At 36.6% G+C, this 72,089-nt stretch overlaps 1 protein-coding gene across 4 annotated transcripts; it reads left to right on the plus strand.

The window, feature by feature from the left end:
- Positions 1 to 4,572: 4,572 nt before the first annotated feature.
- Positions 4,573 to 29,535, plus strand: LOC149250463 (vesicle transport protein GOT1-like). 4 transcript variants are annotated; one of them, XM_089459099.1, is made up of 9 exons: positions 4,573 to 4,965; positions 5,118 to 5,374; positions 23,323 to 23,385; positions 23,712 to 23,876; positions 27,781 to 27,872; positions 27,967 to 28,047; positions 28,652 to 28,749; positions 28,901 to 28,982; positions 29,108 to 29,535. In XM_089459099.1, exons 4-9 carry the CDS (start codon positions 23,846 to 23,848, stop codon positions 29,144 to 29,146), a joined length of 423 nt encoding a protein of 140 aa, XP_089315225.1. In that variant the 5' UTR covers positions 4,573 to 4,965; positions 5,118 to 5,374; positions 23,323 to 23,385; positions 23,712 to 23,845; the 3' UTR covers positions 29,147 to 29,535. The 4 variants fall into 4 exon arrangements, with proteins under 4 accessions (XP_089315225.1, XP_089315226.1, XP_089315224.1 ...); XM_089459100.1 differs by lacking the exon at positions 23,323 to 23,385; XM_089459098.1 differs by lacking the exon at positions 5,118 to 5,374.
- The last annotated feature ends 42,554 nt before the right edge of the window (positions 29,536 to 72,089 follow it).

The following is a 72,089-nucleotide window of genomic DNA, read 5'->3' on the forward strand; positions in this document are numbered from 1 at the left end:
GAAGAACAACATCACATCAAGAATGAACCCCCAAAGTCTTGACTTTATTAGCATAGAAAATAAGTGAGTAAAAAATCTTGTAGAGTTTCCCCAAACATAATAGCCTGTCTAAAGATGATACAATAGGAGCCCAATGGCTTAATTTATGGACAAATTGGAAAACATCCCAATGTCAAATCAAATGACAAGTGGAGAAGTGACAATATTAAGGCAAGGAAATCAAATTCCAAGTGTGGGGTAGTTGCTCCATGTGTAACTCGATTTGTTGTAGGTGGCATGAAAACAAGCAACATTTTCTTCTTTCCTCCATGCACACAAATTCAAGCTCCATATGCACTACCATGTGTAAAATTGAATGGGTAGATGGGAGACACACTCCCACTCATCTCTCAACCACTTGAACCAAAATATGACACCTCCTCAAGATGCCAATTGAATTGCCCTATGTGGATTTGAAATTGTTGTGCGTATCTTTCATGAAGAGGTTGGGTAGGTGCTGAAAGGAGATAATGTGTACGAGTGTGGGATATGTGGAGATAAGTGGGAGCATATCTCCTAAGTTCTCTCCACTAAATATCTTAATTAATTTTGAACCAAACATTAATCTCTAAAGAAGAAATCAAGCTGCCATATGTGAGAGCCATATCACCAAAGCTGGCCCACAAGTCAATTTTTCCCATGTGCTTCAATTATTAATGATGTGTGATGCCAACTCATTCTCCACTTGACCTTTGACTTTACTTTTGCCTTGGGTGATTTTCCACCTCATTTCCACATCATTATGGCATGTGGGAATATTTATTTTTCTCCAATTTTTTATTTTTCTCGGTAATTTATTGCCACATTTTCCCCTAGACTTAGGAAAAGTGGGTTTTTTGGGGGTAAAGTGTTTTCTCACCCCTCACAGCGTGTCTTAGTAGAAAGTTGAGGTGTAGAGGTCTAATTTTGATTACTCACACCCCATAAAACTTCTATAGTTATCACTTACTATAATTTATACAAAAAATTTATTAAAAATCCTGCCCAACGAGAAATTTTTAACAATTAAAAAATGACCCCTAGACATAATCAAATTCCGCGAAATTTTACAAGTGATCTAACATGGTAATATACATTGACTCTAGGCACTAGGACTCACCTGAGGCCTTACCATCAGGTCGCAATCCAGCTTTGGGGTATATTTGGGAGAAAAAACTCAATTAATTATTAAGCGCTGAAAAGCACAAATAATTAATTAAGTGAAAAAAAACTCCCTAGAGTGAACTCACTTGATAGAAAAATTCTAAGCTAACTAGGCCTATTACATGGATTTATTCATCATGCTAGCCTCACATTTACAACATCCCCACAATGTTGCAGAATCTAAGTACAAAATGAAGAAATAGAGAAGAAAGGAGCTTAGAAGCCCTGATGAAATCTAGAACTTTGAATGATTTGTAAGTGTAGGAATGCTATGAAACATCCTTGGGCATGGAGTCTTCAAGTGCAACTTTAGTGGTCAACAATAGGTCCAAGATTTTTTGGAGTGTAAATAAGGGTTATTATGTAGTGTTAGAAGGGATTCCAAGTGTCAAGTTAGTGGACTTGTCTATGAGTCTTCAAGATTTTTCCTACATTAGTCCATCTTCTCCTTCATTTCATAGAAATCATGGCTCAATCATCAAGGGAAGCTAGAAAAGGGCAAAGGAAAGGGAAGAATTCCACCACTGTAGTTGTTCCCCCTCCTTCATTTTCGTCATGGTTTGCTAGTGTTCCATTGCTAGAAATGGGACTACAACAATAGATTCAAATGTAAAAAAAAAAACACTATTTTAGAAAGACAATGGTCTAAAGAGCAAAAATATCCATCATGGAAGTATGTTACTATACATTAACAACCCGAGACCAAGTTAAAGGGAGGAGGGAATGTTCTTTGGACATGTAGTTTTTTCCATAGTCAATTTAAGAGCACCTAATTTAGAGTTAAGGGCCACTTGTTGGGCACACCTTATGGACTTGGAGCATGTCTAAAAGTGACTGCACCCTAATGAAGAGAATTGGAGAGAGGCTAATGTTGCCATGGAGATGGTGGCGACATCATGTAGGAAAACCAAGAATGAGGATCATATTCCATTCATGAGGAAATTATACAGCAATTATCCACTTGGGAGTGGGAACATAGTTCAAGCAACAAAAAAGAGGACAACTGGCCCAAAGGACAAGATATTTCAGCAAGAGAGGGGAGATGAGATTGATCTTGCCAATGGGTTTTTTATTTTTATTTTTTATGTCTCAACTTTATCTCATTTAATGTTGCATGAACATCTTTGTTTATTGAGATGTGTCAAGCTCTAGCTCAAGGGGATCCAACAGGGTATGTGCTACCTTGTTCAAAGAAGCTTAAAGCCACATAGTTGGTTAAGGAAAGAAGGAGGTGGATAAAATGCTAGAGGTTATTAAATCATCATGACCCTCATCTAGGATTAGTATTGTTTCTACTAGATGGATATATGGAACACACCATCCACTCATCAACTTCATGGTGTCTTCCTTGAATGAACCAATCTTCTTGAAAGTGAGTTGTTCATTAAAGTTATTAACGATGTAAGTGTTGATTCTCATTTACAAATAATTACATATAATGCACCTGTTTGCAAGGAATTTGCCATGATTGTGGAAGCATGATATCCACAAATATTTGGGACACCTTGTATTGTTCATTCTTTGAATTTAACACTTAAAGCTATTGATCCCAATGTGAAATGGATCACAAGTCTTATTGAGGATGCACGTCATATCCACAATTTTGTACAAAACTATACCAATACCCTCACAATCTATAAAGAGTCACACATCTATCATTAATGAAGGTTGTAGATATGTGATTTGCCTCCTCATTCATCATGCTTAAGAGATTGAAGGAGGTCAAGACCACTCTTTGGTCCATGGCTACATTAGGATTTTGGTCTCTTGGAGAAAGAAAGATCACGCTTCTTTAAAAAGGGTTAAGGATATAATGCTATATGTTGGTTAGTGGGAAGGGTAGATCTTATAATTAAGATCATGGACCTAATTATCTCTTTGTTGTAATTTATAGACAAAGACTAACCCATCCCAGGAGAGGTTTATGAAGGGTGGGATTCCATGATTGAGTTTGTGAAGAGCAATATTTTACAAAATGAGTGCCTTGAGTATGGGACATCAACAAAGACTTTTTTCACCACCACACATTATATTCTTGTTAGCATGTGGAATACAGATTGCATACCTTTGAATTGCTTTGCTCATTCATTAAATCCAAAATGCAACAACAATGATTGGCTCAATGATGTGCCTTCACCCAGATTCCCTCCTCACATGGATGATGGTATTTCATAGGGGAAGGATGCAATTAGATGGATATATCAAGGTAGGGCATCCCTTGATGAGGTGAAGAAGGCCTTCATAGAGTTTTCCACTAGTACTGGGAGATTTGGATGCTATGATGTGCTTAGAGACAAAGGGTCTAAGAAGCCCTACGCTTGGTGGGCAACTCATGTGGCAACATGCCCTCTTCTATAATAGTTAGCCATGAGGGTCCTCGCTCATGTTACTTCATCCTCTTGTTGCAAGAGGAATTGGAGCACTGTATAGGTAGAGACAATGGTGTATGTGCACATCAACCTTCATATTATTTATAGGCAGAGGGAGGAGTGGTTGAAGGGAAAGACAAATATGTGGAATGTGTTTCCTTACGATATGGGTTTGGACAATAATGTTGAGTTGGCACTAACCAACTTGGATCTTAATGAACCAATACTAGAGTTAGGCATTTTTGATGATGGTGTTCCTCTTGAGGGGTCATCATCCACACCAATAGATGTAAAGATTGGATTGGATATAGAGGAGGAGAATGGAGGAGAAAGCAATGACAATGATGTTGATTTCGATGATGATGACATGGAGGACTATTGACGGTCATGAGCTATGAGATTCTTCTATCTACGGTCCTAATATCTACCCTATTTTATATTTGCCATTGGCATTTGTACATACGATAATAGTGACTCAATATAGATGTAATACATTTTGAGTTGTCATTTTATCATTACCGATGTAATAGTAGTTATATGATTAAATTTATATTAACATCACATAAATATTTTAGCTTCTAAATTCTAGAAAGAAAATTTAATATTTATCTCTATTTAATTTATTAATTTATTATATATATCATATCCGATATTCAAAATTATTGTGTGAGGTTGACACTTACATTTTTATGTCTTTTATATCCTATATCCTACACTTAAATTTCCATATTCTCCTTCTTCCATATTATTGTGTCAAATAACTTAAATTATCACCCATATAAATAAATGACATATTATTGAACAAACTTAAAATGCAAAAAGGTTAATCACAATGCTCCACATTCAACCACTTCACAAGTCACCATTAACTTTTGTGAAATATTTCCACTCACATGACAATATAAACTCCCATCACTATATGTATGGCTGGGTTAGAGTCACCTACCCTCAATTTTCCCATTGTTATTCTTTTCTTTTCGAAACCATCCCATCTTCATTCTTATAGTTAAAAGATAGTTTGAAGTTTGTGACTTTAAGATAGTTTGAAGTTTGTGACTTCACTCGGTACTCATGCCTCTCTCATAGTTTGATGCCTTTTGTATTGCTGTCGCTCTTGGCAAAAGCCAGAATTTGGCCTTTTGCCGCAACAAAGAAAGTGAGTCTCTAATATGGGCGGAGTTACATTTGACCACTGAGCTTATACACTGCCATGGTGAAACCCTTAAGAGGACTAATTAGGCCAAATATATATGGAGTCGTAGTCATCCCTCAGCTTTCTTGACGACGAAGCAAGTTTGGGCAATTAAACGTCACATCCTGGGTGACCCCGAAATTCATTTCTGGAATAGAAACACTAGGATACTCTTCGTAACAATTCGATACGATTCGATCCCATCCACGGTTCTTTAAAGAGGTACGGCGTTTCTCTGATTGTTTTGAGAAATTTAATACAATTTTCAGGGATTTATTTATTCTCTGAGATCCCTGTAATATTTCGAGTTATCAGGGGTCTGTTTTGTGTTTTTAAACCTTGCTTTTGCGGGTATCTGCTGTTTTTGTGTTCAGATTTAAATGAGTGGAATTCATGGGAACACTTGCTTGTACAACAATTTTGAATAACTTCAGCAGTCGTTGGAAACTTGTAATTTATAATAGGCGTTATTATGAGAACAAGTGTCAAAACATAAAAAAACCCTGGAAACATACGGAGCCCTAACTGCTGATGTAGCTTACTGCAAAAGAAAGACGATAGATAGAAGATGAAAGACGAAAAAGAGCGGATCACGACCAGATGTTGAACCCCTTATGTATTATCTTCACTGGTATGCACTTATTTTTGTGATCAGTTATAAGGGGATTTTACCTTCTATTACATCCAGATTCGTGGAATAAACAATATTTGAGTGAATGAGATGATTGGTAGCATAATTTTTGTGTAACGAGGAAACCCATATCCTTAGATGAGAGGTGTACACTCCTGGAGGGAGTAAATTTTATTTTTCTTTTCCCTCCATGTATCTTACTTCCATTGCCATTTCCATTCCAAAAATTGGCACCTTAGTATTTTAGCAATATCTGAGGACAGCAACATCGGATGCTTCTTTCCTGTTGTATATTGTCAAGAAAGGGTTGTCAGTGTTCCTTCAGAGCTACATTTTTTTGCAGGGTTGACTGTATTTCATTCAATCTGTGCCTAATCACTTTAGCTTTTCGAAGAAATCATATTTTGAATGCTTGGCATTCAACTTAGCATGGAGGGAGTTCTAAATGTGTTTAAGTCTCTGCATCGTTCTTGCCATAGACATCATGTATAAATACAACAGAGAAATTTATGGAGACGATGCGTGAAAAGGTTATTCATTAATCATGAATGTGGTTGGAACATTTGTAAGCTTACAAAGCATCACCAAGAACACATTATGTCCTTTCAATTTTAACTCAGTGGTAGTCACTTCTCCAATTAATATAGAAATATAGTCGCACCACTTATACTACTCAATTTTTTTTATTTTCGAGTTTGTGAAGATCAGGGGTCGAAGTTAACTGCATGCATATTAGGCATCTACAATGTTGGTGTGGCTTGGGAGTTTGATATTGCCTGCTCATAAACTTTCACTTGTCACGATTTTCATGCTTATAATTTTTCTCACTGCATTGAGATTTTTATGGTGACTTATTCAAGACTAGAGAATTTTTAGTCTAAACACATTCTTTTAAGACTGTCGACTTTCTTCATCAAAAGCACTGAGACACCGAAGAGTACTTGGAGGTTAGATTGAGTCCCTTTCGGAGAAGCTTCGTTATCCACTTTCAACCTGTTTTTTAAACATCACTTACAAAAATGGATTAATGTACAATTGTCTTCCCTTTCTTCCCTTTCATGAGCGTTTTTAAGAATGAAGAAATGTGGCCATGGCTACCATTAATTTAGGGTATTTTTGGACATAAATAAAATTTGTTATAGCCTTGTGGGCTAGCTTGAGTGGTTGAGTGCTTTGAGCTTTATGAAGGAGGTCTTAGGGTCAATCCCACCTTTTGGCTGCCTCTATTGAGAGGGTCCCACTTGATACCCCCATCACGCCAAGCACTGTAATCAACACTGATGGGTTGTAATGTCCCCGATGGATTAATTGCATATGGGAGGACGGAATAGCCTATCCAACCCTGTAGGCTATAGTCTTGATGAAGGGGGATAACCCAATTATCCAATGTTTTGGGGTAACATTGGATAAATTTTGGGTCGATTGGGGCAAAAAGCCCACATTGGTTGCACTTGCAACCCGTCACATGAGAGTGAACCACATGAGAAAATCTATAAATAAAGGGGAGTTGGAATCATTTTGGATCATCGATTTGGATTGGATATCTCTGTTTTCTTGAGTTAAGGTTCTGAGGGTTTAAGACCATTTCTTCTTGATTAGCTTTGGTGGAGGTGATCCCACCCTAACTAGACACCATCTTTCTCTGTTCTTGTGCAATTTATCCACGTGAACCAACTCAACACTATCTTGGTTAGTAAGGGAGAAATATTTCTCGTGACATTGAACAACTATCTCTACCTCAAGCCAACAAAGGTCATCAAGAGCAACAAAGCATTGAAAAACGACAGGCATTGAAAAGCAGCAAGACGAATCTGTGTTGGACTGTAAGGCCGCAGGAGGGTCAAAGTAAATTTCTTTTTGGCAGCTGAAGCGGGTTGGAGGGTAAGGACGGATCAGGTAACAGAAACACTAGCACAACCAATCCAGGATCAATCAAACTGTTTGGTGGTAGAAAGTTCTAACCCAGGGCTACCAGAAGCAAAGAGGGCCCCCCTTGATCTTTTAAGAGGCAACGGTTGCAAACTTGGAACAACATAACAGGGCATGTTGAATTGTTGAATGTAGGAGAAGGGAATTCGAATCTCTGTGGCAAGACAACCAACACAACTGTTACAACAAGGATTTCCCCATCACAAGTGGAACTTGGAGCAAAGGTAACATAACAGTTAGCCGGTAGTTAGACATTAGTCTAGTAACCAGTTATAGTTAGAAGATTGGATTATAGAATTTTGACATTGCACTTAAAGTATATTGTTGGGCGATTTACTACTATGTGGGCAATTAGCCTTATCTTTTGTGTTTTTGCTATAGAATAATATTACTGTTAACAATCTAGTACATTAATAGTTGAAGTGCTATATTGTGCATCTTTGGTCGAATCTACTGTTCATTGGATGCCCTAGTTAATCGATGATTGGTTGGAGAATTATATTATTGTTGAAGATCTTTATATTCATGCACATTATAAATGAACACTTACTGTTATATATAAATGAATGATTATGTTCTGTTGTTGATCCATTAAACACCCTAGTTCAAGTGAAATCCTAAGGGCAAAAATTACCCTAGGACGTTACAGTGGTATCCGAGTTGTGCACTATGCTAGCTTGTGAGTGTATGAGCCTTGTATGCTTCCAAGTTCTAGGGGATACATGTAACGTTACAGTCAGAAAGAAAAGAATTAACCACAATACAACCATGCGGGATAGGGAAGAATGAGGAGGGACAAATATTAATGATCTCTTACGTGTGCTAATTCACGGGCAAAGAGAAATAACTAGTTTGTTAGTGCAAGGGCAACAACAATTTGCCTAGGGACAAGAACAAAGGACACAACTCATTACCCAAGCTTTGGGAAATTTAAACTACATCTGCAACAATATTGCTAATGTGGGTAACAAGATCGGTGTTGAGGGGAGCAACAACCACAATCTTGGTTTTTTTGCACAACCCAACACAAGGCCAATCGATGGAAGTAATTATAGACGCTTAGTTCCTCAATTTTTGGACAACCAATCGACAACCAACCAAGGGACAGTAGACCAAAATGATTTTACAGAGTATTTCTGAGAATATGCAGCTTTGGGAGAAGATGTTTGAGTGCACATGGCGTTCAATGAATACAATGGCATTAAGTACAGGAGCAAGCCCAAGGCACAACAAAATCAGGATCTAATGTGCAAGATGGAGAAGTTGTCCATTCCCTCCTTTGATGGATCGACCAAAAGTTCAGCTAGGGCATGGGTACAAACGTTGGACACCTATTTCTGGCTAAATCCCATGTAGGAAGCAGACGCTATCCAATTTGCCACACTACATTTGGAAGGGGAGGCACATGAATGGTGGTTCCATGGATTGGTCAGCTTGGGGAACTTTGGCATAACATCTTATATGGACTTCATCTAAAGATTGATAAAACATTTTGATCGAAAGGATCCTTAGATTCATTTTGGAGAATTGGCACAATTCAAACAGATTGGAACACCAAAGGCTTTCATTGCAAAATTTGAACGAACAACAGTCAGGGTGATAGACATCTCGGAGCAGAGGTTGATCATGCTATTTGTAGAAGGTCTAGTTGAACCCCTACATGGTTGGGTCGAGGCCTTTAGGCCCACTACCCTACAGGAGGCCATCACCAAGACTCGAGATATGGGAGGTGCAGCACCAAAATTGAAGAGTCCACCCATTCCACAAATCCCTTCGATGGAGAAGAACAAGAAGACATCTGAGAAGGACGAAAAGAAGAAGGACTGATTGGATGAAGAAGCTCGAAACAAGCTTAGAAGAAAGAAGCTCTGCTTTACTTGCAAAGAGCCATGGAAATCTGGTCATTGATGTTTGGGAAAGGGAAAGATTCACTACATTGAAGTATTGTCTGATAGTGACAATGAGAGTGATACAACACAGGCACCAAGCAAGGAGCCTAGCATTTTTGAAGAAGCACCATCCCTAGAAGAGGCTAAGAAGCCATGTCCGAGAGTTGAAGGAGGTAATATTGCCACTCTCTCAGGAGTCCCTCAATATCACACCTTCAAAATCAATGCTATCCAAGGGCAATGAATCATAGAGTTGATTGATGGTGGAGCAACGCACAACTTCATTGATGCAACCGTGGTGGTAAGGAGAGGCATCCTTGCCCAATGAATCATAGAGTTGATTGATGGTGGAGCAACGCACAACTTCATTGATGCAGCCGTGGTGGTAAGTAGAGGCATCCTTGCCCAAGAATTTGAAGGCTTCGAATTGAGGGCAGCTGATGGGTATCATATGACATGCACACAGGTAGTTCCACATTTGAGCGTTACATTAGGTAAGTATACACTTCCTCATGATTTTTATGTGATATAATTGGCAGATACTAATGTGGTGTTAGGAGTACAATGGTTGTACTCGCTAAGAAGATTCTTAATGAACTACCTAGCGATGGAAATGGAATTCCGAGACTCAAATGGCAGCAAGGTAGTACTAAGAGGCATGACCAATGGTGGCCCCCGAGTTGTAACGACCAAGCAAATGTAGGCTGTACCTAAGCAAGACGAAGTAATTTGCGTGCAGATTGTAGGAGTGCAGACCCTAGATCGACAAGTTACGACCTTATGAGTTGGGATGCAAAGAGAACATTGAACATGAAACATGCACATTCTCGAGGGATTGGAAAGCTCACCTCTTAGTAGAGTATTCCAAAATAATTTTTCCTGCGAATTGTTGGATGGATTCATCCAAGATGATAGGTACAAGGTAGAAGATGAGATCATCTTCTATGAAGATCAGATATATTTTGTCTCTGAATCTACACTCAGGAAAAGCTCATTAGAACTTCACATGACAGACCAGCTGAAGTCAGGTTGGAGCTTCACCCTCAAATCGGAGGTTGCACAAATATGGAACGGCTAGTTGGCAAAAACGGGTCAAAGACAGATGGCAAAGACCCCAAAGAAATTCTGATCGCAGCAGCAGATTCTCCTGAGGTTGAGGGCAGTCTTATAAGAGGGAACACAAGACATATTGGCTGTAAGAAGCACCATCAAAAGCATGAAAAAAGGTATGTGGCAATATAAATGAATAGGGAAAATGCTAAGTTCTTTATACACAAATTTTCTGTGTTGTGTAAGAGCCATTGTTTACAGAATTGGGTAGCAAAGGCTGCTGATTTTCCAGAAAAAGCTCATGCCCTTTTTCCAGAAAAAGCTCATGCCCTTTTTCCAGAAAAAGCTCATGCCCTTGAACTATATGCCCCATTCTGTTATAGAATTGATATTGCACTCAATACTGCAATTTGCTGTGCTGCAAATTATTTTGGGACAGCAAAAGCTATGGAAAGAGAAAATCTAGTCCCCAAGAAGGATATGATTCCCGCCTCAAGTTTATTTCAGAATTTCGTTATTGTATTACAGACTGCCAAAACAATTGATCCTCCAAGGATTAATTGGTTCTTTACTTATGCAAGGGTGAAATTATGTGAAAACAGTGTCTTAAAGATTGAGAACAAGTCACCTATAAATAATGAGGAGACAGCAGCAAACACAGGGGCATCTTGTGGAGACTGTTATGAACTTATTATCAATTTTCTGCCGTTATTAGAACTATGGGAAGGTGCTACTGTATCAGGAGAAGTAAAATCTACTTCAGCAGTGACACAGCTGTATTTTTTTCACCTATGATATAGTAAGAAGGAGCAGCAACTATTGCATGATGACATTTCCCATCAGCATTATGTTTATCAGACTGCGAGTGGAAAAAGGGGGTGCTGGTATGCTCAATATGACGTCTGTGAGGCACCTAGACATGCCATTGCTTGAGGGCAAGCAATGTTGGGAAGGGGAGACTGTAAATAGATTAATTGCCCATGGGAGAACGGAATAGCCTATCCAATCCCGTAGGCTATAGTCTTGATAGAGAGGAAAAACCCAATTATCCAATGTTTGGGGGCAACATTGGGTAAATTTTGGGTCGGTTGGGGCAAAAATCCCAGATTGGGGGTTGCACTTGCAACCCCTCACATGAGAGTGAACCCCATGAGAAAATCGATAATTAATAGGGACTTGGAATCATTCTGGATCATCGATTTGGATTGGATATCTTTGTTTTCTTGAGCTGAGGCTCTGAGGGTTTAAGACCCCTTTTTCTTGATTAGCTTTGGTGGAGGTGATCCCGCCCTATCTAATCCTTTTGTCTAGTTTCGGTGGAGCTGGTCCCACCTTACCTAGACACCATTTTTCTCTGTTCTGGTACAACTTATCCATGTGAAGGCTGAATCAACTCAGCACTATCTTGGTTAGTAAGGGAGAAATCTCTGTGGTGACGTTGAACAGCTATCTCTGCCTCAAGCCAGCAAAGGTCGTCAAGGGCAGCAAAGCATTGAAGGACGAAAGGCATTGAAAAGAAGCAAGACGATTCTGTGTTGGATGGCAGGCCGCAGGAGGGCTGAAGTAAATTTTCTGTTTGATATCTGAAGCAGATTGGAGGGTAAGGACGGATCAGGTAACAGAAACACAAGCACAGCCAATCTGGTATCAGTCAAACTGTTCGGTGGTAGAAAGCCCTAACCCAGGGCTACCTGAAGCAGCGAGGGTCCCCCTTGGTCTTTTAAGAGGCAGCGGTTTCAGATTTGGAACAGTGGAACAGGGCATGTTGAATTGTTGAAGGAAGGAGCAGGGAATTCGGACCTTTGTGGCAAGACAGTCAGCACAGCTGTTACAGCTAGGATTTTCCCATCACAGGAGGAACTTGGAGCAAGGGTAACAGAACAGTTAGCTGGTAGTTAGACATTAGTCTAGTAACCAGTTACAGTTAAAAGATTGGATTACTGAATTTTGACATTGCACTCAAAGTATATTGGTGGTCGATTTACTGTTGTGTGGGCAGTCAGCCCTATCTTCTATGGTTTTGCTATAGAATCATATTACTGTTAACAATCTAGAACAGTAGTAGTTGAAGTGCTATTAATACTGTGCATCTTTGGTTGAATCTACTATTCATTGGATGACCTAGTTTATTGATGATTGGTTGGAGAATTATATTACTGTTGAAGATCTTTATATTCGTGCACTTCATAAATCAATGCCCACTGTTATATATAAATGTTCTGTTGCTGATCACTAGGTACCATCCATGAAATGCAGGGAAGTGCCCAGGGGTTTCCCCACGAGATTTTCCTTGGTTCCTTGGTAGAAATGCAATAAAATCCATTAAATTTTTGGACCTTTCTGTCATAAAGAGAAACAAGAGAGATCGATAATAATGTTGTCTTAACTGTTTATGAAAATGAAACCTAGGCAGATAAGGTTGTAGGTTTTCTGTAAGTTGTTATTTGGTTGAAATTGGCATTGTAATCTTTACATGAAGAATGGGTATGCTCTGGAAAATTCCCTGATATATGAATTGTTGTTAAATTATTGGAGTAAAACAGCTTGACAGGGGGAAAAGATCATAAAATTGGCACAAATTAAACCTGTTGAATCTTCGAATAGAAGAAAGCCTGCCCCAGAATGAAGTTTATTTTACAAGCTACATTACAAGATACATAATTTATGCTCCAGAGAGTGTAGAAGTTTTCCAACTTTTGAAATTAAATCTTTTAGACAGAAAATATGATTATCATTAGATTGTTACACAATTAATGTTTGGAAAATTGTGATGGGAACATCTAGAAGAAAAGCAGCCCCAAGTTATTTTTCCTTCAAGTTCCACCTGAAATGCAAAATCCATGTAGTAAGAGCTCCTTGAAGGACCTATGACACCTTGAGATCAGTGGAATGTTGAGCATCAGTTGTTAAGCACACACTTTTGGCACAAGAGTGTGTGCCTTGAATTGCCATTGGTGACTTTGATTTGTAAAGCAATGCACAATTGGTTTTACAATATGTACTGCAGCTGAGACACATGCACCTCCTTGAACAAAATAACTCTAAATTGACAGATTGAGAGCCTAGTGGACTGTTAGATTTAGAGCCATTTTCCAGGGAAAATGATTGCCAATTATTTGAAGTAAAACACCTTTCATGAGATATAGGAAGTACTTTAAGAACTTGGCATTATTTTGTGCAATTGGTCAAAATTTATCCAATAGAATATAAAACAGAATAATATGTGAATTTCTTCTTGTACTTAATTGTGTGAAAATGGGTCAGTTAGATTGAAATTTTAATGCAGATCAAATGTTTGGGTTTTTGCACTGAAATGTGCTAATTTTTGTCAGGGAAAAATAAAATGACAGTAATGAACTGAATTTTTTTGACCTGTAAAGAAGTTCACAACCTACGCAAATACTTGAGGTTTAGTTCATAACCCACTTTGAGCGAATACTCGAGGTTTAGTCCACAACCCACTTTAAACAAATGCTTGAGGTTTAGTTGACTACCCACTTTGAGAAAATACTTGAGTTTTACTTTGGTTTATGTTGACAGAAAACACCTATTTGAAGTTATATGAGAATGTGTCTTACCAAAAGAAAGCTCTGATGTGATAAATTCTCAAAAAAAGATTTAATTGGAGTAACTTAGCTTGAAAGAGGGAATGTTCAATGATGAAGCATCTCCTTATCATCCTTTACTCATTTCCCTTGGCTCGATAGAGAAACCTTGAAAATCACTCTTTTTTACATTCTAGTTGTCCATTGAAATGTCCAAATGATTTCAGCAGTTAAAACATCACTGTTATTTTCCATATGTAAATACAAGGTGGACAAATGTTTAGGTTACAAAAAGCTCCTATAGATGCATGAATGCTGAAGATTTTTCTGCAATAACATGTTTGGCTATCAGAATACAGAGGCATACCTTTTGGGATTGAATGACAAGAGTGACTCTGATGGTTGTTTTTATCTAATAAATCAGTTGTTGCATGTCATGTTTTCTGAAATAGCTACAAACGCTTACCTTTCGTTAAACCTATTTTTGGTAATTTATGGCTTATAAAAATGCTTTTGGAGAGGCTCTCATTTTATGTTGTTCATAATCAAGTTAGTGAAAGGAAGAATTTGACTTGTGAAAACAGAAAATCAATCGAGGTTTGTGCCAACAAATTACAGTTAGGGTTCTGTCACTCTGTGTGGGTTTAGGATTGTTTGATGGTCAAATTTTGTGATTTGCAGGTTGTGTGATACTCAAATCATAAATTTCCTTTGCACAGTAAGAAGCTATTGGGATTATTGAAATGAATTTTTGCTTTGGCAATCTCATTTGAAAGGACCTTAGAGCTGTTGTAAATGTTTAAATTTATTTGTTGCGTTGCTAGTTATATTTTTGAATATGACAAATGGACAATTTTTGTTGTGTCCTACTTTCTGGTGGTTCATTTTGTTGAAATTTGGTAGCTTCAGTCGGTATTTTCATTGGCAAAATCAAAGGAGAAACCATTTATATTCCAGGTGTCCAAGTCGGCCTCATTTGCACAAGTCGGCCCCAATACTTGAAGGGGTTTGACCCTGTGGTCAAAATCCACCTCTTGACTCACATATATATTGACATTCGATTAACCTCATTTGGCATCCATCCATCACTTCACTCATTCTATCAATCAAGGAGTTCTGTTCACATGTGCGAAAGAGAAAGAAGACTGAAGTTTCTAGTGAAGTTTGACCTTCTCTCATTTCTCTTTTGACCAGCGTTGACTTGGGCATTCTAGGTGCTGTCTGACCGAGCTTTTGACTAGACTTGGAGGCCGAACTTTCTGTGATTCATTGACTGGTTGTTGACTGAAGATCTGCCCCTGTTCTGGGCCGTTGACCGCATGTCAACTTCTGAATTTTGACCAAGACGTTGACTATGGAATTGGAGGCTGAAATTTGGCCCCTGTGACCAGCTATCTCAGGACCGAAATTCGACCCTCTTGTGGAGAGTTTGACTTTGAACTGTGTTGACTTTTTCTCTCTCATTTGACTAGTTTTGACTTGGAAATTATTGAGGTCAAGGTTGGCATTTTGACTGGAATATTCTGATGTACTATTGATGAATTGAACTCTCTCTCATAAGGAAAGATTACCGGTTTTCCCCCTTGTGGGGTTTTGTCCCAAGAAATTTTGGTGTCTCTTGATTTATTGTTCTGTGATCTCTATTGCTCTATTGAAGTTTATGGTTGAAATTTTCAAGTATAACTACTTAATGATTGGAATGCTCTAAAGAAGTCAAATTGTATCATTGGAAGTAGTTATCAGTTTGAAAATTGTTCTAGTCTTGTTTGCAACTAGAAAATCAACATGGTATTAGAGCTTTGGTGAAGAAAAAGAGCATTGAAGAGAATTGAGATCACCTTGAAGAGCATTGAGATCCTGCATCTTTTGTCTTGATTGGTAATCTTCATCATGGATTTCCTTCATGAAAACAAAAAACAAACTTGAAGGAGCTACAAACTTCAGAGCATGGAAGACTAGAATTGACCTTGTTCTTGCAAGGCATAACATTTTGGGTATTGTGAAAGGAAAGGTTTCTAAACCAACTGATCAAGCGGGAAAAGACAAGTTCCAAGGAGATGACACCTTGGCTATGAACATCATTGTGAAATCTGTTAGAGACCATCTAATTCCTTTATTGCTGATCTCAAGTCTCCCAAGGAAGTGTATGCTGCTCTCATTGGTTTAAACTTTATACACCATCAACAATATTAGTCAATCTATAAGTCTAAGGAATCAACTTCGTGATGTGAAGATGACAAAGAATGATACATTGGCATCATATTTTGTAAGGATATCTCAATTAAGAGATCAACTCAAAGCTATTGAAGAAGAGGTACCTGATAAAGAACTAGTAGCTATAGCAATCAATGGTCTGCTTGACTCTTGGGATTCTTTTGCATCAAGCATTAGTGGAAGAGAAACTGCTACTTTTGATAAGCTATGGGCTGCTTGCACTCAAGAAGAATCTAGGCTCATGTCCAAAGGCAAGATTCCAAATCCAGGTGAAGATTCTCAAGCTTTTGCAACCCACTCAAAGAATAGCAAGGGAAGAAGAAATTTTGGAAGATTTCAAAGAAATACAAGTAGAAGACCTACTTTAAGATCTGCTCGAAGACCTGCTCGAAGACTTGCTCTAGGTAGAGGACTTTCTCAACAATGAAGATCTCCTCCTCCTTCTCAAGAAAGAAGGGACATGTCTACTGTTCAATGTTTTCGTTGTCAAGCATATGGTCAATATCAAAATAGGTGTCCTCAAAGGAATGATGATTGAAAAAAGGAAAGGGAAGCAACATGCTTTTGCAACTGATATTAATGAACCTGCATACAAGAAGAGGAGGCTTAGGAAGGATTCTGATAATGATGAATATTCCTTTTATTCTACTTTTACAGGTTCTATTGTAGGTCATGATGAAATTTGGTTGGTGGACAGTGGTGCCTCTAGGCACATGACTGGAAGTCGTGAGAATCTCTTTGAATTGGTTGAAAAGAAGATAGCTCAAAGGGTTGAGCTTGGAGACAATGGCAAGTATGAAGTGAAGGGAATTGGTTCATCATCCTTCCAATTGGAATCAAGACGTAATGTCTCTATTAACAAATTTTATATGTTCCTAATTTGAAGAAGAATTTATTGTCCATTTCATTTCTTGAAGAAAAAGGATATAGAGTTGCCTTCGTTGATGGTCAAGTTCTAGTATGGAAGAAAGACTCCTCCTTTGAATTTGCCAACGTCATTGGTGTATGAATAGGAGGCCTATATAGTCTCCTTGGATGCTCAATTCAAGCTTTAATACATAACACATTTGATCTTTGTGAATTATGGCATTGAAGGTACACCCATGTTCATTATAAAGCTTTGACTGAATGAAGGATTTTGTTAAAGGTGTACTTTAAATCAAGATTGAGCATGATAGAGTTTTCAAAGGATGTGCTCTTGGGAAAAATGTCAAAAGAAGATTTATTAGCAGTGATAGTAAGTCCAAAGGAATCTTGGACCTTATTCATTTTGATGTTTGTGGACCTATGTCTAACAAATCCTTGGGTGGACAATTTGTACTATGTCACTTTCATTGATGATTACTCTCGTAAAACATGGATTTATTTCTTGAAATCCAAGGATGAAGTGTTTGAAAAGTTTCAACAATTTAAGGCACAGGTTGAAAATGTTACAAGAAGAGGGATCAAGACTTTAAGATTTGCCAATGGAGGAGAGTATGTATCCAAGGAGCTGATTGCTTTCTGCAGGGATGCTAAAATTAAGAGGGAGCTGATAGTTCCTTATAATCCCTAACAAAACGGTGTTGCTAAAAAGAAGAACAAAACTATTATGGAAGCTGCCAAAACCATTCTTCATAATCAAGAGTTGCCTATGTTTCTATGGGGAGAAGCTTCAAAGACAACTGTTTATGTTCAAAATAGATGTCCACACTGAATCTTGGATTATAAGATTCTTGAAGAAGTCTTCATAGGTGAGAAGCCTAATGTTGAACATTTGAGAATTTTTGGTTGTCTTGTTTATGTTCATGTTCCCAAGGAGAAAAAACAAAATCGGAACCTTCCAGGAAGAAGGGAACTTTTGTTGGCTATAGTGAAAATTCAGTCTTTCAGAGTCTATGTACCGGGACAATGATCAATTGAAACTTGCAATGATGTCATTTTTGATGAGGATGTTGCTTTCTGGAAGTCCAAGGGATCACACTTGGACTCTGATGATGAGATGCAGGTGGCTCCTAAGATTGTAGAATTGAAACATAAAGAGCCTGAACCTATGGATCAATATTCTCTTGAAGAGTTAGATGAACCACATGAATTTGTTGATTCACAAGAGTCACTGTACTTGAGACTAGAAAGAGACCAACTTGGCTTGAAAGAACTTTAAAAGAAGCAGAAGGACATGCAACACCTTGTGGCACCTTCAGAGAAAGCAAGAGGCCAAAGAAGTATTCAGGTTATGCAACATTGATGAGTAAGATCATTGAGTTTGAGCCATCGACCTATGAAGAGGCAACTGAACATCAAGTTTGGAAACATGCTATGATTGAATAGTACTAGGCCATATTGAAGAATGATGTATGGGAAATCGTGCCAAGACTTGAAGGAAAATCTGTTGTGTCTTCCAAATGGATCTACAAAATCAAGCATGCCGCTGATGGAAGCATTGATAAGTACAAGGCAAGATTTGTGGCTCGTGGATTCTCCTAGAAAGAGGGAGAAGATTATGAAGACACATTTGCTCCTGTTGCTAGGTATTCTTCTATTAGATCTATTATTGCTCTTGCTTCTATTACAGGTTGGAAATTGCATCAAATGGATGTGAAGACTACTTTTCTGAGTGGAGTCATTGAAGAAGACATTAGAGAAATTTTGAAGTCTAAAATGGGCCTCCTAAGGAATATTATAAAATAATAGTGGAAATAATAAAATAAGATTAGATTACCACAACAAGTTTTGTAGGGAAAAAAGAAAAAACTACTTTTTCAACTTGTATTTTCAACTTATCTCCTTGCAATTTTACTCAAATTTTGAGTGGGGCACTCGTTGGATGCAAAATTTAATTTTGCATCTAAGAAGTACCCATGTTGCATACTTTCGATAGACCCTACTACATGAAAAATGTGAAATACATGAAAAAATGTGATTGCTCATTGCATACTTTCGATGGACCCTACTACATGAAAAATGTGAAGTACATGAAAAAACATGATTGCAATCATGTTTTTTCATGTATTTCACATTTTCGTGTAGGGTCCATCAAAAGTATGCAACATGGATGCTCGCTGGATGCAAAATTAAATTCCGCATCCAACGAGTGCTCCTGCTTGAAATTTGAGTAAAATCACAAGGAGATAAGTTGAAAATATGAGTTGAAAAAGTAGTTATTTTTTATTGTTTTTATCTTTTTGCTTTTTTACTCCAAAAATTGTGAATCATTCCCCATGGTTGACATCATCATATTGAATTCTATTGGTTCTTATAAAGTTGATTTTTGTTGTACATTTTTTCTTGAGGCCCATTTTTGACCTCAAAATTTCTCTAATGAGTACATATTGAACAACCTCAAGGCTTTGAGATTCATAATAGAAAGACACATGTTTGTAAATTGAAGAAACCCTTGTATGGGCTTAAGTAGGCTCCTCGTGCATGGAACTCTCACATTGATAGCTATTTGTTGAGTCTTGGTTTTACAAAGAGGGATGTTGATCCAAATTTGTACTTCAAAGTTGTTGAAGGTGGTGAGCCCTTGATTTTGGTGCTATATGTAGATGATATATTTTTGACAGGCCCTGAGAATCTCAATGTCCAGTGTAAGAGGTCGCTGATTTCTAAATTTGAGATGAAGGATCTTGCTCTTGTGCATTACTATTTGGGATCGGAAATATGGAAAAATCTTGGTGAAATATTTGTTGGGAAAAGAAAATACATCATTAAGGTCCTTCATAAATTCGGCATGATTAACTGCAAGTCCATGGACTCTCCCATGGTTACAAATTTGAAGAAGTTTTGAGATTGTGATTATGATTTGGTTGATCCCTCTTTGTATCGCAAATTGATTGACTCATTGAACTATCTAGTGAACACTAGATCTGATATCTGCTACACTGTGAACATGTTGAGCCAATTCTTGGTTGAGCCTCGTCATGTGCATTGGGTTGCAGTGAAACATATGTTGAGATATCTACGTGGCACTATGAATTATGGTTTGAGATATGTTTCAAACTGAGAATGGCAACTGCATGGTTTTACAAATGTTGATTGGGCTAGATGCACTGAAGATAGAAAGAGCACTTCTAGTTTTTGTTTTAGCTTGGACTCTGCTATGATACCATGGTCAATTAAGAAGTAGACTTCTGTTGCTCTTAGTATGGTTGAAGCTGAGTATATAATTGCCTGTTCAACTTGTTGTGAAGAAGTTTGGCTTTTGAAAGCTATTTGCTAAGGTGTTGGAATCGACTATTGTATATTGTGACAATCAAAGTTGTGTAAAGTTTTCTGAGAATCCAATTTTTCATGACATGTCGAAGCACATTGAGATCAAGTATCATTATATCTGGAATATTGTTCAGAGAGGAGCTGTGAGGCTTGAATATGTTAAAATTTGGGTAACAGAGGACAAGTGGTTCCCTAAGACCTTGTTCTTTGGCCTAGGGAAAAGTGTCCAAATTTATTTTTTTACTTTTCTCCTAAAGTGACTTTATAAGTGGTAAAGTAAAATTAATTTAAAAGTGACTTTATAAGTGGTAAAGTTACATTCTAATTTAAAGGTGACTTTATTAAAGTCAATTAAGAATTAGAAAGTGAAAAAATGACTATGGAAATAAAAGGCTAAGTGGGTGAGTCAAAAAATAGAAAGTGAGAATTAAATGCATATTTATTCTCATCCCTAGATCTAAATGAATCTCAGCCATTAGATCTTAAGGTAACCCAAAATGTCATTTAGAGAACAAAATGAGAAGAAAAGAGGAAAAGATCATTCATTCTTTTATGAGCATTTGAGAGAAAGAGAAGAGAGAGCAAGGAGAAAATTTCTGAGCAGTGAGGAAGTGAAGGACAACAACGAGACATTTCAGCAAATCTGGGCAGCAACATTTATTGGCACGCATCCCAAGGCAAAACCGTACAGTAGGAGAAAGGCACAGAAATTGAGGAAGAGGGACATCATAGAAATCAAAGAAGAGGGAAAGCAAAAAGGGCACGAATTTTGAGGCAGATTTGGGCACAAATTTCGAGGCAGCCATACTGCTGAAATTCGTACAGCCAGTACAACAAGTTTTGGGCACATTTTTCGAGGCAGGCCATACAACATTTAATGCTGTTTTATTGATGTAAAAATTTCTGTTTTGGCTATTTGCTGATTGGCACAATTTTCGAGGTGGAGTTTAAGCATGGAAATTGAGTTAAGTTGTAATTTGTGGTTTCTGGAATTTTCACTGTGTATTTCAGTTTCTGTATAAAAGCATTTTCAGAAATAAAGAAGAGATCTCAAATTGGCTTTCCCCAAGAGTTGTAGGGGGTTTTTCTAGGGTCACATTGACAAAAAATCACTGTGTTATTTTCTGTGTGTGGCTGTCATAATTTTGCTGTGTTTTATTTTTGCAATTTCAACTGTTGTGAAATCTCTAAATTTGTGTTTTCGGAAAAATATTGTCATTTCCAAATTTTAGAATTTTTATCATGTTTGGATTTAAAACTAAATGCATGGAGTGATAAGGAAAACTGATAACTAGAGTGGGGGTTGAAATTCCTTCAGAATACATCCCCATTGATGAGCAGGTTACTGATGTTTTGACAAAGCCACTGTACCAGATGAAGTTTGCTTATTTCAAAGAACAACTTGGAGTTGTTGAGAATCCGTCTCTTAGAGAGAGGGAGCATTGATTGTATAGCATCATGAGATTGACAATCTTCCTTGGGCTTAGCTGAGAGACCATGGTTTATGGTTGGGATGGTTGTCCTGGTTACTCCCTTGAGTCATTGAGATTCACTAAGAAACCAATGTTGTTGGGGAGTTTCATTTTGAGGCTTAGAGTGATCCCTTAAGTGATTGTGTTTGACTAAGAGACCAGTGGGTTTTGTTGGGGACACGGATTTTGAGTTCTCTTCCTTGAGTCATTGTGTTTGATTGAGAGACCAAGTGGACTTAGTCGGAAAGATTGATTTTGTGTACTATCTTGAATCATTGTGCTTGACTCAGAAACCATTTCATATGGTTGGAGAGGTTGGCCTCATCGATTTAATCCCATGGTCAGTTGGGTTTTGACCTTGATGCCATTGGGTTTGGCTCGTGGGATGAATTTGATGCTATGTATCTTTCCTTATGATGAGACTTGTACAATTGATTTTGTGATCTCTCCCTTAGGTCATCACTAAGAGACCAATGGATTGGTCGGGGAGATTGAACTTGAGAGAGAGAATGAAAAGTACCTCCCTAGGTAAGAGGGAGTGTTGAAATTTGGTAGATTCGGTCGTTATTTTCATTGGCAAAGTCAAAAGTCAAAGGAGAAATCATTTATATTCCAGCTGTCCAAGTTGGCCTCATTTGCACAAGTTGGCCCCACCACTTGAAGGGGTTTGATCCTATGGTCAAAACCCACCTCTTGGCTCACATATACATTGACATTCGATTGACCTCATTTGACATCCATCCATCATTCACTCATTCGATCAATCAAGGAGTTCTGTTCACACGTGTGAAGGAGAAAGAAGACTGAAGTTTGTAGCGAAGTTTGACCATCTGTTATTTCTCTTTTGACCAGTGTTGACTTGGGGATTCTAGCTGCTGTTTGACTGAGCTTTTGACTGGACTTGGAGGCTGAATTTTCTGTGATTCGTTGACTGGTTGTTGACTGAAGATCTGCTCCTGTTCTGGGCTGTTGACCAAAAGTTGACCACAGGTTAACTTATGAAGTTTGACCAAGACTTTGACTGTGGAATTGCAGGCCAAATTTTGGCCCCTTTGGCCAGCTAGCTCAGGCTGAAATTTGGACCTCTTGTGCAGACTTTGATTTTGAACAGTGTTGACTTTCTCTCATTTGACTACTTTTGACTTGGAAATTATTGAGGTCAAGGTTGGCATTTTGACTGGCATATTCTGATGTACTATTGATGAATTGAACTATCTCTCATAAGGATAGATTACTGGGTTTTCCCCCATGTGGGGTTTTGTCCCAAGAAATTTTGGTGTTTCTTGATTGATTGTTTTCTGTGATCTCTATTGCTCTATTGAAGTTTATGATTGAAATTTTCAAGTATAACTGCGTAATGGTTGGAATGCTCTAAAAAAGTCAAATTGTATCCTTGGAAGTAGTTATCAGTTCGAAAATTGTTCTAGTCTTGTTTGCAATTAGAAAATCAACACATTTGTACTTGATCAGAATTTTCTTTGTTCCAGGTATGGACTTCACTACTTCTGCTACATTTTACTTATCAGTATACGCTGACAAATGCATGGGTTATATGAAGTTAAAACACATTTAGACAATTTGCTGAACCTGTACCATTTTTCCTTATGTTACTCAGAAACTTTCTTTTGTATTTTTGTACTTCTTCTCTTATTCAGCGGTTTCTTCACTTGTGTCTATGAACAACTCTTCAGACTTCGTCTAGTTACTCAGATGCAAAGGTAGTGATCACCGTTTTTTGTATTGCTTATTTTAATTTGGAAGTAAGGCATTACACTATAACCTGCATGTAGCTCAAAGCATGTTACTTTTTATTATTTGAGCTGGTCAAACTCAGGGTTGAGATGTAAATTGCACTCATTAGTTGCCAAATTCATTCTTTGTGATGATGTTGCACTAGCCCATGTGTTTAACAATGGGTTGTCCTGGTGACCTGGGACATGTTCCAAGTTGTCTACCCCTATGAGAGGATGAATGGGAAAAGCTTACCACTTCAGATAGAAATTGTAGGGTTTTGAAATACTAATTGATTGATATTATGTGACAGGTAAAAGTCTGGAAATGCGATTGTAGGAGTTTATCCTGTCTATCAGAAAAGGAGGGAATTCTTTTCTCCATAGCTGAAACTTGGTCCGAGCTTGATAGAGCAAGACTGCCAGTAAAACCTTTCGAGGTTGCACCATGGTTTCCTTTGAGATGAATGATCGGAAAAGTGAGTTCATTTTATCTATTTCTCAACTTTAAATATTATTTATAAATGACCTTGTGTTAACTGTGTTCATGTGTTCAGCAAAAGTATTATTTGATATATGTGAAAGATTTCATTTCTATCAGGAATCAGGATATTTGTTTGATCTCACTAGAAATTTAATTTTTCAGATTAACTAACTTGATTTATGACAGAGTTTTACATGTAGATTTAAGTATAACGGTCTCTCTCTGTGATGTTCAATTTTTCTCAAAGCTGTTTTAACATGCAAAAAGGCAGGTATAAAAATGCTTTGCAGTCGCCTAACAATGACTCTCATCCTAGAATCTAATTACAGAAAACGGACACAGCTCTGATGATGCTACCAGCTAGAATTTCCTGAACGCATTATCATAAAATTATAGTTCTACGTATCAAAATATGTAAAAAATGCATGTTTAATCTTTTTTCATTTTTTACATAGTATTTCACTATTTTCATAAAGTTGCCAATAGAAGAGATCGAGGCTAAGGGGGACATGGCGGCACTTCTCATGTGTTGAGATCAGAGAAGAGAGAGAATGATTGAATGGAACCACCAGAAAACCCTAAATCAGCATGAATCATGAGCACATTATAGAGAGAATAGAAGGTGAACCCATGAACAAGAGACACAGGATATGGTGCTTGTAGGCTAAAGAGTCAATCACTGTGAATCAATGTGATGAGATGATACAAATGAGAGCCTGTATTGTGTATGTATACACAACTTGAGTGAGATGTCCTTTCAAGAAGGGAGGCATCCTTTCAAAAGGGGGTTATCGTCCCACAAAAAAAGGGTACACACCCCAAGAGGGTGGCTAGGTGGACCTAGTCAAATATATAAAAAATACAATAGAGAGGATGCTTAGCCATAAATAACCACATGTGAAGATTACCATCATTCCAGTGTCCTCCCTTAATCTTAGCATGGGGACATGAAGAAGGATGATAAAGTACAGCTTATCTCCAAAATTTGTGGAGTCAATAACAAGAGTATCATACTCTGAATCTGGTACAGGTCTATTTGTAGAGTACACCACCATGTGTAACAAAGCAGTCCATCTGGTCCAGAAAAGAGAAGTCATTGTGAAGACTGCAAGAGAACCCACTAAAGGGGCCCAGAAGTGGTTTGAAACCATATAATAACAGTGATTCAGAAAATGTCACTACCAAGAAATTGTCTGGGTGAATAGAACCAGCGCTGGTCGTAAAAACCACAGATTTTTAGCTGAATGACAGCAAAAAGATAGTGCGTCAGCCTAGAAGAGGGTACAGCACTGCAAAAAGTCTCATTGGTTTTGCTGCAAGGACCAAAAAAGTGCCAAAGAAGAAGGATGCTAGTGAAAGAGGCTAGAAACCCTAGAAAACTGTGTTGTCTCAAAACATGCTGAAAACACCAACTTTCAGACCTAGAACCAGCTCTTGGGCAATTTTTACTGGCATCGGGCTCTTAACTCCAGATTGGCTTTAAATGAGGGGCTGCATAATGAAGAGGAAGTTCACAGTTGCTTTGATATCATGTTGAGAGCACAGGAGAGAGAGAAAGATCGAATGAGACCACCAATGAACCCTACATCAACATGAACCATAAGCACATCATGAAGAGAAAATGAACTCATGAACAACAGAAACAGAAGATATGGTGCCCCTAGGCTAAAGAGAAACAATCACCGTGAATCAATATTATGAGATGAAGCATTGAGAGTGTGAGATTTATATTTATATGTTATTCAGGTGAGGTGTCCCTTGAGGAAAGGAGGTGTGCCTTCAAAAGGGGGTTATGGGACCACAAAACAAGGGCACACACTCCTAGAGGGTGACTAGGTTGACCTGGTTAAATATATAAAAAATACAAAAAAGAGGACACTTAGCCATAAATGACCATATTTGAAGATTACTATCATTCCAAATTCCAACATTGTATATGTGAGGAGGGTTTGCCTACATTGTTGCTGCGTACATCACTAATTTATACTATTATATAAATGATCATATTTGAAGATTACTATCATTCCAAATTCCAACATTGTATATGTGAGGAGGGATTGCCTACATTGTTGCTGCCTACATCACTAATTTATACTATTATATACCACTATATCTATTTTCTGTTTAGTAATGTAATATAATATGGGCACTTTAAGAAGAAAAACATCACTAGTTTCTGCTTTTTTGATATTGCTAATGTGGATAGAGATTATTTTTCTTGTTTTCTAAATATATGAGTTCATAATCATATATTGACACAGAACGATTGTTATAACAAATGTCTGTAGAATCTCAATAAAGTCTACTTCTGGTCCAGTTATAGTCAAGCTAGTTTTCCTATCACGATGTGATCCTTAGACATATAGTTCTTTTACTTACACTTAAAAGGCTTTACACACCCATATGTTACATTTATTGTTATCAGCAATTTATTGCTGGGGGTCTGAAAATTAAATTATTGGCATCATTGGGGAAAATATATGAAATTATTGGGAAACTTAAAAAAAAAAATACAAAAATATATATATTTTTTTTCAAAATTTTAAGCTTCCAAAGCAACATTAACATCAAACAAACACATTGTCATATAAATATGAACAAAACTGCAATCTAAAATGTGTTAAGTGTTGTTAAATGGTACATCAATCATTAACACTGAAATATGCTATTTGTCCTGCAGTCATAAGGTCTTAGAAACTAATACAAAATCACATCAAAACAAAAATAAATGCATCTCACGAGATGATCATCATGAGGTGTCTGCATACCATTAGGATTATTTGATAATCATAATGCACTAAGAAGGTGTGGCCGAGGATTAGGTTTCCCTCACCCTTGAGAAGCTTGTGGTTTCCATGCAGTTCCTCAATTCTTCCCTCTGATTTCTCTTCCTAGCAATATCAAGAATTGAGTGCTTTGTAATAAGGATAATGTGTGGGGTAGCTATAGGGAAAATACCCACTACATGCCCTAGGAGTTTGGCAAGGTGGTATTTCACGTGGGTGATTTGTCAAACATCTCTATTCCACAGCTTGCAACTCAGCTTTGTTCTATTATCACCCTCACATGGTTCAACATACTCCCACATTGGATCAATGTCTTTGCCATTTGGTAGAGTACTAATTAAATTTTTAAAATTTAAATCTATGACACAAAACAAATGGGGAAATTCAGAATCCAAATCCACAAAAAAGTCAAAAGAATGTTGTGATTAAAATATCGTAGCCACATAAGTGTTAAATTTCCCATTAAAAAAGGGCACGAAGGGGTATATCTAATGGAATTTGCAAATCCTATACCAGATCATTGAAAAACAATGAAAATGAAAGTGCGCGCACACATATTTTTAATGTACCTGCGAATATGGATATGGTAGATTGGAGTAGATCCCTAGTCCACAAATGCTTAGTTGATGGCATTGAAAACAGTAGATTTCTCCTTGTTTGCTTGACGGGAAATGGTCACACTAGCCTCAGAGCTCGATCCTTTTGGCAAAATTTGCAAATGAGGTTGAAAACCCTGAACTGACATCTTAAACTGTAAACAGCAGGGCAATAATTTGGTTCGTCTCACGATAATTTCAAGAGGAGCAAATTGTTGCGATACTTTGTGTCAATATTATTGCCAAGTTCAGTTTTGCCAATATTGTTGCTGTAATTACGTGACAGTGATAATTGCAACGCTGATATATACTGCTGCCACATCTCTAAATTTTGTATTTTGACAGATGAGTTCTTACTGGTAGCCTGGATACGTACTATGAGATAACTTAGTTCTATATAGCATGATAGTTACCATGTTACTGTTTTTGTTGGCCATATAAGTATAATCCAATTACGTTAGCATGCTACATGGCATGATTGATTAGTTTGACTAACCTTATCTTCTGCGTGAATCAGAAATTGGCATAGGTCTTACAGGCTTTGGTGTACTTTTCTCATTTTTAGGAGTCATTTTCTTCTTTGACAAGGGTCTGTTGGCAATGGGAAATGTAAGTCCTCACTGCTCAAGACTTATGGGAATTGTTGTATGCTTGAAAGCAACTCTAGCAAACTAACTGGATGGTTGTTTCGTGATGTTATCAGATCCTATTTTTGTCTGGTTTGGCATTGACAATTGGTGTGAAGTCAACTTTACAGTTTTTTATGAAACGTCAGAATTACAAGGTATGCAGTTTATAGAGCTTCTGATTCTGTATTGCCTGTGCTCTTTGTTGTTTTGCAATTTACATCCATGTTGGCATGATATAATTCATTAGTTTAAGATTGGATATTTTATTTCTATATATTTTCAGGATTTTTGTCAATTGTTTGTGTGTATTTATTTAATTTTTTCCGAGGAAAATTTTGTGGGGAAACCCAAAGGATGCTTCCTCATATTTGTGGATGGCATTCCTAGTAAACCAATTGGTAGAAGACTAGTGCAGCTTATCCAGGAGCATTTGAACCGGGCACCTGCCAGCAAAAAACTAGTGAAATGCCTAGCAACATTGGTGACAACTGGTTCAGAAAACCTTTTTGGATATATATATATATATATATATTAGTAATATTATGGGTAGTTTTTTTCCACTTTACAAGATCATGCTGGTTAAACATGTCCTTATATCGTTGTTCTTTGCATTTGGCTGCACACTGTAGTTAGATGATTCAATATATTATATATGCCTTAATTACATCCCCCATGGCAGAAAAAATCATGTTGTTATATATATAAAAACATGGTCTTTGAAACAAATGGATGCATTTATTTTGTTCATATATACCGCAGGGCACTATATCCTTCATCATTGGATTCTTGTTGGTTCTTGTTGGATGGGCTCTTTTTGGCATGATCTTGGAAGCATATGGATTTATTGTTCTCTTCAGGTTAGTCTATATGACATGAATTGTTCATCTGTTTTTATTTAAGCTGTAACTCATTTTTGTTCCATGATGAAGTAAGATCAGCGTTTTGGTAAACGTTAAAGATAAAATTCTGTTTCTGTGATGCTTAATTTTACATTGCCTATTCTTGCAGTGGTTTCTGGCCCACTGTTGTGGTCTTTTTACAGAGGATTCCTGTTATTGGTTGGATATTCCAACAGCCATTTCTTGTTTCGGTAAGTGACACACACACATGTATACAGATAAACATCTGAGCTATTGTTTATAGTATGTGCAGCGTATAGGATTGTATGCTAATTCATTCTCTGGATACCTAACTAGATTTTGCATTGTTTGGCAGCTTTTTAGTCGTTCTCGGCAGAGAAGGGTCCCTGTGTAATCTATATAACTATGTTTAAGCAAGGGTTATACATTTTAAGTAGCAATGCGCTGGGAAATCGTGTTTGAAGATCTTTTGTATATGTTACTGGTTTAATTTTTCTCCAGTTCCATCTGTAAGGACACGTTTACATTTTAAGCGAGTTTCATTTCAGATTATTCCCTTCAAGTGCATAATTTGAATGTAAGACATCAGCCTCACACTTAATGTGTGGGGTTTATAGATGAAGTTCAAATAGTGATCCTTAGAATAAATTCTCTCCAAGTTAATTGTCAAGTGAAAAGCACCTACATTGCTCTTAAAAATCTTGGGGTTCAAAGCCGTCTACGCGAGTTTGCTTAACAGATCTATTCATTTAAATTCAAATAAAATGCTTATTCTTTGAAATACATTATTCTAAAAAACATCTCTCTTTAGATATGCGTTTGTGTTGTAGAGCGATTTCGACATTCAATGCATGCATCAAACTCTAAACCCCTGAAATTTTCGCTAAGAATAATCCCATTAAATTGTAACTAATTGGCTTATCCTTGGTCAGGTTCGAAATAAGACTTTACTTGGTTTTTCGGCTACGCAGTAAATTTGATGTTTTGCATAGCTCATTTGGCGGCTCTGTTTAATTTCTCGGTCTAAGTTTTGTTCTATTGTTAAATTCTATTCCTTAATTATATAATTAAAAAAATAATTATATTTTTATATTTATATTCTTATTATTATATAATATTACCACTCTGGATTAGTAGTTTTCTGTAAATTTTGGGAAAACTTCTAGTAGTTCCCGACACCTGGTACCCAACGTTCCCACGTTCCAGAAACTCATGCAACATAGTTTTTAATCTATAACCTTAATCTAATTCTCTTCTACTTACATTAATCTAATACTCTTCTACTTACTACGGCACTACTCACAATAGCTAAGAAAGGAAGTTAGCCAGTAGTAGAAGAAAGACTCACCCACCTACTAGCTTAGCTAGGGAAGGTAGTAGGAGACGAAAATTCACTTATTAAACTAGGAAAGAAATTAAACTAAGAAAGGAAAGAAATGAAGATATTTGGAAATAATGCTTACATCAGTAAATTAGTAAATAGGTAGATTTGTTTGTTGAGTGTATTGTGTTGTTGAGATATTTTCTCAACAACAATCTCTTATTTTAAAAATTGTTGGATCTCAAGAGCATTATTTATGTGACATGTATCTGGGTTTTATAGTTGAATAATACTAATGAATTTTATAATTAAATAATACTAATAAATTTTATAATTGAATAATACTAATTATTTTGAATAATCTGTGCACCATGTCTGTTTTTCTAATTTCCTTTTAAGATAAGAAAAGGCAATAGTTTAATTCACTCACTAAAGAAAAAGATAAGAGTTTTTAACCCAGTAATAGCAGTTTGAGGAGTAAAAATATTATTATACTTAATTTATAATCTTAATCTAAAAGTATTATCGTATTTTATGTTGATTTATATATTGAATTTATATGTCATAGAAGTTGATTTTATTTAATTAAATACACAAGTTAAGATACAATACGACAAATTCGTTGTGGCAAGCACGATCATGGTCATAGGCACTTGGATGGTTTTTGCAAGCGTGTAATGGGCAAGTCAACCTCGCTGGCCAAAGAAGATGGCTCTCTTTGATGACCTTGTGGGTTTTCACGAGCCATACGTGTGAAAACCTTCGAATTTGTAAATATTTGAGTAAGGTACTCCTTTAATTATGAGTAACAAGGAAAGTTTAGCACATTCTTAATTCTGATTCTAAATGAAACAATATTTTTTCTATTCAACCGAATTTAATGAGCCAATTTGTTTGCCCTTTCTTGATATTTGGCCGATTTAGAATTTAGTCGGGCCAATTTAGAATTTAGTCATAGAATGTAGCCCAATGTGGTGGCTATGATTAGAGCAAATATTATTGATGCTATTTGTTATATTACCTTAAAAATTATTACAGAAAACATTTAGAACAGAGTAGAATTAGAACATAGTAGAACACTGGGTTGGCACTCATCCTTATATGCTTATTTAGTTTTTTTCCGGGTGAAAAGTAAATTGTTTTATTTATTGCTTTTTAGACTTACTATTTTTTTTTTTTTTAGGAAAGTGAGAAAAATATATCAAATTATTTAATAAAAGTGGTTCAAAATTTCAAAATCCATTTGCCATATTATATTTGTTGTTGTTTTAACGAATATTGTTTTTCCACTTGCCAAATTATTGTTGTTGTTTTAAAGGACATTGTTTTTTATTTTTATTTTTGAAGTGTTTTGAATTATTGTTACAATTTATAAATGTTTCTTGTTTTTTAAGGGTTTAAAGATGTGAGAAAAATTATAAAAAACACGGGGAGACAAGAAAAATTAAAGTCTACATTTGGAAGACTGATAGATTCTGTCCTATATTTATATAGTTGTTATCTATAAATTTTTTAATTAAGGTGGCCAAAATGATTAAAGATAATCACCATGGTTTTGATCAATATTGATAATACAATTTTTAAATGATTAAAGATAATCACCATGGTTTTGATCAATATTGATAATACAATTTTTTTTCATGTTGTACAATTTTTTTGAAGAGAAGCCATTCTAGATGTTGAGAAGAGTTATCTTTCATATAGGGCTTCCCTTTAACCTCCTATATATGTACATCGATTTTGATTTATTCTTCCAAAACGTACTCTTGCATCCTAATGAGTTCAAACATACATATTTCTTTTTTATTGACTTCTAACCATGCTCATATTGATTGGTATCTAAATCTAAAGACCAAGATTTGTGCATATCAATATTTTTTTTGTTATAACCTCACATCTAGATATTTTTATGGATATGGTTTAACGTCCAAATCTAGCTAAAAAACCAAATAGTAACATTGTGGTAGGCATATCACATCACTAGTCTATTAGTGATAAACAATGCTCAACAAAACAATTGTTGCATTTTGGGTTTTTGATATGACAAATTGTTCAATGTTACATTGACTACGTTAACACGATGCCTATCAAGTTGGAAGTGCAAGAATTGTATGAACTTCTAGGATCAAACTTAGCTGATTATCCTTTTCCTTAACTTAGTTTGAGATGGGCTTGGTGAATATTATTATCGTAGGAGCAAACTTTCCAATTTGCATTGATGATTGTTAGCAAGGTGAAGGAGACATCAAAAATACAAAAGTAGACATTGGGAAAGGTTTCTCCTACCTTTTCCTTACTAGTTTGGATATCAATATGAAATTTGCAGGACAACCAAGGATTAGAGGTACCTTGAGTTATGTATGAAAGTTAAATGCACTCATTGGATAAGCAAACAAACACAAAATTGAGTTATGCAAGTGAATTATCAATGAACAATATGATGAAAATAATTGATTCCATTAAATGAAGAGGGTACAAAATATCTATGAGAAGATATGTGAAAAGGGTTTAAAGAGTTTGTAAAACAAAATCCAATTACAATAAACTCCTTTGCCAACTATGCGTCAAAAAAGAATATAATGTCATATTTATAGCAATTTTAGAAGAACCTACATAGTTGGGAAAATTAGGCTAAGAATCATGGAAATTTTTATGTTTAGAAAGATATGGATGAAAAAGAGTATCTAGAAGCTTCCTTGCAAAATTTCGCCATGTGGAATTGATTGCTTCATGTTGGATTGCACGTTGAAGAACATGCTTGATCTCTATTGTAATGTGCTACACATGGATAAGTGCAGAAGACCCATGTTGTTGGACACGACACTAACAAGATGCTCCTTGTCATTGGTGCAGTGACTTTGTGTGTTAGTTGATGTTAAGTGCATTATTGATGCTCTATATCATTAGTGTAGAATGGTTTATTACTAGCAAACTTGAATTGAGTTGTTGGAGCTAAATTTCTAGTGTTGGTGTTGCCATAATACTTGATATGTGTAAGGGTTCATGCAATCATTAAAAATCACCAGTGAGAAAACACTTGCTAATGCTCATGTCACTCACATGATCCACTCTCCCCTTGGTTAACAATGCTCCCCATTGCATCTAGTAAGCTTTAGCACTAATTGAACTTGCTCCAAGGTGAACCATTTGGATTATGTGGGTGTTGTCCAACATTGATGTCTCTATATAATGGAAACATCTTGTTGCACCTTTGCTTAGTAAATCATGTTAGATCTCATCATTCCATTTTGATGCACTAGATATTGGATAAAGGTGTCTTTGGTTGCATAGTCAATGGTCCCTACAAAGTTGTGCTATATGGATGGTAGTAAGTATAGGTTGAAATTTAGATGTAAGCTTGAGTGAGGCATCATTAGCACCATCTTGTTTGAGAATGGTACAAGGTCAATAGTGCAAGGGCCTCAACATATGATACAATGCTTTGAAATTATCTTTGTTGATGTGAAGTTAGGCTCAATTGCTACCTAAAAGCTATGAGGAACTTGGTGTTTCTCATGTAAAAGCTTATACTACGTGTTTGCCTACTCTAAATTAACACTCGTTCATTGACTCAAAATTACAACCAATTTTACAAATTGAATTGATATATATATATATTTGGGGGGTGTGGGGTGGTTAAAATACCTTATTTTAGTTATTATAAAACATCTCTCACACACGCATATGTTTATTTGTGATTATATAGAAATATCTACATCATATAACACGTTATAATATCTCTCTATATGATGTGCTATATGTTATTGTATACACATATTTTATTCCTTGAAAGATACATCATACCATTCATGCTAATATATGTAGGTAATTGCATATCAAATTTCATATATTAACTTCTATAATATATTAACATATTAATTTCATAATATGTTTTCTCTAATATTTCTCCCTACCCTTTCCCTCATGAGGGTCAGAATTTAACCATGATATCAAATGTAATTGTAATAATTTTATAAGTTATATTAATGATATTTGATATATATTTTTATTTGTAATTATATATTATAAAGTTTTATAATAGTTTAATATGTTGTAAATAAAGATGAGGGATGAGTATGATGTACATATAGTAGAATGTTTGAAGTGATTATTTAATATTGTTTGCATTAATTTTATTAATAAAAGAGAAATTCAACTATATAAATAGAAGAAATATAAATAAAAGAAATGACAGTGAGTTGAAAATTAATAATTTTGTGTTAAATATATTTTCAAACAAATATGTTTGAAATGATTAAATATATATATATATATATATATATATATATATATATATATATTTTTTAATGTAGGACAAAAGTAATAAATGTTTTACATAAATTATAATGATTAATTTAAAATTAGATCATTATATTATTTGTCATCTAATTTTTTTAGAGTGCAAAAATTGGAGGAATCAACTTGCAAAGTTATTTTTATTGGCGGGTCCTAGTTTGGAAAATTTGGGTCAGAAACCTTCTAGATGTTGGAAATGTAAGTAATTTCGGTCTTCATAAGTGTCGTTGTACTCATTTCAATATGTATCTTATGTGAGAAACAAAAGAAGAAAAGAATAAAGTTATTATTGTAAAGCTTGAGTTTCATGCTCTTTACTGATGGTCTTCTAGGTAAAAGCATGTTCTTCGTGCTTATAGGGTTTGTTAGGTCATATGATTTATTACCATGAGTCAAAAGAGTCAACATCATGTTTATAAGACCCTTCTAAGCAAAATATATTTTGTAAACAAACTTATTTTGAGTCTAGAAAGCCTTGGAAACCTCCAAAATACAAGTCAGCACTGGAAGCTTCAAGTCAAGCTAAAGGAGGGAATTCAACCCCTTGGAAAGGCTATATAAACCTCATTTGGAACTCACTCATCAACAAGTTGATCTTCCAAGAAAAGGTTCTATCTAAGGATAAGAAAGGTAAGGGAGGTGAAGCAAGGCACTATAAGGCAAAAGAGGCAAAGAAATATTGTTTTTGGTCTCTATCTCTCTCACACGTGGGGGTTCTAAGGTTACGACAACTATAAAGAAGGCCGAAACTACAGGTCCGAGTTGCAGGAGGATAAGGTGCAATATTAAGTTGCTGGAAGGAGAAATATTCTGTCTTGATTTCATCGACATTTGGAGGAGTTGTCTTGATCTAAAAAGGATCTCCTGAAGAAACAAAATCAGGGTTTCTGTAGTAGCTATAGGGTCGAAGTTGCCATAACGAAGTTGCAAGGTTGAATCTATGGTTGAAGTTGCAACTAGAAGTTGGTTGAAGCAGGATTGAGATGTGATATTGGAAGGGTTGACTTGGTACTTGGAGGAGGACTTGGTATTGAGCTTGAGTCTTTGTTGTCTCATTTGAAGCATATTTTATAAGAAGATAAGAGTTCTTGGGTTTGCCCCTAGCTTGGAGCCTAATTTCTGTGTCCACTTTCTTTACTATTTTGCTCTTGATATTTCTTTGATGAATAAGATATAATAAATAAACATAAGAAGAATAATAAAGTTCACAAATAAATATTAAGGTTAAGGAAAATTGGAATTAATACTTGTCACCTTGAATTTTCCAACACTAGAGCCATCTTGAGGCATTAGACAATGTTGTTTGGGTCAAAATTTTCCGCTTTAGCATTGCCCTAAGACATTGATCTACACTCATAGACCTTTCCAATGGTGCAAAAATTGTGTCAATTAGAGCTCGTATGCAAAAATCATTCCTCCCGCAAGTTGACCAATGTTAAATTTGGAAACTAGGGCCAAACTCCACCTTGGACAACTCATATGATGGAGATGATATTTTTGTTGGATTCCTCTTTCCGAGAAGTGGAGGATTGATCTAAAGATCATTTCATTTTGACAAGTATAAATGGAATTATGAATTTATTTATTCTATGGACAGATTGTCAAGATCGACCAACAATCTAATGTAGGCTCAGAAGCCCAAAATTCACGTCTCTTCACCATCAACATTGCATATAAATAGGAGTAGCATCTACCTCATTTGGACATTCATCATCTCACACATCTCTCTCTCCCCTCATCTGATTGGGTCGTATGAATTGCAGGGCAACCTTCCTCTCCTCCACATGTGTGAAAGTTTGACTAGGGGTTTCTGATTTCTGCATTGACCAAGTTGCAGTAGGTTTGACCAGCATTGACCGAGCAATGTTTGACCTTGTTTGAATGTGATTTTTGTGGTATTATCTATGTTTGGGCAGGACACATTCTTTGGCACAAAAACCGAGATTTTTGGTGTTGTTTGACCAACATTGATTGCAACAAGTTTGATCACAGGTTTGATTGTGCGTTGACCAAGTTTGATTAATTTCTTTAGGACTATTTTGGGTTGATTTGGACTGTCTTTGGGAGGCCGAATTGACTGGGTTTGACTGAGTTGATTTGGATGAGTAATTTTGCTGATTTGACCAATGTTGACTTTCTAGTTAGGGCACCCTGTTGACTGCAGTTTGACTGTATTTGGGCAAGTGAATTTTGTATATTGCACTCTCTCTCTCTGCTGAACTTTTGAAGAATAATAAGAAGAATTGATCAAAGGGTTTCCCCACATTGGGGTTTTCCCCTAGCATTTGCCAAATATTATGTCCTTTTGTCTTGGCTTGTCTTCTATTTTTTATTTATGTTCTATTTGCATTTACTATCATGTTAATGTGATTGCTAATCTAGAAATTGATATTGGGCTAATAAGAAAAATTGAAGTAAATTTCTCTTAAGCATAGAACATACCATTGTTATCTAAATTTAACATGGTATCAAAGCTGAGGTGAAGACAAAGCCCAAGCAAGAGTAAAAAGAGTAATCACTGAGACTTGTTGGACAAGGACAAGATTCAATGGCCTCCGCATCTTACTTCAAGCCGAATGAAAAGCTCAATGATAAGTTTGATTATCATGCATGGAAGATGTCTCTTGATTTGACTTTGAAAGAGTAGGATGTTATGGACTATGTGCAGGGAAAGATCATTGAACCTCCTTCAAATGCACCGGCTGCCACTAAGTCGAAGTACAAGAAAGGTGAAGTCAAAGCTAAGAAGATCATCAAAGATTCTATTAACAAGCATTTGGTTGCATACATCTCCGATTTCAACACATCTAAGGCAATGTATGACGGATTGGTTGGCATGTTCAAAGTTACGAATGCAAACCAAGTCCTCTTTCTCAAAAACAAGTTGAAGGACATAAAGAAGGGGATAGGTGAAGATATCCAATCCTACTTCATGAGGATTACCAAGATAAAAAATGATCTTCTTTCAATTGGAGAAGTTATTGCTAATAGGGAGCTCACTCTCATTTCCCTTGGAGGTCTCCCTTGTGAATGACATGTGTTCAACACTACTCTCCTCAACAGTGACAAGATTCCAGGTTTTGATGAATTGATGACTAGATGTACTCAAGAAGAGACAAGGATGACAAAGAGAGACATGCTTTCAAATAGGAATGAACCCACTACATTCTACGCTCATGCTAAAAAGAAGAACAATGCAGGTTCAAAGAAGCAATGTCAAGGAAGACCGGGATTCAAAGATGGAAGGAAGGGAAGATGCTTCATTTGTAAGAGGTTTCTCCACTATGTTAGGGAGTGTCCTAATATAAGGGATACACCTTGGGATGATGACAACAACAACCACAACAATTTTAGGGGCAACAACAATAAAAGGAATGGAGTATTCACAACAAAGGAAAAAGGAATGCTCTTGCTACTCAACATGGAAATGTTCGACCTCCCAAAATATCAAGAAACTCCAGGTATGATGAGTCTAATGTTGTAGATAATAAGAAAAAATATTTTTATCTTATATTTTCCCTCTCTACTGCCTCTCCTTCGGATACCTTGGGAAATTGTTTAATTGATAGTGGTGCCTCAAGGCACTTTACTAGGTATAAGGAAGCTCTTTCAAATATGATAGAAAAAGATTCAAATTTGAAAATCATTCTTGGAGACAATTCCACCTATCCCGTGAAGCGAGTTGGGAATGTTACTCTTCAATTGAATCAAGGTAACACCATTCATCTACAAGAAGTACTATATATACCTGATCTAAAGAAGAACTTGGTATCTAACTCGGTGATGGAAGACAAAGGATTCAAGGTGGCATTCATTGATGTAAAGGTACGTGTTTGGAAAATAAATTTGAAAGAAGCATTTACTCTTTGATTTAGGGTTGATACCCTATATCAAGTTGGAGGAAGCCCATTGGGAGCTATGCCCTGTGACACATCTCTTCAATCCAAATTAAGGTACCAAAGGTTTTCTTATCTATATTACAAGGCTCTACCTGATGTGAGGAAGATGATGACAGGTATGCTTGAATTTAAAGTAGAACATGAAGATGTTTGTCAGGTATGTGCTGAAGGAAAACGTACAAGGGGACCATTCCCCTCAAGTGATAGCAAGACTATCAACATTTTTAAATTGGTTCATTCTGATCTATTTGGTATGTTGCCCATGACATCTTTGGGAGGATATTTATATTATGCTATCTTTGTGGACGAATTCTCTTGCAAAACTTGGATTTATTTCTTGAAGAAGAAGGACAAAGTGTTCACATGGTTCCGTTCTTTCAAAGCCTTGGTCGAAAATCAAACAGGGAAGAAGATTAAAATATTGAGGACCGATAATGGAACCGAATATGAATCAAATGAGTTCAATGACTATTATAGAGAAGCTGACATTGAGAGGGAGACTACTACTGGATATACTCCTAAGCAAAACGGTGTTGCTGAAAGGAAGAATCATTTATTATAGAAGCCACTCATGCCATGCTTCAAAGTTCCTATGGGCAAAAGCTGCCAATGCTACTGTGTATGTTCAAAATAGATGCCCTCATCAAGCATTGGACTCCAAAACTCCCGAAGAAGTTTTCACCGGTAAGAAACTTGATGTTTCTCACTTTATAATTTTTGGTAGCCCTATGTATTTTCATGTGCCGAAAGAAAAGAAAAGCAAATTGGATGCATCTGGGAAGAAAGGAACATTTGTGGGCTACAGTGAAACTTCTAAGGCATATAGAATCTATGTGTATGGGCAATGAGAAGTGGAAATAAGTCATGATGTCACCTTCGATGAAGATGCTACCCTTGGGAAGATTAATAACCTCCCTATTCCAAGGAAGGAAAAAGAAGAAAATACAAGAAAGTAGGGACATAGGATGAGCTAATGCCCGATGTTGAAGGATCAATGGATCCCATTGATCCACCTCCTCATGATCCCTCCTAAAAAAGGAGGCCCTCATGTCTTAGGTAAACTCTCGAAGATGCCAAGAATGATTTTGCTCTTAGGGAAACTTTTCATGAAGTAAGAAGCCAAATAGGCGCCAAGGGTACTTAGCTGCCATGAGCACCATTGTTCAATCTGAGCCTTGCACATTCGAAGAAGCTGTGAAGCACCAAGTTTGGAAGGATGCTATGAACAAAGACTATGAATCAATTATGAAGAATGATGTCTAGGATGTGGTCCCTAGACCCAAGGACAAAGATGTTGTCACCTCGAAATGGCTCTATAAGATCAAGCATGGAGCCGATGGAAGTGCTAGAAAGTTCAAGGCTAGGTTTGTTCCTCGAGGCTTCTCTCAAAAGGATGGTGTGGAATATGATGAGATATTTGCACCAGTTTCCCGATATACCACCATCCATTTGATTATAGCCCTTGTTTCCTCGCAAGGATGTAACCTACACCAGATGGATGTCAAAACCACCTTCTTGCATGGTTCAATTAAGGAGGAAGTCTATGTAGAACAACCCGAGGGGTTTGAAGTTCAAGATTGTAAGACACATGTATGCTGGTTGAAGAAAGCCATCTATGGGTTGAAGCAAGCTCCCCAGGCTTGGTATGAGAGGATCGACAACTATATGATGAAGTTGGGTTTTACAAGAAATGAAGCTGATCCGAACCTTTACTTTAAGGTTGAGAATGATAGACCTCTCATCTTGGTACTTTATGTGGACGATCTCTTTTTGACAGGTGTAGACCCTCTCATTCATCAATGCAAGTGGGAGTTGGATTCCAAGTTCGAGATGAAGGACCTAGGACTGATGCATTATGTCCTAGGGTTGAAGGTCTAAAAAAAGCCAGGTGAGATTTTCCTTTCTCAAGGAAAATACATTGTGAAGCTACTTGAAAGATTTGGGATGGTGGATTGCAAGTCCGTGATTACTTCGATGGAAATTAACTTCAAAAATTTATGCTGAAGTGCTGCTGATCCTGATTTGGGAAATCCTTTTGAGTATCATCAACTCGTGGGGGCCCTGATGTTCTTGGTGAACTCTCGTCTGGACAAATGTTTTGCAGTGAATACATCGAGTCAATTCATGGTCGAGCCTCATCACATACATTAGATTGCTGCTAAGAATCTTCTGAGATATCTTTAGGGCACAATCACCTATGGACTGAGATACACTACCGGGAATGTGAGGCTACATGGCTATTTTGATGCTGACTGGGCTGGAAGTGTGGTGGATCGTAAAAGTAAATCGAGATGTTTCTTCTCACTAGTTTCTGCTTCGATATCTTGGATGAGCAGGAAGCAAAAATCAGTGGATTTGAGCACTGCCGAGGTTGAATATATTGCTGCTAGTATGGCCTCCTGTGAAGCTGTTTGGTTGAGGAAGCTCTATTGTGAGTTGTTTGGACATGTGCTGGATATCACCGTGATCTTCTGCGACAATCAAAGTGGAATTCATCTTTATGAGAATCCCGTGTTTGATGACCGCTCCAGGACTCATGGGAAGTACCTTTCATCTGGCCAATGAGTTGGGAAATGAGGATAGGGACCATAGTACTACCGATGGACATATGATGTACTACTATACTCCCTATGCTATGGAGACCGACTTTAGGTTAGTGGAGAGTGGTATGATACACTCTCGATCATTTATTATTCATAGTTCAACAGAACAGAGCAGGGATGACAAGGATGGTACATATTGTCAAATGGTTTGGCAGGTGGAGTTTTCCCTAGTTGAGAGGGAGTGTTAAATTTGGAAACTAGGGCCAAATTCCACCTTGGATAGCTCATATGAAAGAGATGATATTTTTGTTGGATTCCTCTTTCCGAGAGGTGTAGGATTGATCTAAAGATCATCTCATTCTGACAAGTATAAATGGAATTATGAATTTATTTTTTCTATGGACAAATTGTTAAGGTCAACCAACAATCTAATGTAGCCTTAGAAGCCCAAAAGTAATGTCTCTTCACCCTCAACGTTGCATATAAATATAAGGAGCATCTACCTCATTTGTACATTCATCATCTCACACATATCTCTCTCTCTCTCCTCATCTGATTGGGTTGTACGAATTGCAGGGAAACCTTCTTCTCCTCCACACGTGCGAAAGTTTGATTAGGGTTTTTTGATTTATGTGTTGGCCAAGTTGCAGTAGGATTGACTAGCGTTGACCACACAACATTTGACCTTGTTTGACTTCAATTTTTGTGCGATTATCTTTGTTTGGGCAAGCCACATTCTTTGGCACAAAAATCGAGATTTTCTGTGCTGTTTGACCAGCGTTAACCGCAACAAGTTTGACCGTAGGTTTGACTATGCATTGACCAAGTTTGACCGATTTATTTATGACTATTTTGGGCTGATTTGGACTTTATTTGGGAGGTTAAATTGACTGGGTTTGATCGAGCTAATTTGGAGGAGTAATTCTGTTGATTTGACCAACGTTGACTTTCTGGTTAGGGCATCCTGTTGACTACAGTTTGACTGGAAAAATTTGTCTGTATTTGGGCAAGTGAATTTTGTATATTGTACTCTCTCTCTCTCTGTGCTGAAATTTTGAAGAATAATAAGAAGAATTGATCAAAGGGTTTCCCCATATTGAGGTTTTTCCCTGGCATCCGCCAAATATTGTGTCCTCTTGTCTTGGCTTGTCTTATGCTTTTTATTTATGTTCTATCTACATTTACTATCATGTTAATGTGATTGTTAATATGAAAAATGATATTGGGCTAATAAGAAAAATTGAAGTAAATTGCTCTTAAGCATAGAACATACCATTGTTATCTAAAATTAATGACCTACCATGTTGATCACCATGGTATGAGTGGATGCCATATCATCCCCTGTTACTCATGTATATGGGGTTAACCACATGCAGATTTTGAGGAATAATCGTAAAAGTTTAAACGTATAATTATAGTTGAAGGTTAAGGGAGTCAAAGATAACCTTTAATTCACTGTGAGGTTATGTTAAATACCCGACCACTAGGAGGAGTAGGGGTTCCATTCTCTGCTATTGTATTTTGTTCCATGGTTTAGTAAAGCAATTGGGAGTGGGAAATTTGAGAGTAAAATAGATGGAGTTAAGACTTTGTAGTAACCATAAAGTCCGTAGGTCCTACTAACTCCATAAAGAATATCTCTTTCTTTGTACTTGCACATTTTCATCCTAGAGAAAAGAAAGCGTAACAACCTCACCTTCTAGCTGGGTTTTCTCTCGTAAGAGTTTCTTGGGGAAATTTGTTTTCTATTATGGATTGTGCGTGCATTTATTTATGTTCTATATTTCTCATAGTTCAACTAATTTATTCATTTGATCATAAAAACATAAAATAAATAATTTGAGATCTAAAAAGAATTAACATTCACAGTAAATATTTCAGTGGTTTATTAGATCTGTTGTGATGAATTGTTTTGGTGGAATATCCATTACAGTTTATAGATCAATGATCAATTGATTAGAAGGATGAATGAATATAATGATCTTAACTCATTCATCTCCTTGCATATATAGAAATTAAAATTAATGAGAAATGTACGAAATAAAGCGTATTTCATTTTAGTGGTTGAAACAAGTGAAATATGTTGCCTCTGTATCGTCAGTATTTCCATTATAACTACCTTGAAATATATTTTTGTTAGAAAATATGAGTGAACATTATTGCACACAAAATTGTGCTTATCACTCTACATTAATCAAATAATGTAATTGTACAAATATACATATACAAATGTTGTCTCAATGTAGACTTACTATTTTGGTCACAATCTACTAGTTGAGCAAATATCTCAACCACACACCAATCTAGGAAGCTAACTAGTTGGAGAGAACCTCTCAAAATTAACTAGATCTAAATACCTCCTATAGACTAAGATAGACTCTCTACATATAGATAATCTCTATCTAATAATTACCACTAATCAAAATAACCAATAATGATCACACATATAAGACAAGTACAAGTTACATACTCCAACACTTCCCCTTAACGACTACTTGTCATAATCTCAATAAAGTGAGGTCTTAATATCGATTGGTTGAGGTATTCACCTACATCTTCTTTGTAGTACACGCTCCATTGAATAACCTACTAATCAACACATACTACCTCTGGTCAATCCTGATATTTTTCTTGTACCTTGATCATGTGGACATCACCAAAATGTTGATGTTGATATAAAGAAAAAACTATCCACTGGAATGCATGGGTACTTAACCGCTGCAATTTTTAGTTTAATAGGATGTCCCTTCGCCTACATGGTTCATTCAACTTCTTGATGAAGTCCTCCTGAATGTAAAACTTCACCTCCTAGAGTCTACAACTAATAAAATGGCCAGCTCATAGAGCATCTAGCCAACACATGACCCACTTCTAGTGTTAAAGAACTCACTAATAGAGGTTACTGCATTATACTAGACAAGTTATCCAAGTCATCATGGACACATGGCAAAGTGTATGCATTCCTATCCAGGTCTTATAACAATATTCCCTAAACATGTTACATAGATCAAGTACATACATATACACTCCATTTAATGGAGATACCAAATATAACCTTAAAACTTTCAAGGACCACTACATCAAATAAAATATATGACATATAAACTTGATTACAAATACTATATGTGGATCATATTATAATATGGTCATGAATATACTATTATTTGTACAATTTTACCTACATTGTCCACTACCATCCAACCTCTGCTGCTCCCACAACCAATATCCTTTGTTTCCATAATTATTTCATAGGAATCTTCTTTCCTTGGACCAATCTAAAGAACTCTTTGTTGTATCCAGGACCTCTCTATCCTCCCCGCTACAATCCCACCATTTCTCTTCAAAACATTCATCCCACAATCAATCTTGGTTTCTTAAGCGAGAACAATGCAAATCACCTCCACCTCAGAAAGTATCCATGCTCCTCCATTCACATGTAGAACTATTCTCTCAAACACGTAACAATTGGGAACTAACTGTACCACTCATACCTCAATTGGCTAGGAACTTGTTGCACTTCAGGGCCTAACACAATTTTAAGTTTAAAGATCAAGAAACAAGCCATCCCATGGACATACTTCCATCTAGTGAGATGCATATGCGCCATTCATTGTACTTGTCGATTATCTAGGAAAATAGATTGGATACAGGATGTATCCATCTAAATCTTACATTCTCTGCACCTGCCAATGAGGCCTTATAGTACACCATTTGAGAAACAATTCATGGAGAAAAACATATAGCCATAACTCCCTTCTAGCTATAATACTTCTTACTATGCAAACCTAGGAATGACATGTATGTTGCAAAAAGTATTGCAGCATTAAAAAACACTAGCATGAGATAGATGGCCAATGATTGGAATACCATATTCCTTCTCTCCAATTGTTCACATCATGGGCATCTTTGTATTTATCTTCCACATCTTTGTTCAATCTTTGATCTCCATACTTTCTTGTCAATTGTTACAATTACGAATTCTAACAAAAGAATTTCACTAGGAAATTGTTAGAGTAGCCAATTCTAACAATAACACACTCACGTATTGAGTTGACTAGGCTCAATATGTGAATTTTACAAATTCCAAGAAAATCCAAGGATTCAAATTCAAATACCACACCCATTTCCCATTAAAAAATGTGTACACATGATCTATAGGTTTTAAACCTGTACATAAATTACCTGCATACGAATTCTAAAAATAGAAAATAAATAATGGCGAGAACATAAAACACATATACACAAAGATTTTCCCTTGGATCCCAAAACCGGGTCTACCAGATTGATTTTTCATTATATTCCTTTCAATGTTAAAGTATATATATATATATATATATATATATATATATATATATATATATATATATATATATATATATATATATATATATATATACATGCCGAAGCATCCATAAACCTTGGATTAGAACATAACCATAGTTCCCTTGACTGGATCTACAAAATACCATGGATAGAAAACTATCATGCCCAAAACCATGTGCGAAATCTATGCACAAAACCATAGGTAGGTCCGCCCTTCTAATATAGGGTCCAATTTTTTTTTCCTGAGGCACTACCCCAGACCTTGTGCAGGGGGGCTACTTCCCCCCCTGTGACCCCCATCGCTGTGCTCGACACAATGAAGGGGGAGCTATCCGCCCACCCTCTAACCCCCCAACTTCACGCATAGGGCTAGTCATGGAAATAATATAACACACACCCAACATTCTCCCACTTGTTGTTTTCTTTTCCACTCAAGGGGTCACATGAGAGCTTAGTCATTGGTCCAACCCTGAAATGCCCATTGTTTCTCTACACCGAGAGAAATTCTTAGTGCTCATAGACTTTGTCAATGCATCTACAATATTCTTCAAAGTGTCCACCTTTACTAGCAACACCTTTTTGTCCTCGACCATATCCCTTACAAAGTGATGCTGAACATCAATGTGCTTTGTCTTTGAATGATAAGCATGGTTCTTTGCCAAGAAAATTGCACTTTGGCTGTCACAATCTATCCTTATAGCTCGTTGTACTAACCCCACACTTAAACACAATCTTTGCAACCAAAATGCTTCCTTGCTTGCATAAGTGGTTGCCAAGTATTTTGCTTCTGTAATTAAAAGTGCCACTACAAAATCTCTCTTACTCGTCCAAGTGACTGCACCTCCAAATAGGTTAAACACATGCCCACTTGTATATTTTCTCTGATCCAGATCTCCAGCCCAGTCTGCATCAACAAAGCCACGAATGTCCAAAACTCTGTCCAATCTTGGTCTTCCTTGGTAGCACAAACCATAATCACTAGTGCCACACAAATACCTGAAAACCCGCCTCACTGCTATCCAATGATCCTTCCCTGGTTTTGACATAAACCTGCTCAATAATCCCACTGCATGTGCAATGCATGGTCTAGTATAGACCATTGCATACATCAGGCTATCAACTACACTTGTGTATGGAACACGGGACATGTCCTCTTCCTCTTCTTTTGTCTTGGGACACTGTTAAAAAGATAAATTTACACCTACATGAATAGGAACCTTCACCGGTTTACTATCCTTCATATTAAACCTATGCAGTATTGTCCCAAAATACTTCCTCTAGTTTAACCAGAGCTTCCTCTTTCCCCGATATCATTAATTTCCATGACCAAAATATAGTTTGCAACACCAAGATCTTTCATGTCGAATTTGGAGGAAAATTGGGTCTTCAAATCCTGGATAACTTCTTTGTTATTTCCAATCAACAACATGTCATCCACATACACGACCAAATAAATAACACAGTCACCAATTAATTTAAAATACACATAATTATCTGCTTTGCTTCTAGTGAAGCCAAGTCCCCGAATAAATGTATCAAATTTATGATACCACATCCTTGGTGATTGTTTTAACCCATGCAAAGACATTTTTAACGTGCATTCAATTTCTTTCTTACCCTTCACTGCAAAGCCTTCAAGTTGTTTCATGTAGATCTCTTCTTCCAGATCCCTGTGAAGAAATGATGTTTTCACATCCATCTATTCTACCTCAAAATCAAAAGCAACAACAACATATACAAGTAATCTAATAGAATCTACCTTGGCAATAGGAGAAAAAATATCACCAAAATCAATTCCTGACACCTGGGAATAACCTTTTTCTACCAACCGAACTTTGTATTTCTCCACCTTGCCTTTTGCATTCATCTTCTTCTTAAACACCCATTTGCTTCCAATGTGTTTCCTTGCAGAAATTTTAAACTTCCAATAGAGAGTGAACCACTAGGATGCATGTGTATTCCAAAAGATAGGCAAGTCAGTTACATAGATAGGCAAGTTAGTTAGAGATCAATGAGGATAATGTTTTGTACATCGTTGAGAACATCAACGATGCAGGTAAATTTAGAAATACCCAAGTGAAATGTTTTCGAAGTCAGAGTTTTGTTAAATTTAGAAATACCCGAGTAAAATGTTTTTGAACAGAGTTTCGTCAGCTATTTGAGCATTGGGGTGTGCCTGAATTGATGTGGAGCAGAAAGGTTAATGTCAAACAATTGATCTCTTTCCTCACTATTAGATTCTAGGACATTTCCAGAATCTGCAATTCACTCCTGACTATCCGGTTTTTGGATATTTTTGGAATTTCCAAGGATGTTTTTGGAAATTTCCAGAATTTGCAATTCATTCCTGATTATCAAATTCTTGGATATTTTCAGAATTTCCAATGATGTCTTTGGGACATTTTATATTTGGATTGCAGATTTTTAAAATATCTGGGAATCTGGAAAGCAACCAGGTAAATCTTTGCACTTTGATGTTGAGAGACATACTATTTTGATTTCCGGGTTGTTCATCCTAGATGTTTTTAGAATCTGCAATTCAAAATGTAAATTGTTTGACTTCTCTGGGATATTTCCAGAATCTGCAATTCAAAATGTAAATTGTTTTACTTTGCTGCTGTCCATCCTAGATGTTAGCAGAATCTGCAATCCAAAACATAAATTGTTTAGCTTGGTTGCTGTCCATTCTGGATGTTCACAGAATCTGTAGTGCAAAACATAAATTGTTTGACTTTGCTGCTGTCCACCCTAGATGTTCCCTGAATTTGCAATTCAAAACTTTTGGGTGTCGTCTCATGACCCCAAAATTTTGTCCACACCATGAATTTCTGGAAAAAATCTTGTGAGAAAATTTTGGGGAAATCTGTGGGAGTGTTTAAATCGTTGTTTTGATGGCGGAAATGGATTGGCACCATAAAAAAAAGGCTTGGACATAGGCTGCTAAATATTGCACTGATATAACAATTATGATGATTGATGTTTGCATTGTTTGCAAGTTTAAAGAAATAAACTAATACCTCTTTGGCCAAGTGGGCATAATATAATGCGACTGACATGCTGACACATTGCTCTACTACTAAGTTACATGCCCCCTTCAGGAATGACACCCTTAATGGTTCAATTGAAGATAGGGATTGCTACCTCTAACCCTTGTTTTGCAAACCAATTTTTGGCTCCTGTTTCCTAGCTGCATTGAGCCTACCCGATCTAATACTGGACTAGGAGTTGAACCCAAAATTTGGCCTTCACCAATGGCCTACTTTGCCACTAAGATACATGCCCCTTTCATGGTAGGCAATGGCACCTTAAAGATTCAATATAAAGGTGTGAATTCATTTTTGTTTTTGGGTTCCTGTAGTGGCCAATCTAGGGTGCTAGATTAGACTAGATTTATTATCAACCAGGGTCAGTAAACTTCGAGGCATGCGTCTACAGTCTATAGACATAAAGGATTCCTAAATAAGTGTTTATTGTGATAGGTTGCAGTAATTCTTTACAGAAGGTTAACATATGTTTCCTCTCACCTTAACACTCAGATCACCTAACTTATCTAACTGTCCTAAGGATACAGCGTATTACTAGACTGAGATTTTAATCCCCTTACAAGGATGCTATGCACAAAAGCTCTGTCTAGTTAACACTTGAGCATTCATGAAAAATCAAAAGCACACTAAAATTTAAATGCATGAAAAACAGAGTCTATGGAGATGCTTCAAAATATAACGATGGATCAAATCTCTTACAAGATATGGTTCAATGATCTTAACGATGAAATCTTCAAGCTATCACCATAAATACCATTTGTGAGAATTTCTAATCAAATCGACAAAATCATAAGCATGGAAATAACATTAAACACTATGCGTTCTATTCAAATTCAAAAACTGCTAAGGAAATGAAATTAACAGTATACCAATCCACGCAGGGCCCGTCCACGTTTCAATGGTACACTGAAGTAAACTCAAGCAACGAGAGGATTAATGCATAAACACTGCTGAAGTAAAACCGTGACTATATTCAAATGCTGTAGATTGCAATCACATACAAAAGTTCTGTTCTCAAACGATGCACAAAGATAATAATCATAACCGTCCTGTTAACAAAATAATACGCAGTCTTTATCTGCCTGTCCCTATCTGAATTGAATGTACATTCATTAAGCAGTTGTTTCCGCTTTTACAAAGGAATGATTTTTGATCATTTCTAATCTAAACCGATTTCCAAAAAGAAAACAAAATGAAATCGGTTTGGAAACCATGGCTTTTACTACCTTTGTAACCAAAACGCTGAGGTTTGACCAGCGTGGACCACATAACCAGGAGCTTTTGATTTGTTGTAGAATCGATTTTTCACCATGCTTGTACATTCCAGTTTTCGTTCCTATCCATTGCTTTGGCTTGCCTGTCATGCCACGTGTTAGATGATAAACCATTTACAGGATGTTATGACTTCCTATAATCTTTTTATTGAAAATTCCTAATTTCTAACATAAAAACTCATAAATTAACTTTATTGCAAACTAACAACTATAATGCTATGGAAAATAAGGGGTCTATGGAAGAAAAAGGTAGACAAATGATGGTGTTTTTAGAAGAAAAAGATGGTAATGGAATGGTACCAACATCTCCCCCAAGCTTAATGAATTAGCATGTCCTCATGCTAATCCTGATGTGCTGCGTCTAAACTCTGTCCCTGCCTGTACCTCTGCTGCTTTCAACAATGCATCTATGTTCTTCTTAGCTTGGGCATCTTTCTGAATGTGGAGCTCATGTTTCAAACTCTTGTATTTCTCCTTGAGGGATTTCTTTTGGGTATACCATTTGGTTGCCCACTTGCAAATGTCATTTTTTTCAGCCTAGATTTCTTTGATTTGCTCCTTCAACTTCTCATTTTTCTGTTGAGTCTCCTTACTCTGTGCTCTCAGCATTTCATTCTCTTTCTTGATGACTTTCTCCAGCATGTTGGCCTCCATCAGTTCTTCTTTTTAACTTTTCAATTTGCTTTTCCAGCCTCCTTTGTTTCTTAATTGCAGGTGGTGACTCTTTTCCTTGCCTATTGTTGCTCTCAACCTCCATTTCGGCTTCTGGTCCAGGCTGTGAGTGAGCACTGCTCCCGATGTCCATAGGTGCATGTGCATTTGATACTGGTTGGTTTTCTTGTGGCTGGGTATTTTGTGCTCTCCTGAATCTTCTTGTATATGTAGTGAAAATTTTATCTTGCTCCATTTTCTGGGCATCCTCTTGTCTCATTTTTCTCGTCCTCACACTACTAATGGGTGGAGGGATATTGCTTGATTTGCGCACATGAATCTCTTCATCAATGTCATGCATAAATCTTGAGTGCTCTTGCTGTTCTTGCTCATCCTCTTCATCTTTGATTTGATTGGCAGCCAAAAATTCCTTCCATGTTTTTCCCCTTCTCTGTAATTCAAATTCAATGAGAATTTTAATTAACCCAAAATGACATAAACTTTTATCTTCATTACCCTTTCTCTTTTGGATAGTTTTTGACATCTTGGTCAAGCTCTGCAAGAGGAAATATGGTAAACTAATGGTGCACTGCCCTTTTAAATGTAACAGGAGTTTGATGTGGTATAAAAAGACTATGCTGTAGCGACCCTCACACGTAATAAATTTTTGAATGATATACACCATTTCGTCCCACGGATGCATCAGCCAGCTCCTAGGGACACCCTTCTTCCAGTTAACAGATGAAACCCTCGACCTGGACATGAATTGGGTCCATGATTTTTCTTTGAATTGTTTTGTTTTGGAGTATTTTTCTCCTTCCGGGCTGATCCCCAAGGATTGTGCTATGGTGTCTTCTGAGATCCTGAATGAAAAATTGCCTATCAATGCTTTCTCCCCATTAAATGTAAAGGAAAATTGTTTAGTTACTTCCTCATTGCTCCCATTAAACTTCTCCAAGAAGGGTAGCCATTGTTTTTCTTTTAAAATTGCAATGCAGTCATCGTGGTACTGAGAACTATCAAATGTGCTTGGCTCTACCCTATTAGTCATTTTGACAGAGAAAATCCTGCTCTAACCCTCTTCGTTTATGCTTACTAATTTAACAAGGGTATTTTGGTTTGTTACCTCTGCTTTTCGTTCCACACAATTGACCTGGTGGCACCGTCTGTTCTTCGAGATCAGCTCCTTCAATGGCTTAAGCAGTGACCGGGTGACTGTCCTTGAATTATGGCGGAGGTGGAAACTTGTGAGCCTGATTACTGTGCTTTCCTTTCGTAGCACTTGCTGTTCTCGGCCTTTGCTTTTGAAATCACAACACTTGAATTGCTAGTATGGAACGCCCCTTTTTACAATTGAAAATGAAATGGAATTTTAACAACCGACTTGACCCAATTCACTATAATGATAACAGAGCATATTCATATTTTAATGACAGAGGAGTGACTATACCGGGTTGTATGAATATTATCATGAGAACGCCGTAAGCATGTATGGAGTACTGGAGTATAATAACAGATAGTTGTTTGCATGAGTCGACTTGGTCGAACAATCATGTTATAGCTCAGCCGATTCAAAAACAATGAATGAAACTGTATAACATTTGGCTTTCCAATAGTTCACCACCTGTCCCTTGCTTATTGGTATTTGGCCGAATAAGGAGATGATGAACCAATAGTAAAGTTTGATGGCCGATAAGGGGTTAATAACAAGGCTGGGAGGGTGGTATAATAGAGGATTTAAAAATCATAGGAGGAGGAGTATGGGGATAGGCTAGAGTATTGGGAAATGATAGGAATTAGGAATATGACGAGGCTGATGTATATGTGGGTGTTTTTGAAATTGATCATAAGCAGTCATAGTCATCACATTTAACACTAAAATAATCTAAGAATTTAAATGTTAAAAATAAAAATTACAATAATACATTACACTTTTATTGGTTGATCAAGAGTTGAGTTGGCATGCATAGGTAGGACTGGTCTTTCTTGTTTAGATATGACTAATCTTTGCTGTCCATAACAGGTCCCTATGAGATGAATTTGGATGCAACAGGTCCCTCTGAGATCTGGAGAATATTTGTGTAGCTTCTTTGAAATCTAGAAAAGAACTTTATGTGTGCAGGTTCCTTGATCTTTGGTGTTTGATGGAGCCTCGGTGACAAGCAACCTTTGAATCTTTGTTGAAACTTTGTTGAAGCTTTGCTGAAGTAACTTGAGATAGCAGTCTCTAATAGGTCCCTTTTATGTTTGCTGAACAGGTCCCTCTAATGTTGGTGCTGGTAACATGGTCTTCTGAACAGAACAGGTCCCACTGCATAGTGCTTTAAACAGGTCCCTCTAATTAGAACAAAGACAAAAACAACTTCTTTATTGAAATCTGAAGTGTTGAAACAAACTCTTTAAGAATTTACAATGAGGAGATGAGATAAGAACCAAAATGTTGATGCTTCTCCCCCACTAAAGCTTTGACTTGTCCTCAAGTCATTATTCAATCGATGAATCAAACATGAAACAAAAAGAAAAGGAATTCTTACCAGCCAAAGAATTGGTTTTCAAGTAAGAATTCTGGGTTAGAGTGTGCCAGAGTCTGGTTTTCACATCTAAACCATTATTTATTTTTTTAATTATTTTTTTTTGAACTTTTTTTTTTTATAATTTATTTTGAATTTCTAAATTGAAATGAAATGAACTAAGGTAGAGATACTACAGCTGAAGGCTGCAATATCTCAACCTCCCTTTGTTGAGATACAGTTTGAAGAAAATTTTGCTTGCTGATGGGCCTAGTGTAAAGTTTCAAGCGATGGCCATTGACAGTAAAGGGGTGGCCTTCTCCATTAGTGGTAATGAGCTTGACTGATCCATTGTCATAAACTTGAACGATTTCGTATGGGCCCATCCAATGTGTGGTAAATTTGGCTTTATGATCTCTGAATTTAGAATCAAAGAGTAAAGCCCAGTCTCCTTCTTTGAACTGCTTCTTCTTGATATGTGCATCATGCCACTGCTTCCTTTGTTTTTGCATGAGGAGTGTTGTCTCCTCTGCTTGCTGCCTCATTTCATCCAACTGGTTCAACTGCTGAATTCTTTCTTGTTGTGCTTCATTAAGATCAATTCCAAAATCTGCAGCCATCTTAAAAGTATGTAATTGAAACTCAATAGGAAGCATTACCTCTTTGCCATACACCAACAGATATGGTGTAAATCCTGTAGTATTCTTCCACGTGATTCTATAAGCCTAGAGTGCATCTTTGAGCTTCTCTTCCCAATTCTTTCTGTTCATTGCCACAATCTTAGTGATAATTCCTTCTAAAGTTTTATTTGTGGATTCCACCTAGCCATTGGCCTGTGGATGGTAAGGTGTATTTCTTCTGTGCTTGATTTGATATTTTTTTGTGATGTACTTAACTAACTTTGAAGTAAACTGAGTACCTTGATCAGTCACTATCTCCCTTGGTACTCCATACCTTACAAAAATCTCTTCAAAAAGGAAGTTTACCACTGTTTGTTCAGTTGCTCGGACTAGTGCTTTAGCTTCAGCCCATTTTGTTACGTAATCAGTACATACTAAGATGTACTTCTTACCATTGGAAGTTGGATTAATGGGTCCTATGAAATCTAGAGCCCATTTTTCAAATGGCTCTAGGTGTACTTGAGGTTGAAGTGGCATCTCATCTGTAGCTGTTGGCCTACCCATTCTTTGACAGCTATCACAACTCTTCACGTACTTCTTGGAATCCTTAAAAATAGATGGCCAGTAGTATCCAAGACTAAGAATCTTGAATGCTGTTCGTTTAGCTACAAAATGCCCACCACACGGTTCATCATGGCAAGATTTTAAAATATCAATTATTTCATCATTTCTTACACATCGTCTAATAATCATATCATAACTAGTGTAAAATAAATCGCCATTAATCCATGAGTATCGAGCACTTTGTTTGACTAGCCTCTTCTTTTCCTTTGGAGTAAAGTATGGAGGTGTTCTTCCCGTGGACAAATAATTGGCCAAGTCAGCATACCAAGGATTCACTATTGAAATTGCAAATAAATTTTCATCTGGAAAAGAATCTTCAACCGGAACAACCTCACTTTGATTTTGCAGTCTAGAAAGAAAATCTGCCACCTGATTCTCCTTACCTGGTCTATCTAATACTGTGATGTTAAATTCCTGTAACAATAACAACCATCTGGTAACTCTGCCACTAGTTACTGGTTTATTCATTAAATGCTTAATGGCAGAATGGTCAGTATGTCGGAATTTATTCACAACATGTACGATGACAAGCATTTCTTTTTCTGTGACTGTGTAGTTTAATTCTGCAGGTGTTAGATTTTTGCTGATGAAATAGATGGCATAATGACAAGAATCCTCTTTTTGGCCTAATGAGGCACCTACTACAGTATCAGATGCATATGTAAAGATGTGAAATGGTAGGTTCCAGTTAGGTCCTTTTAATACTGGTGTGGTTGATAACTTTTCTTTGCGTGTTTCAAATGCTTGCTGACAATGCTCATTCCAGTTGAAAGGTGTATCTTTTGCTAGAAGTTTAAACAGAGGTGAAGCTATTTTACTAAAATGTTCAATAAACCTTCTGTAATAGCTTGCATACCCAAGGAAACTTCTTACGTCTTTTTGAGTCTTCGGAATTGGCAAATTGACAATGATCTAGATTTTCGATGGATCAACTTTAATGCCTTGAAAAGAAATATAGTGGCCTAATACTATCCCCTCATTTAACATCATAAAACACTTTTCATTGCTCAGGGATAGATTAGCTTCAATACATCTCTTCAAAACTTTTTCAAGATTCGTTAATGCATGCTCAAATGAATCACCATACACTGAAAAATCATCCATGTAAACTTCAACACAATCATGAACTAAATAAAAAAAAATAGCTAATACAGCTCTCTGAAATGTAGCTGGCGCATTGCAAAGTCCAAATGGCAAAACATTATAAGCATAAGTGCCCCAGGGACAAGTAAAAGTGGTTTTGTCCTGTTCCTCTAAGGCTATCCTGATCTGGTTGTAGCCACTGAAACCATCAAGAAAAGAGAATGATGATTTCCCAGCTAATGTGTCTAGCACTTGGTCAATAAATGGTAGTGGGAAATAATCTTTGAGCGTTGCTTTGTTCAATTGTCGGTAATCAACACAAATCCACCACTTACCATTTTTCTTGGGCACTACTACCAATGGGGACCCACTGACTGTCAGAGATAGGATAGATAAAATTGACTTTCAACAGTTTTTGTAACTCCTCTCTAACAATATCATGAAGCATGGGGTTCATTTGTCTCTGCGATTGCCTCACTGGTTTGATATTACTATCGGTATAAATATGGTGAGTGCATGTTTCAGGGTGAATCCCATGCATATCGGTGTAGTCCCAAGCAAATGCTTTCTGGTATTTTCTCAATAATTGAATCAATTTTTCCTCCTGAGATGAGTATAGGTGAGTTCCAATATTCAAAGTTTTTCTTGGACTAATCTCTATGGTCTTGCTCTGTGTGTTTGTGATAGATTGAATGGGAAAAATGTCTTGAAATGTTGTTTGCAAAGATTGAATGGTGCATGTTTCCTGAAAATTTTGTGCCAAAAGTTCATCTGCAACATGATATTGGTCATTTCTCAAATCTTCGGAAACATCAGGTTGAGAAAGGAACAACTCTACCAAATCATCATTATTATGTTCTTGAAAATCATAGATTTGGTTGATGCTAAAAACAGATTGAACTTCTTCTTTGTCATTTTATTTATCGTCAAGCCATAAATTGTGTGCTACTGCCGGTGATTGTGCTGATGGGTAAAGAGTAAGTTGTTTTCTTTCAGTTCCTCGTGAAATAATCATATTACTCGATCGACATCCTATGAATGCATCAACAGTTGCTAACCATGGTCTACCAAGGATGATAGGGTGTCCTCCTAAATTAGATTTTGGTTGAAGAACTAAAAATTCCACTGGATACTCCCAAGGGTCCAGTGAAACAATTATGTCCTCCAAAATCCCTTCAGGAATCACTTTAGACCTATCAGCGAGTTCTAGAACAATTGTTGTGTGTTGCAAATTTGTGAGCTGGAGTGTTTTCATGGTTTCAAGAGTCATCACATTTATTGCGGCCCCAAGATCAATTAAGGTGTTTGGAATATGTATGTTGTTAATGATTGTAGTGACTCTGGGAATACCAGGATCAACATACTTTTCCATTGAGATGGTGTTTGTCATAAGGCCAGCTAGATGTCCAATAACATGAATGGTTTGTGGATCAACTCTTTTCCTAGTAGGCTTTTTAAGGCACAGTTCTTTGATGGCTTTAGTATATATGGGAATGTCTTTTATGGATTGTAGTAGTGGAATTTTTATATAGACATTCTTTAGCTCATCTAAAACATCAAACTGTGGTATAGACATGGGAAGTTTTGTTTGGACCAATCGGTCTGGAAAAGGTGGTGGATGCAACGGTTGCATTTATTTATTTTTGATGTCATCATTTTGTTTCCTTTGAATTGAAGTTTCATTTTCATTTTCTTCGTTTTCTTCTTGTTTATCAGTTGTTGGAGATTCTTTGTGAAGTACCTTACCAGACCTCAAATTGATATTTTGCAAGGGTAATGTGGGATATGAGGTTCCCTCATCTACATTGTAGGCTGGTCTCTCTGCTCTGTTATTTGGATTTGGTACAGGTTGAGCAGGGATTTGAGTAGGTCTGGGAGGTTGTGAGTTAGATGGAAGTTGTAATTGTGGTGGATTTATTGGTGGAGGAGTAGGCAATGCTTGTTGAGTGGGTTGAGGTTGATGTGGGTAAACAACTTGCTGCTGAGGATATTGCTGATATGATTGAGGATATGGCGAGTATGGCTGATGATATTGTTGATATGGATGCGAATATGGTTGGTATGGTTGAGGATATGAGTGATATTGTTGAGAGTATTGCTAAGATGGTCTCCATTTTTGTTGTGGGTAATTTTGGTGCTGCCATGGCATGGGTACATTCCATGAATTCTGAGCATACATCTGATCATGTATAGGAAATTGCAAATTCTGGTTTGGGAACATACCTTGAGGTGCTGGTTTTGGCTGCCATGGTCTCTTTGCTCCCATGTAATACACATTTTCCATATCTGTGTTTGCTGCCACATTACAATTCTGCAAAACCTTGACTTTAGAGCAATGAAATATATCATGATTTTCGGTACAAAAGGCACAAACTTGAATGTTTTCTAATGGGTTGTCTTTTAAGGCATGTTTCTTCCGGCATTTTGGGCAAAAGATAGCCATCATTTGATCTTCCTCTTCTTGTCTCTTCTTCGCTTTTAGAGTGTCAATTTGGGTTCCTAAGGTACTTAATAGATCTGTTTTGAATTCCTCTAATAGGTTCCTATGTCAACCCTTATGACACTTGCTGAAGCAGATTTTGTGGCTTTGGATGATATGGTTCTTTTTCCGATTTTGGCTTTGCTCCTAGAATACTTTTCACATAACTCAGCAATTTCTTCAAAAGGTAAAGTGGAAATATCACCTTTTCCCATCAAATTAAGATCATCTAAGTATTCCTCTCGAATGCCTTTCAAAAATATTGTTCGAATCAGATCAAGAGGCATGGTTCTGTGTTTTGATTTTTGTAAATTGTACACAAACCGCTCTAAGTACTCCTCTAAATTTTCATCCTCTTGTTGGTTCATCCTAAAGATATCATCTTTGGAATCTTTCGATCTACAATAAGGTTGGTATTTCTTTAGGAATATTCTTCTCATGCCATCCCAATCAGTTATCGCATGTTCACTAAGCCCCATGAACCATCTTAATGCTGATGCTTTTAATGTTGCTGGGAAGAGTCTAAGCCTATGGGCATCATCCGTGTAACCATATGTTCGACATACAATGTCAAACTCAAACAAGAATGAATCTGGATCTTCTGAAGCCATGCCATAAAAGTTTGGTAGCATGGATGGGGGTATGTTTTTCATTTTTATTTCGTCATCCTCTTCTAGTTCTTGGATAGGAAATTTAAAGGTTGACTCTTCCTCTTGACCTTGATTTGGTGGTCCTCTTTCTGATCCATGTCCCTCTTTAGCCATTTTGATAGGTTTCTCTGTTGATTTAATTTCTTGTTCAGTGTCACTTGTTTCAAAGAGAAGTTCAAGGAAAGATTGTTGAGTTACTGTGCTACTTTCTCCTTTTATAGAGGATTCAGGGAAATGTTTCTTCTATGATTTGTATGCTAATAGGATTTTCCTCTCGATGAGTGTGAGTCTTTGCCCTGATTTCTGTTTATCCTCTAATTTTTGTATGGTGACTTCCTCAGCTAATGTTGTGTGTTCAATGTTTCCTAAAGGGTCTGCTCCTGATGGTAGGTTAGTTTTTGGATGGGGGGTTTTTATGAATCTACCTTTATTATCTCTAGATCTAGGCATAAGTAAACATGACTTCTAAATCTATGTTTTTGCTTGTTTTTTTTTTATTTAATTTTTTTTTTATATTCTAATTTTTTCCCGAAACCCTCTAACTATGCCTCCCCGGCAATGGCGCCAAAATGTAGTGGCCAATCTAGGGTGCTAGATTAGATTAGATTTATTATCAACCAGGGTCAGTAAACTTCGAGGCATGCGTCTACAGTCTATAGACATAACGGATTCCTAACTAAGTGTTTATTGTGATAGGTTGCAGTACTTCTTTACAGAAGGTTAAGATATGTTTCCTCTCACCTTAACACCCAGATCACCTAACTTATCTAACTATCCTAAGGATACAACGTATTACTAGACTGAGATTTTAATCCCCTTACAAGGATGCTATGTACAAAATCTCTGTCTAGTTAACACTTGAGCATTCATGAAAAATCAAAAGCACACTAAAATTTAAATGCATGAAAAACAGAGTCTATGGAGATGCTTCAAAATATAACGATGGATCAAATCTCTTACAAGATATGGTTCAATGATCTTAACGATGAAATCTTCAAGCTATCACCATAAATACCATTTGTAATAATTTCTAATAAAATCGACAAAATCATAAGCATGGAAATAACATTAAACACTATGCGTTCTATTCAAATTCAAAAACTGCTAAGGAAATGAAATTAACAGTATACCAATCCACGCAGGGCCCGTCCACGTTTCAATGGTACACTGAAGTAAACTCAAGCAACGAGAGGATTAATGCATAAACACTGCTGAAGTAAAACTGTGACTATATTCAAATGATGTAGATTGCAATCACATACAAAAGTTATGTTCTCAAACAATGCAAAAAGATAATAATCGTAACTGTCCTGTTAACAAAATAATACGCAGTCTTTATCTGCTTGTCCCTATTTGAATCGAATGTACATTCATTAAGCAGTTGTTTCCGCTTTTACAAAGGAATGATTTTTGGTCATTTCTAATCTAAATCGATTTCCAAAAAGAAAACAAAACGAAACTAGTTTGGAAACCATGGCTTTTATTGCCTTTGTAACCAAAACGCTGAGCTTTGACCAGCGTGGACCGCATAACCAGGAGCTTTTGATTTGCTGTAGAATCGATTTTTCACCATGCTTGTACATTCCAGTTTTCGTTCCTATCCATTGCTTGGGCTTACCTATCATGCCACGTGTCAGATGATAAACCATTTACAGGATGTTATGACTTCTTGTATTCTTTTTATTGAAAATTCCTAATTTCTAACATAAAAACTCATAAATTAACTTTAATGCAAACTAACAACTATAATGCTATTAATTACTCAATTTCAAGGAATATAAGGGGTCTATGGAGGAAAAAAGTAGACAAATGATGGTGTTTTTAGAAGAAAAAGATGGTAATGGAATGGTACCAACAGTTCCTTTCAATTAATAGTTCTGGTTTTATTTGTCTCTGGTTTCATTTGAATATTATCAATGTTATGACACCCCCACTTATCAAGTGTCAGAAGCCATTTATATAATCCTTTCATAATTTTGTTGTGTGTACAGAGTATTGAGAGCCAGCTGCCATTTCTATTTACTAAGAGTAAAAAGCCATCTCTATTTCTTGGATTAGCTTTGTCAATTTTGTTATTAACATATGTAGTCAACCACGTTCTATTTCTTGGATTAGTTTTGTCAGTTTTGTTATTAATATATGTAGTAAACCACGTTCTGGTAGAGGCGTCCATAACGAAGTAACTTGCTACACACTCGGAAAAAAACTATTTTTTAAACTTGCGTTTAAAATTTAAAGGAATTAATAGTGTGAACTATAGTATATTTAATAGTCCAGATTTCAATTTTGTTTTTGAGTTCATTTGAATATTGGTCAACCAAGTTCTGTCAACAAGCTATTGAGCTTTTAAACTAGTTTAAGGGTTCCCATTTGGGTTTCAAATATAATGGAAAATGTTGTCGAGAAGTGTCTGTTGGTCAAATCTAGCTTGGCTTAAAAATGCTGAATTGTTGTTGTTAAAAACTAAATCAATTGAAGGTAAATCTCACAATTGATTGTGGCAAATTATACATTCCTTAGCCCAGCTTAAAAATGCTGAATTGTAAAACAAGATTTGTTGTTGTTAAAAACTATTTGGATGTATCACCTGGATCTATATCAATTGAAAGTAAAACTCACATTTGATCAAATGCTGATTAAAGATTCAATATAAAGGTTCTATTTAACAGATCTTCCGTTAAAAAACCACGTATTATAATCTTTCTCCATTTTTGAATTTTGAATTTAATTGTTTACGCTACAGTGAAATTCATAAACAATTTTCATCTGAAAATGGAAATTCATAAACAAATTTCCTGTGAAAACCATCGACTGGTTTCATAGGGTTCGAACAGTTCAAGTCTGACAAGCCAAAGGGTTTTTCCCAGCATGCATAAATTCATAAATTCGTCTGAAATTTCTGTAAGCACAGAGGTTAATTTACCTCACGCTTGAGGGCGCACAGAATGCCGGGATTGAGCACCGTGAGCGGACCTGCGAGGTGGGTGAGCGAGCACTGTGAGCGCGGGCGGTGTATGCTCGAGACGGGTTGCAGAGGCAGAGCAGCGTCGACGGGAGCGCGAATGGAGCAAATGGCTCTTTTGGCGCGAGCGTTGGTTTGAAAATGGGTCGGTGCCAGCTCGGAGGTGGTGGGTCCCGCGTTCCCGGAAAAGGCATGATGCGATGGGCCGTCCTGCTGCCGGATAAACGATGGATGGACGATGGATGCGGGCATGAAGAGCATCGACATGCATGGTAAAGGCCGCCTCCATACGGGCATTTAATGCCCTATGGCAGGCTGGTTAGCTCTTGCCTATGGTGTAATCCCGACGATTATGATACACATTTAATGCTAAGGGATCGACAATCATGGGGTTGACCCTGACCGTCCGACCCTTTTCCAGCGGCTCCAACCTTACCTTAATAAATATATTATCCATACCTCCATTAACCAAGTGGCGTAATAGCTCATTGGGTGAGTGGAATCCGGCGAAATCTTAGTATTGTGGGAGGTCAAGGGTTCAATCCTCCCTGGCCCCCAAATTTTGGAATTTGTATGCCAATATTGGGCAAATCTGGGCTGCCATGTGTCAGCATTGGATTGGCCCATGTGAACCAATCAAAAACTACCACGTCATCTTCCTTGCTGACATCATCAAAAACATGTAGCGCATTCCTAGGACGACACGTGTCCTGCTGGCGTAAGTGTTGACCATTGACCAGTTTGACTTTGACTTTTTGTCCTAGTTTGCCTTGAAAATTTGACTGGCTTTAACTTCTTCATCCGAACTCAGATTTTCGTGTTGTTCGCACTGTTGGAATCATCTCGTCGAGCACTTCGACTTGATCCCACTTTAAATTGAATTTGAAGACTTTGATCCGGATGCAAAACTGAATCCATTTTGGATCAATGATGGGCTTGAATTGAATTATTTTACATAAAATTTGAGCAAATGTCATACTCTCTACTTAAAAGCTTACAAAAATAATTAAAGAAGCCCTACTACCATTCCAACAAATCACACCATCCATCTAATGGTATTTGATAAGATTACTGGTTGTAAGAATAGAGGTGTTGAAACTATTTAGCTAAAATTTTATTTTAATGCCTTTATTAGCAATTTGTTATTTTAAGTTACATCTTTTGTCTTTCTTAGATCACTGGAAAATTGAATATTTGGAAAATTGAAGATTTAGTATCATTAATAGCATATAAAATCATGTTTTCTTTTTTATTTCATTTTAATTATGAGATTACACATGGACGAGTTTGCGTAAATGTCAAAGTCAAGAAGAAGATCACTCTAAATCTTGCCCAATCTTTTGAGCTCTATATTAGTAAATGATTCATCTATTTTGACTAGTAACAATATTACAATACATGTGTTGAGACAAATATAGCCATATATTTTATATCTCCCCTTCCCTCGATACCAACCTAAAATGATTGTATGCTCTATTTTCTTTGTCCTATAAAATTAATTTTAAAGTATACTTTTTTTGGTAGTCATTAAAAAAATAATTCTCCCAAAAAATATATATATTTATTTATTTAACGCCAAAAAAATATATTTATTTATTTAACGCAAAAATATATACTTTTTTACCACCTAGTACAACAACGGGACGCCAAATGTTTATTTTTAATGTATGGGATTTTGAAATTAATTTTTTTATTGGTTTAGTACGGTTTATTTGATTTCATTGTTTTAATAAACCTAATAAATTTAACCCAATACGATTTAAGTGGTTTATTTGATTTCATTGTTTTAATAAACCTAATAAATTTAACCCAATACGATTTAAGTTTCAAATTTTGAAACATTTAAAGATCGTTATTTTTGTAATTTTAAAAATAATATAAACTTTAAATGGTTTTTAATATTCACATTTTAAAATAAAATAAAATTTATTATTATAAATAAAAAATTTAAATTTACTAATATAAATAATGTATTTTAATCAAGTCAAAGTAAACATATTTAATTAAATTAAATAAAAATAAATCATATACATTAAAATAAATTGAATTAATTTTTTTATGATAATGAAATAGTTTTTATATGCTAAAATGATATTTATATTAAATTGATTTTTTTTTTATGATAATGAAATAGTTTTTATATGCTAAAATGATATTTATATTAAAAGTAAATATTAAAATTATTAAAGTTACCATGTTTAATTTTATGTTAAACTAGTATGGATTTGAATCCTATAATATGTAGAATTTTTTTCCTGGAGTTTAGTTGTAAAGATTATGTGATTGTAATATAATGCAATAAGATTACGTGATTGTAATATAATGCAATAATGTTGATAAAAAAATTCATGTAATAAATAATAATTAATATATTTTGTTATGGAATAAATTTACATAAATAGTGTATGTATCAGTAATAATATTAACAATATAGAATTTATAGTATCTATTTGTTAGTGATCTAGTTGTGGTATAAAATTTCTTGTTGCTATGTATATAGTTGAGTACATGAAATCTTAATACAATGATCATATATACCATACATCCATATAACTAATGCAACCATATAAATTAAATGGTTGGTAAAGACTAATAAGAATTAATTCATGATAGCATCAAAATACTTACTTTATGATACATCTATCGTTGCTAAAATTTAAAAAATGATAAAAATTAACTAAAATATAACAACAACGACTACTACTACTTATTATTGTTATTATTATTATAAAAAGAATTAATATATAAATTAAACAAACACACACACACACACACACACATATATATATATATATTTTGAAAAAGAACATGTAACAAGATTCTTATTCATGGATATTCATATCCATTTTACCATGGAGATTCTTAATCTATGAATAGGCTTTGTTACAATACCATGGGAGAATACCATGGCTTATTAATACCACATTGCCGAAAAATCATAACTCATTTCATATGACACTTGTTCATGACTTTTTTTTTTTAATTAATCAATTTAATTAAAACACAAAAAATGTCATAACCACTTTGGAGATAAATATCAACCTATGATTTGTGAATATTGTTAAAAATATTTTAGAATATTGCATGGCCGTTAAATCCCTACAATCCACTTCATAAGTATTCACAATTGGATTAAAATTCTGGAAGCCCTCAAGGGACTTTATGTCTCTTGGAACTTCATAGTAGATGGATATATAATAGTATATATAAGTGAAGAAATGTTATAATAGAAGAATTACTTATGTTTGTTAGGTATTAAGTTATTATTGGATGAGCGTTTAGATAATCACTCAGTTAATTCATCTCTAAAAATAATAAGTTTGACCTGAGGTGTAGATGAGTTGGTGATAGAGTATATTATTAAGGGAATATTTGTGACACCATTGGTTCAAACCTTAAACAACAATGAGCACCATATGAAGGAGGTTGCCATGGTCACTAAAAGCAAGGTCGTTTGATCAATTTTCGTGAATTGTGTGAAGAAACTGAAAACTAGAATGGAGCAACATTCACAAGAAAAGGACACCTTGGGTCGAGAAGGAGATTCCCATTCTAGAAGGGTAAGTACTAGTATGTATGTATAGGCATTTGGATTATTCCAAATCCATGGTTGGATATATATAACTATCAAAATGAAAGTATGTGGATCATAAAATTTCCATTAAGAGAAATGCATTAGAGGAATTTGTATTGGATAAACATTCTCTCATTTTAGACAAGTCGAAAGGAAGTTAAAGATAAATTTGGAGGTGTGTCCAAATAAAATAGAAAAAGAAGGTACATTGAAGTTCAAGTGAAATTACCCGAATGCGGGTGCCAATAGCGCTAATTAAAGTGATAAGACGGACCGCCGATGGACAGGAGTGCCATATGGATACTAACATCGTCCCGCGTGCCAACCTCAGATGAATTCATAACACATTGCAAAAGGTAATAAATGACCTCGAAAGTTGTGATACATTCACCTCCCTCATAGCCATGGCCCCTACAGATCGATTTGAAAATCCTCCTCTTCTCCATGGTGTCTGCCCTCCACAAGTTGTTGAACTGTGTATTTGCACTGCAACTGGCAGCTGTTATTGCATTCTTCCTTGCCTGGATCTTGGCAATGGTTTCCATTTCTCTCATTCCAGCCTCTGTATTTTAGACCAAGCTCCGACATCCCCTGCTCACTCTCCGCGTCGTTATACCTCCAACTCCTCTACTGTCAACTTAATTCATAATTCTGCTATGGCTCGCCTTAGGCATCCCATGTGCAGTAGGCGCGGAGGAACCCGTGGAGGATTCATCCGCTCGCAGGATTCAACCAGCTCCACCACCGCTTCCCTGGATTCTTCCACTGAGACGCTCAATCCTCTCAACTACCCCTCTCGACGCTACCTGAATACACGAAGTGGCAGAGGTAGGAGAGACGGAGCAGCTCACTCTGTGGATTTCCCTCTTCCTCCTTATCCCGGCTCTCACAGCACTCAATTCCACTTTTGCATTACCTTAAATAGGCCTACAATCACTGCCACTATCACAATTTCCTTCGCGGAAGATCCTGAGCAGCAAGCTCCTCTGTCTGGCCTCTGGGACAAGTAGAGCGGGGAGGCTTCAGGCTGCCAAGGAATCAATAAACATCAAAGTGAAGGCAGAACGACTCTACATGGCAAGGCTAAAGCTGGCAGTTCATCAGCTGAGGACGACATGCATAATGGCACGAAGGCTTTGGGAAGCAGGCAGAACGACACTTCTGAGAGGTAGATGGGCATAGGTGGCAATGAGGAGGCTCCACCAACTCAGGGACGTGGCATGTCTGACGCGGATGATGACTGGTATCAATTTGCATGCAGGATTGAGGAGGAACCAGGCCCGGAGGAGCCATCGACTTAACACGTGGCCTCCAGCGAATGCGTCTTGCTGCCAGGTGGATGTGTCTCTCTGTCTTTTGGATGTGTCTCTTTGTCTTTTTGGTTCTGGAACTGCATGTTCTCTTTGTCTTTTTGGAAAAACAATGTATACCCGGCTATGGTCTTTTTCTTTATGGTTCAATGGGCTAGTTTCCCCCATAATAGGGGCAGTCTTTATGGCTTCTTGGACTGGTTTCCCCTATGTAGGGGCAATCCAAAACAAACAGTTTCAATTTTTGATGATGATTGATGCTCAACAACTCTGAGGTCACGCCTCTCTGTAACCATTTTTGTACCATATCAATAGAACAATATTACTTAGAAAAAAAAAAGTTCAAGTGAAATCAAGATGATTCTAATTAAGTTGTAACTTGCAAAAGCATCATAAAAAGTTCACGTCATGAAAATTTGAAATGGTCAAAGTAATGATATCTTTGTGTAAGTAAGTTTAATCTTTTTAAGCCTAGCATAAGTGGATATGGAGAGTAAGTGTCAATTTAATGTCATCATCATGCATTATTGTCCACCAAGGTGACCTTTGACACATTAGCATGATACTTTTATCTTCAATAGTCTTCCTAAATGAGGAGGAAAGTAGGGACACTTTCAAACTAAATAGGGACAAGTTTATGTGATGTATGAAGATATACAAAGTAATTTTTTAAAGACTTTCAAGTTATGCACCATAATACTATATCTTGGCCAATATTGTAGTCCTTGAAGTGCATGCATGCACTTATTTTTTATTTTTTATTTTAATCTGCTATACATTAGTTATTTAGATTTTTTATGATTTCTTTTAGCCTCAACCTACATGCATTCATATACTAAGGGAATTTGTTGACACATTGTGAAATTATAAAAGCCCATTAGGTACTTGACAAATAAAGACAATTAATTTTTCTTTATGGTATTCTTCATCTTTTCTATTTATTTCCCATGTTTTTATTTTAATATCACATTTAAATAGTTTTACAATGTTCTTACCTTCTCGATTCCAGTATTTTAGCACAAAAATATTTGAAGTTTCATCACATGGATTTAGATCTGGAGAACAAAATACGTACCATGGATAGAATCTTTGCATTAGGATTGAAATAATGATGAAATTCCATAGTTTAACATTTCAAGGGTATCATTTCCTAAGCCATGCTTGAAGGTCAAGGGTTACACTAAATCCTTGCTTGATACATTACATGTTCCTCTATCTTATCTTTGTGCTTCCCTTTCCACATCTATTGATTATTGAGAACAACTGTAGAAAAATATTGTCTTCAAATGGGTATAGATTCATGGCATGATTGATCAAGCTACACGTCCCTAGGAAATGGAATTTACTTAATTAATTTAATTAGGATATTCCTAGTAGAATGACACTATATCTTTAATGTTGGCCCTTTATAATATCTTTGTACTAGCATCAAAATGTGCAAAAACTATATATAAACATTAACTTCACACCTTAATATCAAAATCAAGTATTACATCATTAGGTTACTTGGTTTTTATTAATAATTTTAATATTAAGGATTCAAGGCAGATCCATGACATGAAGGTTGGTAACCCTCGGTGCCTACAGGTGGTCGGAGTGGAGGTGGAGTTAAGACCATCTGTCTAACATATAAACTCAGGTCCTCAGCTTCTTAGGGAGCCTAAGTTTGATGTTCACAGGTTCATGGTGCTGGAAACGTGAGAGGTATACGTAATTGTTTCCTATCTCAGTTCAAGGTTGGCATATAAAGTTTGGTATGTTATAATGTTATCTTTGTATCCTGGGTTGGGGGTTGCTACTCGTGATAAGCCTTGCGTCCGGAGGGGAAAGGAAACACTGGTTAAATTAGCAGTTTCTGTGACTGGCAATATTGGCCTTCTTGACTATGTAATGTCGATTTCTATCTTTTTTGGCAACATCCTTTCTCGCATGGGCATGTTTAATGGTTTTCGGTTTTTTCTCGTGATGTTTCCTTTGCATATTGATAATTGGGTTCCCTATTTTAAGCTTGAATTGTCTGGGCAAGCCCTATGGTAAATTATCAGGGCCGAGTTTATGAAATCAAGGCTCAGGGGTGCATGGGGGCCACCGTTTTATTCTGGTGGTACCTCCCAATCCTGGAAGGTTACTGTTTATGTATGCATGCTGGCTTGGGTGATGGAATTCTGAAGGGACACAGTGTTGTCCGACGCTTCATTTGTTTTTCTGGTCATACATTAAATTAATGTTTGTCTTTCAGGTGGTTCTCTGTATAAATCATATTCCAGGTCTACCTATGCTGTATCCACTTTCGACTTATATACAGTGGGCTGGTTTACGAGCATGTGAAGGTGGGAGAAGGGTGAATAAAGGGGGCTCGACCTTGGCAGATATGGTGAAGTCTCAACTTCGTGGTGGAGCCTCAGGCTAAGGTGGAAGGGGCTGCAGACACCAAGAAGGCAAAGGAAAATAAGTTGGTTCGTCTTCCGGTCAGATTGCGCGGTAGATGACTACGCAAAAGAGGATTGTAAAAGATAGGACCGTGCGATAGATGACTACGTGGTAGTGAGGTTGAAAAATGAACTCTGATATTCTTCAGGGCACGGTTCAAGCATACTGCGAAGGGACCCCAACGTAGGTGAAACAATTGATCATGAACTAGGAGGTAGAGTTGAACTTGAAAGTTGAGATTGAATCGCCCACCGAATATTGGGGGGAGCTAATCACTGACCGTGGGTACACTCGTGGTCATCTCACCATGTTTAGACAGTCCGTCCATCTCTACTAGTTAATGAAATGCATAGTGGCTAAAGCAATGGTTGTGACCACCAACACAACAGCACAAAGTGAGGTCGAGTCGAGCATATGAGAAATTCACAAAGAGCTCAAGCTTATTCAACTTCAGTTGTAGAATCTAAACACTCACCTGGGCCGCATTGAGCGACATATCCCATGTCTACTGCAATCTGAATTGCCAGGATCAAGTGCTAAATATCCTGCTCCAGTGGAATTGTCAGATGATTAGTTGGTCAAAGTTATGCCTATTAATTTTGGCTTAATTTTGGTTGTATATGTCGGGTAGCATTTATGTTTCAATGTTATGATTACTAGTTGGTTTCCAGACTATCAGCCTTATAAAGCTTAGTTAAATAGACTCAAACTATTCATGTTTTGGATGGCTTATAATGCGATTCGGTGGCCAACAGACCTGGTTTTCCACTGGGCAAGTTGAGGCTACCAAACGACTTCTATATTTGTAACCTGCCTGTTTATAGATGAATGAATGAAGGTACAACTAAGCTTACAAAGAAAAAATATTAATATTAAGGTTAATACAATTAATGTGGCTATTAATAATATTTATATTAGGTAAATAGTAATTATTTATTAATAAGGTTTAATAACTTTATTAATAATATTATTTAAACCTTACCAACTTTATAATACTATACTAATAATTGCATGTGAATACATTAATTTAAACATTAGCACATTAATACATTTATCTACACATAATAACACACTAAATATATTAGTATATACATTAACACATGTCAATCATGATTGACATGGTCAACCATAATTATCTATAGACACTATAGGTATTAGGTTTATTAGTAATAAGGTTTAATAGCAATAATAACAATAATAATAATGTTCTATTAATAAAATTAATGTTTGTTAATAACATTAATATTAAGATTAATAGCATTAATTTAGCTATTAACAATGTTAATATTATTTATATTAAGGTTTAGTAATTTTATTTATTAATAAGGTTTAAGGTTTATTAATGATGATATTATTATCAGGGTTTATTAATAATAATATTTATTAGTATATTAATGAGGTTCTTAAACCATTTTATACTATTATTTAAACCATAATAGCTTTATAATATTGCATTAATAAGTATGCATCAACAAACGAGGATGCGATGGCGAGCGAGAGTGCTAGGGTTTCACACGCAGGCACCGGTGCAAGAGTGGAGGCTAAGAACAAGCTCAGGGCCAGAGGGAATGAGGATCACAGGTATGTCGCGACTGAACACTGGTGGTTTTTTCCCTCCAGATGGGCATATGCAATACTATCTATGATGGGTTGGTGACAAATACTCTAGATAGCAGAATACTGGATACAACCTAAGGTAGGTGTAGAGGAATCCATGGTGGACACCCTGATAATAGAAAATAATGAAAGTGAGTTGTGGTTCCGAAAGAATGGTCCTGAGCAATGGGGGTGGCGGCGGCAGAGTGGGCATCTGTGGATCTATCGCTTCGTTATAGTTTTCTATTGCATGGCCACAACAGATCTAAAACGGTTGGAGTGTATGCGATTAGAAACCCTCCTATTTTCCCAGACCCTCTGTATCATCGGCCTGCCGGCAGTGAAATGGTGGAAAGGGTTTCTATGCAAGCAAGTCTGCACACTATTATAGAAGGGGATTTACTTTCTACGGCACTGGGCCTGCGGGACATTGAGGTAACAGTCAAACTACTCTTGCCTCTAGATCATGACTCATACACGCGATCTCCATTGACTGAAACAGAGCACCTAGTGATCATGGGGTTTTCTCCTGTCTTGCATCCACACAACGTTTTGCAAAACAAAGTACTTGGAGCAGCACAACAATGAAAATCAAAGGCGGACACAGATTCCCCACATCTGGTAAACTTTCATTGATTTCAAGTTATTATTAAAACCCCTCCAGGGTCATCTTTTCTGCTTTGGGTTCTCGCAACTAATAATGTATTGCATATAAAGCATCTCATTTCCCAACATATTGGATATCTTGTCGGATTTCAACTTTTGATATTTGGGGGCAGAGCACTACAGGACTCTAGACTCTTGAAGGACTACAACATTATGTCATTGTCCACCATAACACTCAACCTGAGGCTGCGAGGTGGAGTTGCGGCCTCTAGTAAAACAAAACATTCAGGAGGAGGAATTGGAAGTAGTACAACAAAAAACAACGAAACACAACAGAAGCACAAAAATGGAGGACTTTCTTTCAAGAATATCCTACAAGGAAAAAACACACCTACAACAACATCAAAGCAAGCTGGAACTGAACCCAGTCCATATATTGTGGAACAACTGAATGACATTCCAGAATTAAACATAGATATACAAAAAACAGACATCCACTGTAACAATTTTGAATCACAAGCCATAATATGTAGATTCAACTGTTACTAGCCAAAACCCATGTGAACACCATAACTGTGAACATTAACCGTTTAATGTGACTGCTAACGGTCACCACCACCGCTTGACCGCCGGACTAAACCGCCATCAAGTGAACGCGCCTTCGTTAAACTACAAATGTTTAATGTGACCGTTGGAGGGAGGGGGCCAATGTCGGGGGCTAGCCCCTAGGCTCATGGCCCCTCCATATGACCAATATTTTGGTTTTGTAGGCCTCAATGGCAAAATTAATGGTCCTACAAATCCGCCCTAAAATCGGCGCAAATGTCGCTCCGTTAGAGCACATGGTAGGTGAAATTGTAGGATGATGACGAATTTTGTGTAATTTGTAGAGTGAAGAGTGGAGAAACTATGAGAGGTCCTAAATTCTCCAGTTTTCAAACAAATTGAGTGCAAAAACGAGGCTAGGTAGCCATTTTTGGACATTCTGGACTTATTGGAGCAGGTTTCAAAATCAAAGGATCACTTCTAGATAGCCTTTTTGTAGATTGAAGTCTATGGGTTCCATGGTCAACCAGAGTGTTGATTCAGCTTATGGAGGAGTTTGAAGATGAAGATGACCTTGCAGGGGTTTTCCAATCTTCATGTGCTTTCTACAACCGTTATTACATCAGTGTTGTAGCTTTTATTCCTCTTTCTCTATGTGTTTTTGGAGAAGAGACTTGTTTATGTGTTTCAAGTGGATTGTGGTATTATTGATGCTCTTTGAAGTTGGAGTATGGGGTCTTGGTACAAGATGCCTTTGTTTGTTGAAATTTTACATGTTTGACTGTAGGTTAACAAGTATATGGAATGATAACTCTTGCAGAGGTTTGTTTCTTTGAAGGAGAAACTAACCATTCCATATCAACACTTCATGTACTCTTCTTTTCTAAACATTGAGAATAATGAGAAGAGATCATGCCATTAGAGCTGATCCAAGGAGATGTAGCCCAGGAGGGGTGAACTCCTTTAACAATGGCTAGTGTATTACTGATTGATGCA

Source organism: Pinus tabuliformis, chromosome 7 (assembly GCF_031772625.1).
Source record: "Pinus tabuliformis cultivar Carrire ecotype Pingquan chromosome 7, CPIR1, whole genome shotgun sequence".
NCBI lineage: Eukaryota > Viridiplantae > Streptophyta > Pinopsida > Pinales > Pinaceae > Pinus > Pinus tabuliformis.

What these genes read in the sequence shown, in the direction of transcription:
- LOC149250463 (XM_089459099.1), top strand. Translation starts at nt 23,846, where the DNA reads ATGGTTTCCTTTGAGATGAATGATCGGAAAA. An exon ending in TGAAACGTCAGAATTACAAG is followed by an intron (nt 28,048 to 28,651) that starts GTATGCAGTTTA and finishes TATATACCGCAG; the next exon opens with GGCACTATATCCTTCATCAT. An exon ending in AACAGCCATTTCTTGTTTCG is followed by an intron (nt 28,983 to 29,107) that starts GTAAGTGACACA and finishes ATTGTTTGGCAG; the next exon opens with CTTTTTAGTCGTTCTCGGCA.